Consider the following 59,302-nt stretch of genomic DNA (forward strand, 5'->3'; position numbering starts at 1 on the left):
TCTAATATCATCCAAATATCACAACTTCTTATTAAAAAATCACCGACATAACCTTACAATAAGGTTCTAACATAATAAAATAATAATAATAATAACAAAAACAAGCATAGAACAATGAGCCTTCTGCTCTGTTCATGTATCTCAGCTGGAATTTTAAAGAAAAAATCATGGTCAGCAAGGAAAAGGAATCACCGACTCAATATCCAGAGCTCAAAAAGAATTTATCAAGGAACAAAACTTGGCTATGTTTCTCAGACTAACTATCTATCATGGAATATTTTGAATTAGACCAGAAGAAAACTAATGGATACCACCAAATTAAAGTGAGACACATTCTTCCATTTGACACATCATAATCAGTAAAATAAAAAAGAGGACGCACCAGCCAAAGACGGATTTTTTACTCAGCAAGATGCTTATCTACACAAGTTCAGTTAACAGGGTGACATAAATCAGTATTTCCAGCACTGCGAAACTATTTCTGCAGCGCTAGCAATTAATCCTACCTCCTAGTGAATGTTATCCATTTCTTTTCAGATAGCAGCAGCAGAGCATTTCTCCTTCATTTTTCATCAACTCTACAATGCCCGTTCTTCAAATCACAAGTATTGAAACCCAATTCAGGAACTACGTAGCAAAGGTAACCAAAGAAGATACAATCTATAAATGCACGAATATGAGGCAATTCATACCAATGGAACACAAACCTCATGAACTAAGCACAGAACATTCACATAGTGCAATTAGAGAAATATCTTCGGGCAATAAGAACCTAATAACCGCCATAAACCCATCACAGATTCTCGAGAAACGAAACGAACAATAAATTACCGAATGCAAAAGAATTGTAAATTCAATAATAAGAGCAGGAAGTAGAGGGAGAGTGGAGCATACGCAGAAGGGTCGATGGAACGGCAAGCGGAGGAACATGGGCACAGTTCAGAATGATCTTTTGATGAGCAAAACAGGATCTACGGGAAATTCGAAGTTTCTTTTCTGGGAAAGCTGAGGAAGACGGAATGGAGAGGCGGTAAGTGGTAGACTAGAAATTAGAACATCAGATCCGAGAAAGGCACAAGCCAAATGTGATGTGGAGACTGTATTGTACACATCGTTCTAATTTGGGCCATTCATCATACTTCCACGCTCCCTTGCTTTCCACCGGTTGTTTTCAATTACTTGATCCATCTGAGTTCATATGGCTGGGTTTATATTTCTACTTTGTAATTATTTTTTTAAATTAAATCGTAATTAAAATATAGTGCGGAAAAATCGAACCTCAGATCTCGAGAACATTATTTTAGTCATCAATGAATGTCATCATATTTTTTCAACAATTTCACTTTCAATTCTTTTAAATTTGGAGAATCATCAGCTAAATTGATAAATTTATGGGTATAAATGGATATTTTCTCTTTCTTTTATTTAGTACCACACATAATATATCATTTGAGCTGTCTTGACTTCAAAATTACTCATCAATTCATCTTCTATTTATTCGAGTAATATTTTTTGAAAAAAAAATGTTTTAATTAGTTGAACAGATATATTCCGAATTTTAGATTTTTTTTGTTTTGTTTTTCGAAGTACATGACATAGATGTTAAAATGGATGGAAATTAATTTTAGAAGTTTCTAAGAGGCTCAACTATACAAAATGTCCTAATCCATATGGTTTATTTCCATTGAGCTCTTTTAACATCTACAAAGTTTGACTTTATACACATTCTTTCAATTTGTTCCAAAAATAATATGTTTAACTTTACACACATTCTTTTAATTTGTTTGAGAAAATAATATTTTTGACTTTACACAAATTCTTTTAATTTATTTCAAGAAATAATATTCATAATTAATTAATTTCCATAAGACTGACCAATAAGAAATAGAATTAAAACTTATAAAATGAAAGAAACATAATAGAAACCAGTTACATCGAAAAAAAAAATAAGAAAATACGAATATGGTGATATGTTATTGTCTAAAAAGCTAGACACATATGTAGATAGCTTCTTGCCCAATTCAATAACTAACTCATTAGTCTATCACAAAACTTATTGCACTATCTCCGAGTTTAGGGATGTATTAGACACTTTTAAAAGTTTACCAGTCAAATAAATAGTAGTCATTTTCAGGTTATTACTTTTTAAATGATTCATGTTTGCTACAGTAGTTATATTGTTGTTTGCCAACAAGAGCATAGCTCAATCGACATAGTGCTCATACTATCGACCTCGAGGTCTGAGGTTCGATTTTCTTACCCCACACTTTAATTATAATATCTTTAAAAAAAAGTTTATCAATCAAATATACACAAATTTATTGAAAATTCGAGGAATAAACTATTACTTTAACCCATAGTTCTGACAGATCTTTTCAAACTCTAAAAAGATGCAATTCGGTTAAGCACAACTCACCTTTAAAGCTCCTTGAGCAATCTGAATTCAAGGTTCAATAGTTACACTTTCCACTTTTCAAAACTTATCTTAAATTTTGGTTTGAAGGGAAAAGCATGCAATTCATCAAGAAAAAGAACATGAATAAAAAACGCGCCCATGCTATTTCAACACGTTGATGATGATGATGATGAAGAAGAAGAAGAAGAAAAAATTACCTTTTGCTTTTCGGCCTATATAAGTATAAGTTTGTCAGCTATAAACGGAAGAGTGTTAACATAATTACTTTAAATCTATATTGAATAGATATAACTTTAGGATCATTTATGCTAAATTGTCAAGAATAACGTACCAGATACCATTGCAAAATTGACGTCAATTATAAGGCAGCTATTGTCTTCCTCAACTAAAACTCCGAATGCCCTAAGTGTGATCTTTCTTTAGATGAGATTAAAGATAGACTGAGTGCTTATTGTTTTGGTATATCGGTAATCATAGCCCTAAGGTCTTTATATACTAGTTCAGTTAGGGTTCCTATTAAACGCTAATTAACTAGGAATGAGCTCCTACCCATTAAGTTCATACTCAATTAGGAATCTAAGGCATTAATTAATTAGATCACATAATAGGACCCAATCTTAAAATAACCAATGTGATAAAATATTAATCCGCATACATAGCCTATACCTTAACTACACGTATTATTATTTAAAATACGTCTAAGAATCTCTCACTTGGGCTATGTTTATGTACCTTATGTATTTAAATCACATAAACCTTAAACATGCATAAACAAGTTATTTTATTTATCTCAATATTTAAATCACATAGAATTCCTCTTTAGTCCAATCTGGTCCATCTTCTGTATTAGCACGGAATCAAGGCGGGTTTCATCACTACCCTCATAACTAAACTTTCTTTGATCACTAATTCCAATACAATGATCTAGGTCATATCTGTTTTCGGTCCAAATTCCTTAGTGAGATCATTCTTAAAAACTTTATGCTAAACCACATGCATGATAAAAAGTTCAGACAATAAAAACATAAACCATCAACTTTATTGTATATAGAAAATAAACAAATTAAGGTAAAAAAAAGCATCCTTAATAACAAATTCCCACTAAACCATGGAATCAGAATAGTGACTGACACCCATGTGAGCAACATGCTCATGAAAAACTTTAGGTGGTAAACCTTTAGTCAATGGATCTGCTACCATAAAGTTTGTTCCTATATGTTCTATCAAAATTTAACCACTTTAAACTCTTTCTTTCACATCAGAAACTTCAGGTCTACATGCTTCGATTTTTATTGCTTCTGTTGTTGTTGGAATACATTACTGTCGACTTATTGTCACAAAATAATTTTAGTGGTCTTTCTATGGCAACCACTATCCGCAGCCTAGTGACAAAATTTCACAATCATATTCCATGATTGGATGTCTCATAACATGCTATAAACTCCGCAGCCATGGTAGAAGAAGTCATAAGTGTTTGTTTAACATTTTTCCAGGATACAACTTCTCTAACCAACATGAAGATATAGCCTGAAGTGGACCGCAAAGTGTCTTGGCATCCAACATAATCGGAATCATAATACCCAATGATCTCTAAAACTTCTTATCTCCGATAAGTGAGCATATAATCTTGTGCTCTCTATAAATACCTCATAATCCGTTTGGCTACTTTACAATGATCCATCTCCTGGTTGCTTAAATATCTGCATAACACTCCAACTATGAATGCAATATCTGTACGCATACATACTATAGCGTAAATTAGACTTCCAACAACCAATGCATAGGGGCCTTTTTGCATCTCTTTAGTCTTGAGTACAACCTTAGGACATTGACCTAAATGAAATTTATCACCTTTAGCGACCGGAGTGTCTCCTGGTGGACAATCTTTCATGCCAAATCTACTTAAAACCTTTTCAATGTAGTTCTTTTGTGGCAATCTCAAAATACCTTGAGAAAGATTTTGCAATATTTCAATTCCTAATACAAAAAAAGCATCACCAAGATCCTTCATCTCATAATTCTTTTTGAGAAACCTCTTAATGTCATATAATAAACCTGCATCATTACTTGTTACGAGTATGTCATCGATATATAACACCACAAAGATAGATTTACTCCCAATAAACTTGTGATATGCACAATCTTCCACTATATTCACCTCAGAACCAAAGGAGGTAATTACTTCATGGAATTTGTGATATCACTGACGATAGGTTTGCTTGAGACCATAGATGAATTTCTTCAATTAGCATATCAAAGACTTTGAATTACCAGACACAAAGTTCTTTGGTTGCACCCAATAAACCGTCTCATCAATGATCTTATTGAGAAACACAATTTTTACACCCATCTGATGTAGCTCTGAATCAAAGTGAGCTACCAGTGCAATGATTACTCTAAAAAAGTCTTTCAATGAAACCAGAGAGAGTCTTTTTGTAATTAATGCTTTCCTTTTGAGTAAAACTTTTTGCAACAAGACGAGCGTTTTATCTTTCAATATTGTCGTGTGAATCTCTTTTGGTTTTAAATATCCATTTACAACCTATGGGTTTCATTCTTGATGGCAATTCTAAAAGTTCCCAAACATTATTGTCTTTCATGGATTTTATTTCCTCTTCCATAACATTTATTCATTTTTAAGAGTTAGAACTTTGTAGAGCTTGTTGGAAGTTGATTGGATCATCTTTCTTTATGCCTACATCATCCTGATGTTCTTGAAGAAATACAATATAATCATCTAGAATTGCACTTCTTCTTGATGGAACATAAAGAACACATGCATAACGGGAGCGATGAGATCGATAACATTCTAATTACACTAAAAACAAGAATAAGCATACAAAAGGGATAGAAAATACAACCTTGAAGACTCCACTGCAAACTTCCTCTTCTGTGCACAAACGACACCACCAACGGTAAATCCCGTTATTCTTCAATTTAAGAACACGGTTGTGCGACCGTTTTTTTAGTGAAAATAAGGGAATTTCACTATAGAAAGAAGGAGAGTAAAGAGAGATGAGGTGGAATATTTTAGGTCAAAAGTTGTGGAAGCATTAGTTTTGCAAATTTAAAAACAAAACCTTTTGTAGAGAAAGGACATGCAAAATCTCATTTTGCATGTCTTCCACCTCAAATTCCACTAGCATGTAATCTCTAGGTGTCAAGCTTGGGAAATGTCACTTCAAAATCTACTTAGTTAGTGGGAAAATCCAACAATTGGATTTTTCCACTAACTAATTTTTTTATTACAAAAACGAAATACAATTTTCAAATTTTGGAAAAATATTTAATTAAAGCAATTTCAATTAAATAAAAATAAATAAATTTAATATCACATATTAAATTGTTTTTGACATATAGCTTTGATAATCTCATTAATCCAGTTTAAAAGATATTTTCATGCTAATGATCAAGTATACTCTAAAAAATAATTAATTAATAAATAAATTATTTAATTGTAAATTATATCATATAAAATACAATATTCCCTTAAGACTGAATTTGAACATTTCAAATTCTCACTTCATCTAGTTCTTCAATTTTGTCCGTATTGAGCTAGCAAAGAGACCCGATGACCTACAGATCATGGGCTTCCCAATGATCCGAGACTAATTGGTCAAACTCTTCAACCTAGTTAATCAACATTCGTTAACTAATAGGACTGTCTACTATAGCCTGTAGTTACATTCCCCTCACTATAGATATATTATATATCTATTTGATATAACTGTCATCAATAAGTTGATCCTTCACAGATTGTTCGTAACCTCAACTAGGTCAAATACTGAAATAACCCTTAGTTACATCTTTTCTCCTTAAGTACCATTGTCCTTCTAATGAACAATTGATTTAAGATCATTAAATCCATTCCCTCTCAGGCCAACGAGAGGATGAGGCACCTTGTTCAAGATTCGGGATCAGCCCTTAAGGGAACAACATTTCTACTATCCCTAAAATGGGTAGGAGTGAATTCCATCTTGCAAATTCTATGTTCCTAGCCATCTATCCGGTCTTATCCCTGAAATGGGAGGCATATTGAGCAGCGATGCTGGGCTTACCCTCACCTATGCAGATCAAGGTACAATCGCAAATAAACAGGAATTCATAGACATCTTAGGATTCAGATCAAGTTATCTAGGTCATCAAGAAGTGAAATTAATCAGTGTTTATAGTAAACAGTGTTCATATGTAACAGTGATTATTTCGTGGTTTGTCTTACACAATCTCATCGTGTAGAACACCCCCGCTCATATGTCTCTACATGAACGAACTGATCACATCGTTTGTGACACTTTACAACATTTGTAACGATCATAAAGCGGGTCGTATTCGATAGTATCTCCAGAAATAGGTACCCAACCTAATCCAAGTAGTATAGATTATTTAGGCTATTTTACTCGAACTTGATCAAGTTTATGTCTCCACATAAAGTCCAAATATTCATAACAATAGCCAAGGGTTTGTAGTTTATTGGATTTAGATTTATTAAACTATCAACAACACTTGTCTGAATAAACTTCATATATGTTTACTGTTTACAAAACTACGAGTTTTAGGATATACAACACAACACTTCTTTCTTTAGTGGATCTTCTTCGTGGCACTTCTTGAAGTTGTTGAGTTTGAACTTCAGGTTCAACAACGAGGACTTCAATGTTGTCTTGTTCCATAATTGGTTCAATAGTGAAGTCCGGAATTAGAGCCTAAACATCATTTATAACCACATTAGGAAAAGAAACCAAGGACAAATTTTATTAAGTTATCTTCCCCATAAACTTAACATTTTCAAGGAATCTAGCGTTTCTCGTCTTAAACAATGATCTAGAAGTGGGATCATAAAACTTGAAACCTCGAGAGCACGCAAAATACCCAATAAAATAGCAACTAATAGTTCTTAAGTCCAATTTTCTTTCATTAGGCTTGTAAGGCCTAGCCTTAGCTGGACAATCTTAAATGTGAATATGCCTAATACTAGGTTTCTTCCTTGTCCACAGCTCATAAGGGGTTTTAGCTACTGCTTTACTAGGCACCCTATTAAGGATATATGTTGTAGTCTTTAATGCCTTATCCCAAAGGGATTCTGGTAGAGAAGAATTATCACACCCCCTCCCAGATTACCTTTCTTAATCCAGAAGTGAATGTGGCGACAGTAATTACCAACCCTTTTGTGGCACTTACTGCCTAACTAACATCCTTAATCTGCTTAGATCCCTGGAATACATATATAACATTCACCAAACTAATGAAACTTTAAAAATAACCTCAGAACACCAAAGATCAACAACAACATAATTACATCATATTAACACATACAGAGTTCAACGGTCCCAATATATTTTACTAGTCCCTAATATGAGCAACACATATGTACAGACATTTACAGAGTAAACACCTAAAACTTCTCTCTAAACTTTGGACTTTTATCTGGATTCCTTGAGTGGCAGAGCAGGATGACAGCTAACCTCTGGGGAGATGACGACTACTGGGAAAAGAAAAACATTTGAAAGAATGAGCTACTCGCCCAGTAAGTGACTTAATAAAAACATAAATCTCATGCTTAAACTGAAAGCTAGAAAATATAATACTGGAACTAAAACATGTCAAGCAAACGTGTACATAAAACTTTTAAAACCATTGTATCTGAAAACATAACTAAACTGATTCCCGATTGAGAGAGAACCCTCTTGCTCGATCTCTCAATGTCGGATATCATGTTTAAGAGAAAACTCTTTTGTTCGATCTCTCAAACATAAGCCTGGGCAGAGGTGAGAACCCTTTTGTTCAACACCTGAGAGAGAACCCTTTTATTCAATCTCTCAAACATTAGCCTGGCCTGGGGTGAGAACCCTTTTGTTCAACACCTTCTACCCAATACTAAGAAAGAACCCTCGTGGTTCAATCTTATTATCGGATATCATGTTTAAGAGAGAACCCTTTTGTTCGATCTCTCAAACATAAGCCTGGGCTGGGGTGAGAACCCTTTTGTTTAGCACCTTACAGCCAATGCTAGGAAAGAACTCTTTTGTTCAATCCTACTGAACTGATTAACTGTCATACGTGCACGTAGAGCAAACTGGATTCTAATGTCAAGGATCATAACTGAAGCAGGGTACCATTGCTTATCACTGAACTGAGTGAATTATTCTGATACCTTCTCTAAGTACTTCAGTACTATAATCATAACATAACTAAAACTAGGTAGTACAGCTCGGATACCTTCTCCTTGTACTTCAGTATTGAACTGAAAATACCTGATAGGAAAACATTTTCATAAAACATGCTTACTGAAATCTTGATCTCATAAATCATAGTTTTCACAAGAACATCATTTGTTAATGCATGCTCAACAACATTAAGAGCACATATTCTTTAAAACATAATACAAATACTTGTAACATAAATATGTCATAGAATCCCCTTTTGAAAACTACCATGGTTCAACCATTGTACCAAAGCATATTTCATAAACTTTGTAACTAGCATGCATTTATAAACTTTAGAGAAATGCGTTGCTTAGAACTTCTTGTAAAATAACCAACATAAAAGTAACTGTCAATAAAGTATGGATTATTAAAATATTTATAAACCATTTATAAATCATCTATAGTCACTCACAGGTCCTTCAAGTTTGCTTCCTTAAGGCTTGATAGGCTTTTCCAATGGGAGTTGAACCTATACATATAAGCATACTACTTAGTGTTTATATTAGCCTTCCTTTTAGGCCTACTCATAAATCAAGCTCACATGCCAAACCATCACATTGTGCCTCCTACCATTCACTTTGAGGGTTGGACACTTAGCCAATTTGGAGGGATTGGGTGTCAAAAAAATGCACTCTTTGATCGCCCACACTCCCCACACTTAGAAAAATTTTGGTTCATCAAACTACAGATTCAATTCCAACAATTCATAACTAAATTTCCAGAACTGATCTCAAGGAAATTCCTTCTACAAACTTTCTTAGAATCAAGTTAGAAACATTAACTTAAAATTTCAGCTCGAAATTCTTCGTCATTTTATATAGAGATTCAAAACTTCATCATTGGCCCTAATTTAAGTAGTTGCCTGCTTGTTCAACAACTTCCAATTCAAATTTAAAAAATGTATAAGTCACATTCCAGGCCTCATCTTAAAAAGTTTCATTCTACAAAGTTATTTATAACTGAGCTAACAATATTACCTCAAATGTTTAGCTTGAAAATCTTCGTGATTCGTCCTGGAGCTTCAATTCTTCATTGATGACCTAGATTCACCTGAGAAACAAACCCTTCGTCTTTATTTTGCTCCTCTGGCCTTATTCCGTCGATTTTTCCCTCCAGTAGCACAACCACAGAAAGTAGACATACATATCTTTCGAATGCCACTGAAATTACACAAATATCCCAAGTAATTTGTTCAAACCAATTAAATGAATTCTGCCTTCCTACTTACCACCGCCCAAAATCCTGCATGAAATCTCCTTGGGCCACTTAGCCCACTAATGAAGATTAATGGCTGAGATTTATTAAGCCATTTTCTTCTCACTCCATCACAGCACAATTCAGCATTAAATCTCATAGGATAGCATGGTCTTCTCTTGGTTTCCCATACTTAGCCAAGATTTGACCATTCTTTCCTACATAACCATCAGAGGGTTCTCTTGTTCTTTAGTTTACTTTCTTCCTCCATCACTCCTAACCAAAACATAATCTCATTACAACTCATTGGAAGACATCACGTAACTTACACTTGCTTACTTAAGGTAATTAGGGTTTAGGTTTTACAAAAGTGACTAATCATACTTCTTACCATATCTTTAAGTGTTCTATTTTGCCTTTCTGCCACACCATTCATGCTGGGTTTGCCCGACATAGTGTATTGGGGAATGATTCCACATTCCTCTAGGTATTTAACAAAAGGTCCTGGACGTTGTTCACCTGATACATCATATTTTTCGTAGTATTCACCACCACAATTAGACTTGACAGCCTTAATTTTCTTTCCATGTTGAAGTTTAACTTCAGTTTTGAAAGACTTGAAAACGTCCAAATATTGAGACTTTTAATGAATTAAATATAGGTACCCATATCTTGAATAGTCTTCTATGAACATAATCAAATATTGTTGTCCATTCTAAAACATCGTAGAGAATGGACCACAAATGTTTGTATGTATTAGTTATAAGACGTCTGAGCATCTGTTGGCAGCTAATTTTCTTATGTTTATTTGTTTTCCCTTAATACATTCCATACAAACGTCAAAGTTACTTAAATAAAGGGAATCAAGAATTTCATCTGATACAAGTCTCTGAATTCTCTATTTAGAGATGTGACCTAAACGCTTGTGTCTTAACACAGTGGAATTCTCATTTAATTTACGCTTTGTACCACATGAATTAGATAACATGATCTTGTTAAATGAAGAAAAAGAATCAAGCATACATAGATTATCAATTAAGAAACCGGTACCAATAAGCTTGGAATCTTGAAAAAGACTAACTTTATTATTTCCAAAAGAACAAGAAAAACCAAATTTGTCCAAACCAGAAATAGAAACTAAATTCTGTCTAAATGACGGTACAACAAAAGTCTCATTCAAATCCAAATAACAACCAATTTTTAAACGTAATCTAAAATTTCCAACAGCTTCATCTGGAACTACTTTGCCATCGCCCACATAGACAAATCTTTCAGCATCACTTAGCGGTTAGTTCCACAGGTAACCCTGCATAAATATACTTATGTAAGTAGTAGCACCGAATCTACCCACCAAGTATCTATAGATACAGAAGCTAAATTAACTTTAGAACAGACCAAAGTAAAAAGTTTACCCTTCTTTACACGCCATTTGGTGTATTTCGGACAATCTTTCTTGAAGTGACCTTTTTTTTTTTTTTTTTTTTTAGAAAAAATAAGGATTTTTAGTAACCTGTTTTTTTTCTCTTATTCTGCTGAGATGTCCCTTCTGCAGCACCCGTAGCACCCGTAGCTTTCCTTTTCTTCTTATCACGGGAGTCAGTTGCCAAATGAGCACTTTCTGTCTTTTCTCTCTTAATCCTATCTTTTTATTGCACAATTGTGAGATAAGATCATTAATACTCCATTTATCCTTCTGAGTATTATAGCGTATCTTAAACTGAATAAATTGTGCAGAAAGAGAGATAGATACCAGATGCACGATAAGTTTTCATTTATCTCGATATCATGTGTCTTTAATTTACCTACGAGATTAGACATTTTCATCATGTACTCCCTTATGTTTCCATTGACCTTATACCTCATAGAAGTTAAAGAAGTCAACAGATTACTTGCTTCCCATTTTTCATTTTTAGCAAAATAGATCATCAGATACATGCAATTTGATCGCTTTCACTTCTCTATATTGGTCGTATTTTGTTGTTCCTCAGTAGAAGTAGGTTTATCAGTCCTTAATGTAAGATCCAAATCCATACACCCAAGGAGTATCTCTAGGCTTTCCTTTCAAACCTTGAAGTTTGATCCATTCAACTTAGGGATTGAACTTAGATTTCCAAATATATGAGTAAGACCAATTGAAACAGTAAACAAAAAAAAAAAAAACATACACTAATAATTAAAGTATAACAAAATAATTTTACACATGTAATGGGCGGGCCCTTTTAACAAGATACCTAGCACAACATTGATGTCTAGACTTTAGGCAAAAACACCAATTTTAAATGGTACTCTCAATGTAGTAATCAAAGTACTAACAATAAACTCTATCAGAAAATAGGCTTTCTTTGGACCGACTATTTTTCACATGAGTATCCTTATAATTGTCATATACTCATGCATAGGATTTGTGCTCAACTGGCTGCTTCCTAGTATGTGTTCTTGGGTCATAGAAGCACTGTGTTGTAATTTGAGAATTAGATTATGGGTGAAGATAACATGACTTTTTCTTAAAGAGAATACATGGGTCAAATTATCATTGAACAAAAATAGTTTTGATGAAGAAACCGTGGATGTGGAAAAATAAAAGATAGAAAGAACATCCAGTTCACTAAGTTATGAAATTTCCTTAGAATTAGGATTTTCAATATAGGAAAAGTTAAGGAGACTTCACCTTAATATTAAATGAAACACAAGAAGAATAGAAAGATATAAAACTGGTGATGAGACGATTAACCCAAAATGTAAATAAAGTACAAACTAAACTATAATCGATATTTTATTTATAAAACCCTAGGTAATATCATCATAACAATGCAAAAGGAAGGTATGACGCGTGCCTTCAGATCACTTGATGTGTAATAGGTTTGTAACCAAAACTATAATCTCCATTCGGGTTGCATCATAGAGAAACTTTTGCATTAGAAAAGAAAGGCAGGCGTGTGTTACAAAAGAAAGACTACATGATGACATTATGAATAAAAGGTGTTATTCAAGTACTACAAAACATGTTCATTAACTAAGAAACAAAATGTGGTCTTCAAATCAATGCATGGGCAGGGTTGAGCGATGGGCTACTGGACATGCGCATGCAGGCACGGGCGTCAAGCGATGAGCACTGCGCTGTGCTGTGCATCTGATTGGGCCTCCTGCCTTCCAAAGTCGATTTCTCTTTTCTCACAACTCTAACTCAATCGGCAGCCCAGAACCACTCACTTAAATCCCTTCTGGACACTTTCACACTAAACTCAATCAAAAGACACAAGTGGATTGTGAGAACTATACTCCCCAACCTGCCCTATTTATAAGCATCCAAAACTCCCCTCTGCTTGACACCTCCAGCTTGCATGTCCAAGTGCCTTCCTCTTGTGCTGCCAACACCTACCCTTGCCACCTTTGCCCTGAAGTGGCTTCATCTCCTTTAGCCAACGCAAAGTCCCAATGTTGCATGTCCTCTCATGCCTCCACCTAGCCTTGGCTCAATCCTAACTCTCCCTTGTTCAGCCACATGTCTGGATGAGTGGCCAACTTAGCCTTGCTCGCCAAGACATAACTTGTCAGCGCATACTTCAACCAAATGATCGAATACTCTCTTGATCGCATGGTTTCATCTAATGTTTAACTCTTCTTTGGCCCTCACTAGCCTTAAGTCCATTGCATGACCTCCCTTGGCCGCACTCTCTTTCCCCACGCATGGTTTTCCCTTGGCGCATGACCTCCTTGGCCAACGCATCCCTATACACTCAACACTTATACTTAGGTTGTCGCGTGGTTCTCCAATGCATACAACACCACCAACGTATACACACCTCCTTGCCTAGGCCAACCTTGTCACATGCACCATGAAGTCTTCCCTAACCTTACAATGACCGAGCCATCACATGGCTTCAACTCAATGGCATTGCCTTGCCTCCTCATATGATCAACTTTTAATTACCTTAGCCAACGCCTTGTCCCTTCTCTCAGCCACCCACACCATGGGTCCACCATGGTCTTGCCAAGTACAACACTCTTTGCTTGGTGTCTAGGCCGCAAGCTTCACAACAACGCCTACATTGATGCATAGCCACCTCAATGCCTAGCCTAACAGCCTTGGATTGCCTAGTTTGGCATTGCACGGTCTTTATCAATGCACATCTCACAGCCGCACGCCTCACGTTCGACCCAGCGCCTTGCGTTTAACCCGTGCAACCCTTTGCATGCAACCGTGTGTTCACCCTCGCGCTACGCCTGGCCTGCTCTTGCGCGTCCGCCAGTGCCTCGCCTGGCCTCTTGCCCTAGCTAGTGCCCACCTAGCTCATCGCATGAGTATCCTACTCACACCAACGCCTGGTCAGTGTTCTCATTGTTGGGGTTGATGCCCTAAATCTCGGAGGGTCCTGTAGTTTGTAAACACTTGTATGAACAAACATTTTATGATTTATAATGTATGATATTTTATTCATTTTAGTCTATGAAATATTTGATATTTTAGTTTCATTAACCACAAACTAATAAACTAAGATCCATAGTTATCGTTGTAACTTAAACATCTATGTGGAAACATACAAGTGGATCGTAAATGGTATATAGTATATGGATAAAGAAGGATACCTTATCCTGGTGATGCTACGAGTATGGCCCATTTTATAGGTGTTACAAATGTTGTAAAGTGCAACAACTGATCTGATCCTGATCATTCATGTATTAGACATGCGAGTGGGGATATTCTATACAAAGAAGTTTGTATAAAACCAGACCACGAAATGTTTAGTCTCATTATATAATGTCGTTCATAACTGAGACTTTCATTTCACTAGGATGACTATAGGTAACATGATCTTAATCCTGAGTGAGTTGTGAACTCTTGCCTATAAGGGTGGTCCTTTGATTTGCATGGGTGAGAGTGGCCAGATCGCCGACTCAACAAGACTACCATTTTGGGGATTCGTCTAATTGGGGAGCTGGGAACTTAGCTATACAAGATGAAATTCACTCCTTCCCTGAAACAGGGATAGGTAGATAAATTGCTCCCTTAAGGGTTGATTCTAGGGCTTGAACAATGTGGCACCACACCCTCTCTTCGCCCGAGAGGGGTTTAGTCATAGTGAGACTATGATCTATTGTTCATTAGAGGAATCAGTGGTACTTAAAGAATTAGATGTAACTACAAGGGAAAATGGTAATTTGGCTTAGTTGTACTTACGAGCAATTTTTTAAGGGTCATCGTACTGTTGATTGGTTATATCCAATGGACACATAAATATATCTGTAGTGCGAAAAGTGCAGTTATCGGTCTTTAGTGGAGTGCCCAGCAGTTAACAGATGGTGGATAATGTGACTAAAGAGTTTAGTCAGTTATTCACGTACCGTTGGAGCTTCAAGCTACAGGTCCATAAGGTCCCCTTGGTAGCTAAATTGATTCAAGTTGAGAATCAGTTTCTGGGTTAGTTGTAATGTTCAAATTAACAAGAGGGAATTTGATTATATATGATATAATTAAATTAATTCAATTATATATGATATAATTGATATAATGTATTTGATACATTATTGTTTGATTGGAGGAATTAGTATTTGAATATGATTCAAATATAAATTCTATGAATAAGATTCTTAATTATTAAATTTATATAAATATGATTTAAATTAAATACCATAAAAAGAGAAAAAAAAAACTATGGTTTATTGTAAACATTTTGTACACATTGTTATTAATAAAATAAACGTTATTTTGTTTGCATTTACTCATATCCAATAAACTAAGATCCGTGGTGATTTCATCTAACTTAAGCATGTATGTGAGACATACAAGTGGATCATGCCTTAAGTAATAACTTAAATGATTTGTAGTATAAGGATAAAGGAGGGATACCTTATCTTGGTGACACTACGGATACAGCCCGCTTTATAGATATTTACAAGTGTTGTAAAGTGCTACAAATGGTCTGATCCTAACCATCCATATAGAGACATGCGAGCGGGGGTGTCCTATACAAAGAGTTTGTATAAGACCGTACCACGAGATGATTAATCTCTTTATATAACGTCATTGATAATTGAGACTTACATTTCACTCAAATGACCATTGGTGACATGACCTTAATCCCGAGTGTGTTGGGAACTCCTGCCTATGAAGGCAGTCCTTTGATTAATATGGGTGAGAGTGGCCAAATTGTTAACTCAACAAGCCTACCTTTTTAGGGATTCGTCTGATTGGGAGTTGGGAACTCAGCTACACAAGACGGAATTCATTCCTTCCCTGAAGTAAGGGTAAGTAGATAAATTGCTCCCTTAAGGGCTGATTTTGGGGCTTAAACAATGTGGCGCCACACCTTCTCTTGGCCCAATAAGGGTTTACTCATAATTGGACTATGATGTATTATTCATTAGAGAAATTAGTGGTACTTAAGGAGTTAGATGTAACTACAGGGAAAAAACGGTAAATTGACCCAATTGTACTTACGAGCGATTGGTAAAGGGTTATCGCACTGTTGATTGGTAAATATATCTGTAGTGCAAAGAGTGCAACTGTCGATCTTTAGTGGAGTGTCCGACAGTTAACGGATGGTAGATCTTATGACTAAAGAGTTTAGTCAGTTATTCATGTACCGTTGGAGCTTCAAGTTACAAGTCCATGAGGTCCCCTTGGTAGCTCAATGGATTCAAGTTGAGAATCAGATTTTGGGTTAGTTTGAAGGGTTCAAATTAACAAAAGATTCGATTATATGTGATATAATTGGTGTGATGTAATAGATACATTAAATAGAGGAATTAATATAAATATGATTTATATTAAGTGCCATAAAATAGAAAAAGAACTATGGTTTATATGTTTGATATAATGAAATATTAAAACTATAGGTTATAAATAAAATATGATAAGTTGGTTATCATATTTATTTATAATATGTTAATTATATGATAATTAAATCTTTTTCTCTAATAACCAAATTAAGTGGGAGGTTATTGGAAGTTTTATGGTAACCATAAGATAAAAGAAAAATTGGTTTCCAAATTTAGAAGTTGATTTTGATTCGAGAAATTCTCACGGAAAGGCTATCAAGTAAAAGTAGTTTTTACTAAGCAACAGCCATTGAGAGCATACAAGATCGCTTAGAGTTGACTATACGATAGTTACTCGTTGATCATTATTACACGATCGTGTTGTGAAGTCTATGTGATAGGCTTCCATTTACTAAACGATTGAGTACATCATCTATACGATAGATAGTGTTCATATCTCCCACTTACTCGATCGCATACCTCCAGTCTTCCTCAAGCCAAGATCATACAGAGCCCACAACTCCTAGATTCTTACACCGAGAATACCGAGGTAACACTTATGGTGGTGTTATACATCTGTTCGTGAATCGAGTTGGACTCGGTTGGATTCGAGGTGCTTACAGTCAATCATTGTGTTAATGTTTGTGTTGTTGGTTGTACTGGTCGTTGCGTTCGAGCGCATTGTTGGATGCATTGGACATTAGTTGAGGGATACTTGAAGAAGAGTTCTTCAAAGGTATGCATACTCTATCCTTTGTGTTTTCTTGTAGCATGTTGTAATTTCGGTTTTTGCATAATTTGTATGTTTTCGATTAGACTATGATTGTTGTGATCAATCTGAATGGAATTTGGAACGATCCATTTCTGCTACTCATGAAGATCCTCTGTTTGTGATTTTCTTCAATTGGTATCAGAGCCAGGTTGTTCTGATATTCCAAATTCCTTTGTTGTATTGAACTTCTTTTATAGTCTGGTGGGTTTTAAGTATGTTCTACAATGCGTTTAAGAGTTAAATGTGTTTACTTGATCGTTTAAGGCATGCGCTTCATGATCGTGTGACTTTCATGCTTCATCGCATAGTCAAAGGTACACGATCATTGCTAAACGATCGTTCATGCTCATACAGTGTTTCTAAGCGATCACAAGGAGTTGGTACACGTCAAGGAGACGCGATCTTCATTCGGACGGTTCAAGACCCGGTTCACCTGTTTGAACCGATAGACTCATTGCTCTTTGTCATAGTTAGCTTTGTTTTTTTTTAGGTTTTGAGGCTAATTATCTTGGTTCATCAACTTTTACTTAATGTACATGAGATGTATGTTTGTTTATATGCCATAGTGTATGACATATAGATTTAAAACCCACCTTAGGTTATGCATTTTATTCATGCATTATATATTATAAGTGTTATAATATAGTTAATGGCACGATGAAATTACAAGAAAGCATGCTCATGCATCATATAATATAAGAGTTATATTTATGCATGCATTAAACATATTCATGCTGAAGGAACTCTTATCAAAGAGAACCCATGAGCAGAAGCACGATCGATTTAAATTCATTGTAACAGAATTACAAGCTTTCACAAACATACAAACTAGTTATGCATCTTTAACAAAATTATGACATGCTTTAGAAATTAAATACAAAATGAGTGAGAGACTTACCTTTGAAGAACTCTTCTTTCACAGGTCTCTCGCTCTTGTGAAGAACTTGGACAGCAAAATCTCGATCTCACCCAGATCGTCTACTCAATCGTCCAGTAGTCACAAATAGTCTTCTCCACAAACAAGTAACTTATCAGAAACCACCACTCAGTAATCTCGGTATTCTCAGAGTGAGAATCTAGGAGGTGTGGGCTTTGTTATGAATTTGGTAGAGGGTTGGATGAAACTACGGTCGCACTATACGACCAAACAAGTGGGAGAATGAACTGCCTATCGTATAGACTTTGTGTGCTTGATCGTTTAGTTAATCTCAATAGGTACACGATCGTTTAGAAAAACAAGTTTGACCGTTTACACGATCGTTTAGTGAATCTCGCTTGCCACGCAATCATTTAGTAAAAAGCTACACGATCGTTTAAAGAATGGCGTGTGTGCATGATCGTTTAGACAAACACTTGAAGGCTGTTGATAGCTTGTAGAAATGCAAGCTAATGTAGCCTTTTACTTAGAATTATGAGGGCTAATAAGTAGAATATGCGTTAATAATACCAAGAATTCATGTGGAAAAGTGAGTTTGCGTCGACCAACACCAGAAATCCTCACTAACCTTATATCATGCGTTATTATGCATCAAAGCGTCTATTTTTGCAGCCATTGCAAGAACTGACCGCATACGTCGATCTCAGACTGCCACAAGAGTAATCGGATGCATTTTTATAAAGATTAGTTTGCCGCATGGAATGTTGTGTCCACAGAGTGATAATCGTAATGGAAGATTGATCGCCAAATGGGTGGAATGCGTTGACACTTCAGAAGAAACAAGCTTGAACACATACCTTTGGAGTTTCAACAAGATAAGGTGATGCTGACATTTTCCATACCACGACAAAGGTAGCAATGAGTCAGAACAAATCGTCAATGTTGTCAATGTTTAAGCTCTATAAATAGCCCTTTGTATGTTTAATTCAAATCATCCAAGTTTCTGCCTTAAGGCAGATCCTTGTAATCACATATGAGAGCATGAGCAAGACACTCTTTGAGGATTCTTCACCTCCATAGCCCCTTCCGAGTGACGACCGGAGTTTCTCCAGAGATAGAGCTCGAGAGAGACTTCTCCACCATCCATCCATGGCACCACCAGTAGCCGTGACGCATTTCGGATGAAAAAGCAAGAGATTACTTGCATCTAGCCTCCCACCTCTCCTCTTATCTCTGTATTGTATTACATTTTGGCTTAAGACATTAATACATTTTGTAATCAATGCATATCTTAGTTCCTTCAGCACCATTTTCATCATCTTCTTTGTCTTTATCATCATCTACATTCATTGTTTAGTTAAGTATCAAAGACAGTCGCATACTCAGTCGTGCAGCCTAGAGAAAGGACACATGTAGCAACCCACCAAGAGGTGTGCGTTGCACGAGTATAGTGAGTTAATCCTCTGTGCTTGGTGTAAGGCTGTCGCAATGCTTGTCTATGAGCTGAATAGCTATAACTAACTGGCCGAGAGGGTAAGTAGGGGAACACACTAAAGCAAAGTAAGCTTTATTCCTAGAGATAAGAGCAACCTTACGTTTGACGCAACCATGCATTATAAAGATATAAGCATGTGGCTGCCCACCGAAAGGTGTGCGATGCGTTAATCTGGCGAGCTGGGATTACTCGAGCGACCAAACATAATGAAGTCATCTTATTATGTGCTACAGTTGCTGCATCTCTACCAATTCTCTTAGTTAAACTTCCATTGCTCAATATGTTTAGTTAGGAGTAGAAGTAGTGCATAATCCTTTAACTTTTATCTTTTTACTTTTATTCATCACTTCAAACGCATTACTTCACAAACACTATTTAGTTACAAGTCCCTGTGTTCGACCTCGGATCATCCTGAGAAAATTGTGTTCTCGTTATACTTGGCGAGAAAGCAAGAAAACTTGTGATAGGAACGCATGGTCATTGCATATGAGCTTAACGCATATTTCAATTGCAACACATAACCGTTGATGCATAGAGATTAACGCATAACATAAGACAAGCATATTTTCCTCTCCTCTTTTTCGAACCAAAAAGTTTTTGGCGTCGTTGCTGAGACTTGGTAACTAATAGTTTGTTAAGTTTTGTGTTTTCGCAGGCACCCCTTTTAGTCTTGAGCGTATTGTAGCTTATGCGACCAAGTTGCAAACGATGTTTGAGTGAAGGCGATGCGTTGAAAGTCAATATTGACCCCAAGATAGAAAGGCTATCTGTTGCACGAGCTGGAAGTAGTCTTAGGAACATGTTAACCAACATGCGGCCAACAAATGTTGGAAACTCCGATGGTCAGGACAACGAGTTCCTTGACCTAAGCAGTCGAGTTCAATCTTCTGCATGGAAGACTCCTTGCGGTGGTTTCACTCCAATTTCTCCAAGGACGTCTTCTACTCTATCTTTACTGTGCTTTCCTAGTTAACTTTAGTTTATTTATTTGATTGTTGCCATTTTGGATTTGCGGCTGCTTTCTTGGATGTGATGTGTATTCGCTCTCTGTGGCGCATTAATAATTCCTCTTGGTGCATTGTTCGGAAAAAGAATCCTCTCCATCATTTAACACATGACTATTTCCTCCGCATGAGTTCTAAAGTATTAATGCAATTGATATTCTACTCATAGGTTTCTTTTCTTGTTATCTTTTATGCATTATTCTTCTGAAATTCTCTTTTGTCCGCTTGCTTTCCTTTGCGTTGATAGATTAGCATCCATGATGATACTTATAATTCACTACATCCACTAACTAAACGTCGTAAGGCTCACTTCACTTTAGTAACTTCTTCAAGTTTTGACAGTCTTAAGTTTTATTATGTGTAAACCTTTGCTCAAACATCTTTTATCGCATTCCTAAACGAGTTTGTTTTTGGCTTTTTGGCAAAGCCCCTGCTACTCTCTAAATTTGGGCGTGGTAGTGGTCCAGGAAAATGCGTCCAGTCTAAGCATTGCGATGTTTATTTCAAAAAAAAATTTCATAATAAAAGCTCCACTGCCAACGCAAAGGGGAGACCCAAGCTGATAAGAGTTGAAGTTGTGAAAGGTACTTACCGAAGTTGGATACTTCGTATGACACCCATGCAAGTAAGCCAAAACGAAAGTAGGTGACCAGAATCAACGCATAATAACAACTCCTTTATATGGCTCAACCCAAATAAGCTAAGACAAGATTTGAATTGAATATGGCATGCAACCGAAGTTAGATGCCCGCATGACACCCGTGGGGCTAAGCCAAAACGAAGAGCGTAATCAGGTTCAAAGCCCCAATTCAATAATGTATCGCAAAGTTGTGAATCATATTAAACGAAGCATTGTAAAAAGCTAAAAGCAAAGTTTCCTGAAATGAGTAAAAAGTTTTTGAGCAGAGGCTTACCAGATTTAAACTTAGAAAACATCTCTTAGAAGAAGTAGCCAAATTTGAGGAGAGTGTTGCTACTAAGGTTAGAGGTACGAGTAAATTATAGTTTGAAAAGTTGGTTAACGTAAAGGAAAAGCCATAGGGTAAATTTTGAATTTCCTAAGTATAAGACATGCTTGAGGACAAGCATGATTCTAAATTTGGGGGTGTGATAGTTTATAGAAATACAAGCTATTGTAGCCTTTTACTTAGAATTATGAGGGCCAATAAGTAGAATATGCATTAATAATACCAAGAATTCATGTGAAAAAGTGAGCTTGCATCCATAGCACCAGAACCTTATATGTGTTATTATGCATCAAAGTGTATATTTTTGTAGCCATTGCAGAAATTGACCACATGCGTCGATCTCAGAACACAACAAGAGTAATCGCATGCATTTTCATAAAGATTAGTTCGCCGCATGGAATGTTGCATCCATAGAGTGATAATTGTAATGGAAGATTGATCGCCAAGTGGGTGGAATGCGTTGACACTTCAGGAGAAACATGCTTGAACGCATACCTTGGGAGTATCAACAAGATAAGGTGATGTTGACATTTTCCATATCGCGACAAAGGTAGCAGTGAGTCAGAACGCAATCATCAATGTTGTCAGCATTTGAGCTCTATAAATAGCGCCTTGGATCTTCACTTCAAATCATCCGAGTTTCTGCCTTAAGGCAGATCCTTGTAATCACAAATGAAAGCATGAGCAAGACACTCTTTGAGGATTCTTCACCTCCATAGCCCCTTTCGAGTGACGACCGGAGTTTCGCCAGAGATAGAGCTCGAGAGAGACTTCTCCACCATCCATCCATGGCAGCACCAGTAGCCTTGACGCATTTCGAATGAAAAAGCAAGAGATTACTTGCATCTAGCCTCCCACCTCTCCTTTTATCTCTGTATTGTATTACGTTTTGGCTTAAGACATTAATACATTTTGTAATCAATGCATATCTTAGTTCCTTCAGCACCATATTCATCATCTTCTTTGTCTTTTTCATCGTCCACATTCATCGTTAAGTATCAAAGACAGTTGCATACTCAGTCGTGCAGCCTAAAGAAAGGACGCATGTAGCAACCCACCGAGAGGTGTGCATTGCACGAGTATAGTGAGTTAATCCTCTGTGCTTGGTGTAAGGCTGTCGTAATGCTTGTCTTTGAGCTGATTAGCTACAACTAACTAGCCAAGAGAGTAAGTAGGGGAACACACTAAAGCAAAGTAAGCTATGTTCCTAGATATAGGAGCAACCTTATGTTTGACGCAACCATGCATTATAGAGATATAAGCATGCGGCTGCCCAACGAAAGGTGTGCGATACGTTAGTGTGGCGAGCTGGGATTACTCGAGCGACCAAATATAATGAAGGCATTTTATTATGCGTTAACAGTTGTTGAATCTCTACTAATTCTCTTAGTTAAACTTCCATTGCTCAATCTGTTTAGTTAAGAGTAGGAGTAGTGCATAATCCTTTAATTTCTATCTTTTTACTTTTATTCATCGTCTCAAACGCATTACTTCATAAACACTATTTAGTTATAAGTCCATGTGTTCGACCTCGGATCATCCCGAGAAACTTGCATTCTCGTTATACTTGGCGAGAAAGCAAGTCAACTTGTGATAGGAACGCATGGTCATTACATACGATCTTAACGCATATTTCATATTATCCAGTGCAACGCATAACCGGTGACGCATGGAGATTAATGCATAACATAAGACAAGCATATTTTCCTCTCCTCTTGTCCGAACCAATAGCTGTAGTGTAGTCTCTCGTGAGCTAAATGATTAGCAGTGTACTTAATGAAGCGATTCTTTACAAAAATGAAAACATTTTTTATTTTATCCTTTAGTTATGAAAACTGAATATAACCTCCCACTTTCAAGCACGGTTAAAGGAGAAACCACCCACAATTATCTCATAATTGTTTTAATTTTAAATAAATATAATAACTAACTTATCATATTATATTTATAACCTATATATTTAATATCATATTATATTTATAACCTATATATTTAATATCACATCATATGTAATATTTAAACCATAGTCCTTTTCTTCTTTATTCAATATAAATCATATTTATATCAAATTCCTCCAATTAATGTATCTCATACATCATGTCAACTATATCATATATAATTGAACCATTTTAATCATATCATATATAATCAAACTCCCTCTTGTCAATTTGAACACTTCAAACTGACCCAAAAACTGATTATCAACTTAAATCCATTAAACTACCAAGGGGACCTTATGGACCTGTAGCTTGAAGCTCCAACGGTACGTGAATAGCTGACTAAACTCTTTAGTCACAAGATCCATCGTCCGTTAGCTGTCGGGCACTCTACTAAAGACCGACGGTTGCACTCTTCTCACTACAGATATATTTCTGTGTCCATCGGATATAACTAGTCAATAGTATGATAACCCTTCACAGATCGCTCCTAAGTACAGCTGGGCCAATTTACTGTTTTGTCCCTGTAGTTACATCTAACTCCTTAAGTACCACTGATCCCTCTAACAAACAATACATCATAGTCCTACCATGAATGAACACCTCTCGGGCCATGAGAAGGTGTATAACGCCACATCGTTCAAGCCCCAAAATCAGCCCTTAAGGGAGTAATCTATCTACTTACCCTGCTTCAAGGAAGGATTGAATTTCATCTTGTGTAGCTGAGTTCCCAGCTCCCCAATCAGACGAAAACTAAAAGTGGTATGTCTGAGTCGGCAATCTGGCCACTTGCACCCATGCAAATTAAAGAACTGCCCTCAAAGGCAAGAGTTCCCAACTCACTCAAGATTAAGGTCATGTTACCTATGGTTATCCTAGTTAAATGAAGTCTCTGTCATGAACTACGTTATTTAACGAGACTAAACACTTCGTGGTCTGGTCTTATACAAACTTCTTTGTATAGGACACCTCCGCTCGTATGTCTCCACATGATTATCAGAATCAGACTATTTATAGCACGTCACAACACATGTAACTATCTACAAAGCAAGCTGCATTCGTAGTGTCACCAGGATAAGGTTTCCCTCCTATATTCATATACTACAGACCATTTTGGTTATCATTTAAGGCATGATCCACTTGTATGTCTCCACATACATACTTAAGTTACAACGACAACTAAGGATCTTAGTTTATTGATTTGTGGTAAATGCAAATAAAATATCTCATATTCCATAGACAACAGTGAAGAAAATATCTCATATTATTACATCACAAGCTTTTGTTCATACAGGCGTTTACAAACTACAGGACCTTACGAGAGTTTAGGGCATCAACACCAACATATGCATCATCTTTATATTATAAAAGTTATAGTATAAGGGTGTACGAGAGCATGTATGCTTGGTTCATTGCTTTGTTATATAAGAGTTATATACCAGTAGTAATGGAACAATGCATGAAGCATGACACTTAGGCTTATTTATAAGAGTTATGAATGCTTTGTATGTGTTGCTTAGCATTGTGGGTGGTTTTATCTTTCCATTTATAAGCGTTATAATGGAAATTAGAACTAAAATCAATAATAAAGAGTTGCATGTGAACTTAGGTGAACTCATGTTTTAAAAGGGTTTTAAAATTGGATTGAGATAAATCTAAGTTCCTGGTTCTAATGAGATTAGATACCTAAGTTTAATCTTTTAAATCGGTTTAATAAGATTAAATTGATTTCCATAAAAGATTAAATTTGTATTAAATCTATCTATAAGGGACCTTTTGTCTAAGGTGGTTTTGTCTAGGCTGGGGTATTTAAGCTGACGGAAACGAAACACCCCTATTTGGGAACCTATCTGGAAAGGTGAATTAAATAGATTTGCTACAAGCATGCAATAGTTGATCAAAGACTTCGTTAAAGAGTTTAATGAATGATGATCAAAAGTTGTTCAACTTTCCAAAGTAAGCGTTACTTTTGGGCAAACCTAAAAAGTCACTTAGGGTGTGTTTGGTGCGTGATAAAAGTAGAGAGTTGAGTTGAGTTGAATTGGTAATTATTATCTGGAGAGTTAAATTGTCTGTGTTTGTTTACAGAGTTGAGTTGAGTTGGTAATTATTGTCTGTGTTTATTGTGCAGAGTTGAGTTGAGTTGAGTTGAGGGATCTGATGCAGTTTTTTGTGAATGAGATTAGTTTTATTTTTTTTCTGTTTATTTTTTATTTCATTCTTTTATTTTTTTTTTAGTTTTATGTTTTGCTATTGTTGATTAATTTTCAAATATACACGTATTTTCTCAAATTATTTATGACATAAACTGGACAATCTCAATTTTTTTTCTCAATTTGTAGAACATAAATAATATTATTTTTCATATATTCTTTTCAAGAACTTAATAATTCTAATTCTCTTCAATCTGTAAAACATACCAACAAAATACATTTCATATTGCTGCTCATTTAATTAGTATATTGTATATTGTATGTACATATATTGAATGTATGTATATATATTGAAGGTAATTATCCCAATTACTAATTGGTATATTGTATGTATATATATTGAATCTTGCTAACTTAACATTATTATTTCACATATCATATAGTTTATTTTTATATAATATAAATAGTATATTTGGAATTGAAATTGTACATAGGATAATTACCTTTCATTTGATCATGATGGTGAGAATGTGATGTAGTACAGTAACATTTGTCATTAGATGACAAATATAATATGAAACGACCGAACATGTGGCCGTTTCCAAAAAAATTCACAAAATATATGTTCTTTTCAATACTTATAATATAACACAGTGAAGGCCTCAGATAGAACAGAACATAAGATAAGATCGGTCATTGGAAGAAATCCAACAAAAACAATGAACCAAATCATCATATCAAATTTTTGTAAAGTGACGTTCCAAAGGTTTGACAATAAATTTTTTTTAAAAAAATCATGTCTGGAGGAGAATCCAAATGGCGAAGACGAGGGAAGAGAGAAGAAAATGAAAATATCACTGGTTTTTAGGGTTAGTTTTGAGTGGGTAAAAAATGTGGTTTTAATAACCCACAGTTTTTCTTTATGGACTTAACAAACATGAATAATAAATACCCACCCAACCCAACAACTTATACCCATTTATCAAACACCCTATTAGTTAAAATTGTTAGCCGTGTTTTTTGTAAGTAAATTAAACCCTAGGTTATAAAATACTCAGTGGGAGGAAAAGATATATATGATATGTCAATTCCACTCACGTTTCTCCCTTAATGTTCACACCGTGAGATTCATGCTTGGCTTCGTAGTGCTCTGGAACCATTCCCCTTCGGATGGGGTTTGCATGAGTCAATATCAAGGTGGACGGAGAGAGTGTTTATAGTAAGTGGGTGAAGGATTATGTCAACATGTCCTGTGGTCTCTTTCATCGGTTTGTACCGTGAGATCTTCTTGCACGGCCTCGTGGCGTCTTGGGAGAATCCTTCTTCGGATGGTTTGTGCGGTTGGTTAATATTAATGTGAACTCCAAAAATGGAAAGAGTCATTTTAGTTTTTGCCCCAATCAGATTTTTTCCCTTCAGATTGGCTGCTTGGGGTGGAACTCAAGGATCTAAAATGAAGGGTCACACTTACGGGAAATTGTTAAGCAAGTTAATGATTTCTTGACCAAATCAATGATGGCTAGTCGTTATAGGAACAAGAGTTGAGAGTGTCTCAATTTAGAGGAGGGATAAATTGATTACCCTTCCGTGGCTTTTGTCCTAAACCACTAAAGCATCATTGCAAAACTAAATGTCATACGGGGTTCATTTAGATTTTGCTAAATAAATTGGATTTGTTTTAAATAGTGTTTGCTAAAATCTAATGTAGATCAATGTGTTTATTTCTTTAGCAACATGTATGATTTTCCGTTAGTTGCCTCTTTTAATTTGACTGATTACATACATTGAAAGAGTCTCTTAAAACATATTCCGTGGTAAACGATCTTGAGTTTGTCATGGTTGAAGAGTGTCCTCAAGTCCCGACCCTTGGAGCTTATTTAGGTTCTGATATTGATCCCACTACTCTCCATAAGAGAAAAAAGTCTAAAGACAGTAAATGTGATTTATTTTATACATGAATCATATTCATGTAATTAATATTTAAATCAATATTTAAATATTATAAACTCTCCAATTTCGTTTAGTTTCAACAAAATAAATGTTAATTAGATCGAATATAATTAAACAAACCCTAATTTGATTTTGAACTTATTCAAATTCAAACCCTAATTCAATTTGAACAATTCAAATTGATATCATTCCAAATTCACTCAATTTAATAATTCAATCTGTTCATGTTTTACTAGCTAGTAGAGGGACCTTATGGACCTACTGATCATAAGCTCCAACGATCAAGATTAACTGGCTAAAAATCTTTAGACCGAATTAATCAGTATTCATTAACTATCGAGCCACACCACTATAGGTCGATAGTTGCACTCTCCTCACTGTAGATATATTTGTGTCCACATGATATAACCATAACCAGTAAGTCGACCCTTCACAGGTTATTCGTAATAATGGCTGGGTCAATATGTTGTTTTACCCCCGATATTACGTTTTGTTCCTTAAGTTCCAATTGATCCTCTAATGAACAATTGGTTTATGATCTAATCACCAAACTGAATCCCTCTAGGGCCAGTGAGAGGGTGGGGCCCCTTGTTCAAGACTTGGATACAATACTTAAGAGAACAACCTTTCTCCTATCCCTAAATCGGGTAGGCATGAATTCCATCTTACACCCTATGTCCCCAGCTATCTACCCGGTCTTACCCCTAAAATGGGAGACTTATTGAGTCGGCGTCGTTGAGAAAACCCTCACCCATGCAAATCTAAGGATAATCCCAAATAAATAGGAGTTCATAGTTAGCTCAGGATTAAGATCAAGTTACTTAGGTCATCTAAGTGAAATAGTCAGTCTTAAACAGTAAACAATGTTATAAAGTAAGAGTGGCTTATTTCTTGGTTCGATCTTATACAAACTCATTGCATAGGATGCCCCCACTCCTCATGTAAATACATGAACGAATTTGGATCACTTTGTTTGTAGTATCTTTACAACAACTCATAACAGCTACAGAGTAGGTTGTATCCAATAGTGTTACCAGAATAAAGTACCCAATTTTAACCATATACCATAGACCGTTTTGGCTATTTACTCGAACTTGATCCATTTTTATGTCTCTACATAAAGTTCAAGTATTCATATAATAGTCATGGATCTTAGTTTATTGGATTTAGACTTTATGAATGCAATTTAAAGATTCAATAACAACTTTATTAAAGAAATGTTCAAATAACATATTTATTGACAATAGAATGTGTTTAAGTTTACAAACTGCGAGTTTTAGAACACACAACCCAACAATCCTCGCTTGCATATCTCCACATGAATGATTGAGATCAAATCATTTGTAACACTTTAAAACAATTGTCACAATTATAAAAGGAATTATATCCAAAGTGTTCCCGGAAAAGGTACCTGCCTTATACATCTACCACAAACCATTCAGGTTATAACTTAAACATGATCCACATTTATTTCTCCAAATATATGTTTAAGTTACATCCAATAATTGGATCTTCGTTTATTGATTTTGGGTTAATGCAACTTAATGTAAAATAAAATAACACTTATTTTATTAAATATATAATATGTTTGTACAAATGTAGTTTACAAACTACAAGACCACGAGATTTAGGGGATCAACCTCAACAAGGACAAGGTGCATTTCGAGAAGGGGGTATTATAAGGCCTCCAATTATATTTACTTTTAAGAGGGGTAAAAAGGAGATCACACAAGGAATAGGGAATGAGGACATACGTGAAGTTTTTTGAAGAGGGGACCACTCGTTTTATTTAAAAAGGAAAAAAATGAAGTGAAAGTGTGTGGAATTTCAGAGAAGCTACAATAGCTTTGGAAGGGAGAATACCAGCAGCTCTCGAATTGTGTTGGGTTATCTTTTCCTTTTCTTAGTTCTTTATGTATTGTTCTATCGAGAGTTGATACTTGTTTTCCTTCTCTTAGTAGTTTTCATATCAAACTCTTGATATATTTCCATGAGTAATATCAATTCATGGTACTATGCTCTGTTTTTTCGATATCCTTTCTTATTAGGTGTTTGCTTTTAAGGGAAGGTTACCTAATAAATAGTCACCGAAGTCCTTAGTAATGGAATTCCGAAGCTAGCTACAACCTAACTCTCCTCCCAAGAACTTTAGTCCTACTATTTTTCTCAAATCAAATATTCCATTAATCACAAAAAAAGTAACCTGCAAAAGAAAGACCTCTCTATCACAAAAGGCATGGAATAAGAACTCCTCCAAAAACCTGCACAAACCGTACAAGCGCTCTTTATTAGTTTTTTTTTCTTTTTTTTTCCTTCTATTTCTTTTTTTGGCAAGGACCTCAATTGGACAAAGAAATGCATGTTATTAATTTGAGGAAGGTAATTTTTTCCTTTGTAAGAAGGGGACCATCAGTGATGTGTTCAAACAGGACACCTTGTTCCTAGATGTGGCTTTGAAGATTTCCACCTAAGGGATGCCTCACGAGATAAAGTTGTTTGTTGAATGTCAAGCACACACTTACATCAAGATACACATCGATAAAAGAAGCCCAAGTCAGGTGAAAAGAACAGCAGCACAAGCAAAATAGCAAGCAAAAAAGGAATAAACAAACCTACAAAGTCGTTTGATAATGGTCCTATTTCACATTTCATCTAGTCATGTCTTGTTTCGAGTTTTGAGTAACAGAAGTATTGGTAATGGCTTTGGTTTCTCACTTTTTATTTTTTTATAAATGTTTTTAAAGTTGTGTAGAAATTTTGGAAACAATAAGATCAAATATGTTGTCTTGTTTCCATTTTTCACTTTTTCTCCAAGATATATATAAAAGAATTATTTGATATCCTTGACTTTTAAAATTGATAATAAATATATAAAAGTAAACATAACATAAAAAATAATTTTTAATTTTAAAAATAATTTTCATATAAATTTTTTACATTTTAATTTTAAATTTTAGAGAAGAAACAATAAACAATCATAAAAAAAAAATTCTCTTTTTTTAATATGAAAAAAAGAGAAAAACAATAACCAATTACCAAATGCGGTCTTATTCTTATTTAAAATGAGAATCAAGAAACAAATAACGAGAATGTTACCAAATGTGTATAAAAAAAAACCAAGAGTCTAAGATAAAAAAAACATTATCAGTATCAAATTACAACCTAAGATTCTCAATATCTATGTTACGAAATCGGCAATTAAAGAATACAAAAATGTAAAAGAATCAACACACAGATATACGTGGTTGACTAACGATGTGTTAGCTACGTTCATGGGGCAGAGGGAGAACAACACTATTAAAGAGAATATTTTCAGAATATACCAACGACATCTCTAGGGTTAGAGAGTTTATATAGCGCACTAATCTAAACCCTAGGGTCATAATCGTAAATAACTACAAATAAATAAATAAATATGTTAAATACGAATTCTGAATAGGCCCTATATTTGGTTGTTCAAAGCGCCAATAAATAAATTCAAGGCATTCCAACAAATCTCCACCTTGACTTGAATTCTCTCCTAGATAACAGATGTACCAGATGCAACATAAATCAACATTGCCAGACGTACTCAGACTTCTCCCTCATGTCTCAAAGTGTCCTATAAAGGAGACCACTAACAATTCAAAACATTCAATAAGTCCAAACAATATTGGAACTTGCCTTGTGGAACTAGTTTGGTGAACATATCAGAAGGTTATCAGTAGTACAAATTTTCATCACTTTAACTCTCTGCTCACCTCTTAAGAAGTGATATCTTATATCGATGTTCTTAGTTATCTCATGATAAACTTGATCCTTGGCTAGGCATATTGCACTCAAACTATCACAATATACAATAGATTGGTCATGATGCAAACCAAGATCACCAATTATCCTCTCAGCCATATTCCCTCTTTAGCAGCTTCTGTCAAGGCCATGTACTCTACTTCAGTAGTAGACAAAGTAACTGTAGGCTGTAAGGTTTCCTTCCAACTAACAATAGAACCACCCAGAGTGAACACATAGCCAGTTATAGACCTCTTACTGTTAACATCCCCAACATAGTCAGAATCAAAATAACTGGTCACCAAACACTTTGTGTCATTTCCATAAATGAGACCAACATCAGACGTACCTCTTAGGTAATGAAAAATCCTTTTAACAGCTTGTTAGTGCTCCTTCCTAGGTTGACCCATGCACTTGCTGACAACACTAACAACATGGGCAAGATCAAGCCTAGTACAGACCATAGCATACATCAAACTTCCAATGCACTAACATAAGGAACTCGAGACATGTACTCCTTCTCAGCTTTAGATTGTGGTGAAAGCATAAATGACAAACGAGCATTTGCAACACTGGGAGTGTCAAACCCCCTCCCATATTACCCTTTAAACCTGCAAGGAGGTATGACAGTAGTAGTTACCAACCCTCTTGCTGGTATTTACTGCCTACTATCCTGCTTAACCTGACTTAGAATCTTGAAATGCATATATATAAATATACTTAATCATCAACTGAAGAACAAATGACAGTCATTAACCGAGTTATAATTACTCTTCAATAATACAACTTATACACTTTACATAAGCAGGAAGCCCACCAAACTCAACTAGTCCTTACAAGACATAATACATGTGTACTACTTATTACAGAACCCACACATAGACTTCTAACATTTTGGTCTTGAGTAGCAGAGCAACAACAGAGTCATCTTCTGGGGAGTGACCGCTACCTGTGGAGAAAACATTTAAACATGGTGAGCTAAAAGCCCAGTTGATGGAACACGAGACATGTGCAGCGAAATAAGGATCTAATTACACTCTAATTGATTCTAATAAAAAAGAAATTAGCATGCAAAATGAAGGAAAAGACAGTAAATAAAAGGGATGGGATACAACCTTTATAGCTCCCGAAAAACACTTTTCCTCGTTGAATCTCGACTCGAACTCTTTCGAACCACCACTAGAGTTGACCTACTATCCTCTGGACTCAGAAGCGGGTTGTAGGACCTGATGAATGAAGAACATCGAGAGAGAGAAAGAGATGGAAAATAAGAATGAATTTGGGTTTGGTTTTTTATTTTTCCACCTAATTTTGAAAACTAAAATTGCCAAAAATGTCAAAAGTTAATAATCCAAAATTGAAAGTCTAATTTATAGAAAAAAACCATGCAATAATTGTATGAAGCAAATCCATAAAAATCCAACACCTATAATCCACTATCTTAGTGGGCTTAATATCTCCACTATAAGCCAACACCTAGCCCACTATTTTGTTAGTGGAATTATCCAACAAAAGTTTGGATTTTCCCACTAACTTTAGTCAAAGGCCAAAATAGTCATTTTGTCAAAGTCAAACTTTGACCAAAAAGTCAACATTTTGACTTTTTATGATTTTTTCCGTGTTGACTAATTTTGACCTCCCGAGCATGAATTCGCATTCATTTTCTCAAAATTCAAATCAAATTTGAATATAAGATCGGTCAAAGTTTGACTTTTCAAAGTCAAAAGTCTACTCTTTGACTTTTTACATCTTTGGCCATTTCCATTATTTTCAAGCTTCTGAATATGAACGTATTCATATTCTTGATATTTAAATCAAATTTAAATATTAAAGCTGTATCTCTAAACTGAAAAACCGACCACTATATCACATATACTTGTCGGTTTCTCTCTCTTCACTTAATTCGAACAATTCGAATTATTCTATCATACTGATCTAAGTTTATTCCATATGAGCTAGTAGGGGAACCTAATGGACCTATAGATCATGGGCTCCAATGATCCGAGATTAGCTGGCTAAAACTCTTTTAGACAGAGCTAATCAACATTCGTTAATTAACGGGTCATTCCACTATAGTCCCGTAGTTGCACTCCCCTCACTATAGATATATTTGTGTCCATTTGATATAACCATGATTAGTAAGCTAATCCTACACATGTTGTTCGTAATCTCGGCTGGTCATAAAAACCGTTTTACCCCCAAGACTACATCTTATTCCTTAAGTTCCACTGATCCTCTAATGAACAATATGTTTAAGGTCCAACCTATAAACCGAATCCTTCTCGAGCCAAGGATAGGGTGAGGCCCCTTGTTCAAGACCTGGATTCAGTACTAAAGGGAACAACCTATCTACTATCCCTATAACAGGTAGGAGTGAATTCCGTCTTGCACCCTATGTTCCCAGCTATCCACCATATCTTACCCCTGAAATGGGAGGCTTATTGGGCCAGGATATTGAGTTGCCCTCACCTATGCAGATCTAAGGATAATTCCGAGTGAACAGGAGTTCATAGTTAGCTCAGGATTAAGATTAAGTTACCTAGGTTATCAATTAACGAAATAGTCAGTTTTATACATAAAACGGCGTTTAGAACGTAAAAAGTGACTATTTCATGGTTCAATCTTATGTAAACTCTTTACATAGGATGCCTCTACTTTCATGTCTCCACATGAATGATTTAGGATCACATCGTTTGTACTAACTACAAAATAGGCCACATCCATAGTGTCCCCAGAATAAGGTGCCCAACCTTATTCATATACTATAGACCATTTTGGCTATATATTTGAACTTGATCCACATTTATGTCACTACATAAAGTTCAAACTACATTAAATAGCCTCAGGACCTTAGTTATTGGATTCAAGATTACAATTTCAATAACAATTTTATTGAAAAATAAAATAGAATATGTTTATTAGTTTACAAATTACGAGTTTTAGGACATAAAATCCAACAACGTGAGTGACTAACCTTTGAACATAAAGGACATATACATCAGTCACTTTAAGCAGGAGATCGTGAAATGAAAAGCGTTGCTGAAAATGAGAAATTAGCCCAGCAAGTAATTACATAAAACTCTTCTTACTAGAATTTAACCATAACATAGGCGTCATAAGCCTCAACTCTGGGAAACTCGTAGGCTCCGCTTCCACATTAAATATCTTTACAAGAGAGCGACTCATCTGGTATGCTCTTGTACATAACCTTACTGAACCTTAAACTGGTTGAGGGAGGAACTCACCGACCCAACTACCACTATTACTTTAGTCGAGGTGTGTCACTTATGACCATTACTTAAACCATTAACTGTAACTCCTCAAATAGCTTCATATCACTTGAATCACAAAACATAATAACGTTTTGTGGATACTTCCTGAACCTTAGTTGAGAACGAGCATTCATCGCTCAAGCCCCCAATGTCTGTATAACGCCAAGAGACTCATACTTCGGCCTCGGTTACTAAAATATGGCCTAGAAGACCCACACATCGACCTCTCACTTATGGCCCAAGAGACCCATACTTCAGCCTCTTCTTCCGAACCTTCTATGTGCACGTGGAGTTATTAAGTACCGTCAACACCTTAGGTACTTTTTGGACACCTTCCATGCTTTCAGTGTCCGACTTACTAAAGACATCTCATGTTTAACATCATATCTTTTATAACTTTCCAGAACGTAGCTTTACACTTAGCCTTTGTGGAAACTTAACTACAATCCTACTAATGCATGCTTCAACATAGGATACCTTTTATGCAATAAGGCTATCATGTTGGCATGTGATCAACCAAGCACATACTTGAGGAAGATGCTAAGTAACCTCATGTAGCTTATTTGCTTGAGACCTATGAACTTATCTGTTAGTATTAGTGTCCTAATTCTCCCGGAGTCTCGTTGTTTTGTAAAGATACACATTGTTCAATGAATAAAATAAATGTTATTTAATTCTGGCATTTACTCATATCTAATAAACAAAGCTCATTGGTTATCTTATGTGTACTTAAGCATGTATATGTGATATACAAGTGAATCATGCTTTAAGTGACAACTTAAATAGGTCTGTAGTATAAGGATTAAGGTGGGATAACTGATCTTGGTGACACTACGGATACGGACCGCTTTATAGAGGTTTGCAAGTGTTATAAACTACTACAGATGGTAGATTTTGACCATTCATGTGGAGACGTGGAGTGGGAGTGTCCTATACAAAGAGTTTGTATAAGACCTGGACCACGAGATGACTAGACTCTGTATATAATGTCGTTGATACTAGAGACTTGTATCTCACCTAAACGACCATAAGTGACACGACGTCAATCCTGAGTGTTTTGAGAATTCATGCTTTTGAGGGCGGTCCTTTGATTAGTATGGGTGAGTGTGGCTAGATTGTCAACTCAACATGCCTACCTTTTTAAGGACTTGTCTGATCTGGGAGCTGGGAACTCAGTCTACTTGATGGAATTCACTCATTTCCTGAAGCAGAGATAAGTAGAGAGATTGCTCCCTTAAAGGCTGATTCCGGGGCTTGAACATAGTAGCCACAGTTTCTCTTTGGAAGAGAAGACTCAGTCATAGTAGGACTATGATTTATGTTCATTAGAGGGATCAGTGGTACTGAAGGAGACAGATGTAACTACAGGGACATAACGGTTATTGGCCCAACTATACTTACGAGCAATCTGTGAAGGGTTGTCGCACTACTGATTAGTTAAGATGGATACATAATATATCTATAGTAAGAAGAGTTCAGTTGTCGGTCTTTAGTGGAGTCCCTGGCAGTTAACGGATGGTGGATCCCATGACTAAAGAGTTTAGTCAGTTATTCACGTAACATTGGAGCTTCGGAGCTACAAGTCCATGAGGTCCCCTTGGTAGCTTGGATTTAGTTGAGGATCAGTACTTGGTATTGATTTGAAATGTTCAAATTGACAAGAGGTTTTTTGATTATATATGATATAATTGGTATGATGTATAAGATACATTTAATGGAGCATTGATGTAAATGAGATTTACATTAAGTACCATAGAATAGAAAAAGAACTATGGTTTATATGTTTCATGAGATGAAATATTAAAACTATAGGTTATAAATATAGTATGATAAGTTGGTTATCATTTATATTTATAATAATATTAATTATTGGATAATTAATTCTTTTTCTTTTAAATAACCAAAGTAGTGAGTGGCTATTGGATCATGGTAACCGTGAGTTTAAAAGGAAAATAGTTTTCCTATTTTGAAAATGAGTTTTTACAAAAGATAGAAAAAGTTTTTGAGTTTTCTCTCGTGAAAAAGAAACTCACAAAGTCGTCAAGTAAATTCGAATTTACTAAATGACGGTTGGACGAGCTAAACGATCGTGCAGAGTAGAGCTAAACGATCGTGCAGGATTTACTGAACGATCGCATAGTTTTGCTAGACGATCGCTGGCCTAAGGTAAACAATCGTGTAGAGTCTGTAGGCAATAAACCGAGCTAAATGATAGAGCTAAACAATCGCATAGCTTTTGTTAGACGATCGCATAGCTTTATCTAAATGATTGGGCATGGACCTATACGATAGGTCTCCGCCATCTCCCACTTGCCCAGTCGTGTACACGATCGTTGTTTCCTCCTTCATTTGTCTCACACCAAGTCCGAACAGAGCCTACCCTCTGGAATCTCACAACGAGAATACCAATGTCGTCTTGTTGTGGTGTCAAACTCAACTCGACACCGTTGAGGTTTTCTGGAGGTCATTTGTGGTGTTGTAGAGGCCGTTCGTGTTGTGGAGGAGATCGTTGAGGATGAGCGCGAAGTGTTCGTGCTACGTTGCGATCGTGTAGATCGAGCGCTCGTGATTATTGTTGTTCGATCAGAGTTGCGCATCGAAGCGTGGAGACGCTGCTGCATTTGTTCGTACAGTTTTTTCCTTTGTACATTTGAATGTTTTCATGCTATAATTTCTGCTTTTGAATTGTATAACCGTTTGTTTTGAAGTCGACTGTAAATGCATTGTTCATTCATGATTGTAATTTGGAATAGTCTTGCTTCCGCCGCTCAAGGAAATCCCGAATCTGATTTCCTTCATTATCAACAATTATCAATGAATGACATAGTTCATCCCTCTTCTAGTCCTTGCTAATACGGAGCCAACTCAACGTATAACATTCAACAAGTTTTATTGAAACTTGAATTCATCCCTTGGGATGTGGATCCTTTATCCATCATCTTTCTAGTCATACTGACTCGTGTATGTAGCGAGGATCCCATCATCAACCATTTCTAAACCCAGTTATCACTTCGAGGTATTAAGCTAAACATGCGTTACTAGGAGTTCTTCACCTAGACCTCCCACTTAGCTTGTCTTGTAGACCCAACGTTCCCTAGTAGCATACGCTAACCATTCAGATTCTATCTAGGGCAACATACTTCATAAGCACTAGACATTAATTACTTAAGAACATCATGCTCGAATCATAACTATCCATACTCTATAAGTTATTAATCTACCAAGCATTCGTGACGTCAGCAAGGTAAATAGCTAGGTAAACGTTTGAGGTTGGCTATCAATAAGTGACTTTTCATGAAAGCACGACTTGTTAAATCATTCATAAACATTTGTAAGTATTAGAGTTACTCACAGCCTTTGGGAAATCTCTTTAAGATTGATGAGCTTCTCCTACTAATGTCAACCCTGTGAACACATCAAATTACTTTAGTTACTAGTCATGGTTTCCCTTTTTAAACTCATTTTCAGAATTAAGCTCACATTTATACAATTCGCTCTCAAATCTTCTTAACTTACCTTAGGGCATCGGGTACCTAGTTGAATTTAAAAGGGCTTAAACTTCAGCGGGTCGCCTCCTTTCTGACGCCCACACCCAACATTTAATAAGGTCTTTGGGGTGCCAAGCCCATGTTTAGCAAGTAGTTGCCTGTTCGTCCAACAAATTCCAGATTTAGCTTCTAATGTCAATAGCTCAAAATCCATAACTTATTTTAAGAAAATTCCTTCTTCAAACATGCTCGAAATTGTGTAAATATTACCTCAAAGTTTCAGCATAAAACTTTTCGTGGTTTGATCTGGAGCTTTAAATATTCCCCAGTGGCCCTAGACCGGGAAGCTGCTGCTTGTTCAACACTTTCTAAGTTTAGCTTCTAAAATATGTAACTCAAACTCCAGGCCTTAACTTATAAAAGTTCCTTCTACAAACTTACTCATAAGGGTGATAACAATGTTACTTTAAATTTTCAACTTGAAATTATATGTGGTTCGATCTAGATCTATGTTTCTTTGTCGAGCGTCTGGAATGCCCAAAAAATGAACCTTCAACTTTTTCTTCCTTCTTCGGCCATCTTTCTGGTGAGATCTCCATTCCAGAGGCTCGACTTCAAAAACTAGACTCATAGAACTTTTCAATGGCACTAAGTTCGTCTGATTTGCTTGAGAAAATGATCCCAAAACGAGCCCTAGAATTTCTTCTCCCTTTTTATACTACCGCCCAGTTCTTTGCTTGAAATCTCCTTAAGCCACCTCACCCATTAGTGGAGATTAAGGGTCGAGATTAAACCATCTATCCAGGTAACTAAAAGAGAAGTCTAAAACTGAGCATTTCAAGCAACTCGATTCTCCCTGGGAAAACTCGATGGAAGAAGGTCCTTACTCGATGGAAGTTTCTCGGCTCTCTATCAAATACTCGATGGAAGGATTCGATACTCGACGCTGGGAGCTCGCTCCTCACTCAATGCTCAAACTCGACATGCAATCCTTCCTTGCTTACCCTCGACGCTCGCCTCCTTCCTTGCTCACTTATACTAGACACTCGGCAGCCTCTACTTGATGCTCAATAGCCTTTACTCGATGTTTGACCCTTCTCGATTACTTATACTCGACATTCGACAACATTTACTCGATGCTCGCCTGGCACTCACTCGATGCTCAAACACCTTTCAGCATGACCAACACTTAGCTAGAATTTCTCTTTGTAAGGCTAGATCAGTAAGTAACCGAGAGTTAAGTTCCCATACTTAAACATTTTCCCCCTTTTAACTTATCCTTTACCTTAAATGCACAAATCCAATCTAACTTAAACATTTAACCCCACATTTTGCTTACTTAAACCATAGACATCATGAAAAGGGGAAAAGTGAGGTGCGGGTCTTACAGGAGCATCTTTAGGCTTACCTGATGACATACCAAACCTAGACAATATTTTTTGAATATAGCCTTTCTGTGACAAAAAAAGCTTATTTTTATCTGTCCCTATAAATCTCCATACCCAAAAATTTTTTAGCAACACTCAAATCCTTCATATCAAACTCAGCATTGAGAAGGTTCTTCAATTTCAAAATGTCAGACTTGGACTTCACAGCTATGAGCATATCATCTACATATAAAGGTACATAAATCATCGAACCATCATTAGTTTTGTTGTAATATATACAACAATCACATGGGCTTCTGTTATAGCCAAGTTCAACCATATAGCTGTCAAATTGTTTGTACCACTACCTTGGAGACTGCTTTAGCCCATACAAAGATTTCTTCAACTTGCAAACATAATCTTCTTTACTTGGACACTGGAACCCATCTGGCTGGGTCATGTAAATCTCTTCCTCCAACTCTCTATGTAAGAAAGTTTTTTTCACATCTAGTTGCTCAAGTTCTAAATTTTGATGTGCTACTATAGCTAGTAACACCCTAATAGAAGTATGTTTGACTATTGGTGAGAAGATCTCATTATAATCAACTCCTTCCCTCTGTGTGAACCCTCTAGTAACAACTCGATCATTATATTTAATGCCCTCTGAAGGTGATATTCCCTCCTTTTTCTTGAAGACTCATTTACAAGTGACAATTTTTCTCTCCTTAGGCTGTTTAACTAATTTCCAAGTCTGATATTTGTCAAAAGATTCTATCTCATCCCCTATAATAGCAAACCATTGAGTATACCCACTACAAGACATAACTTCTCTATAGGTAGATGACTCATGAGGATCCACCTCTTCAACAACTTGCAGCGCAAAAAAAACCATATCTTCAAAACCATACCTCACAGAAGGTCCAACACCAACTCTTCTAGCTTTGTCACGAGCTATACTCGGTTGATCTACTCATGAGTTAGAATTCTCAGGCAAAACAACTTCTCGTGTTTCAGGCACATTAGTTTATGGTTGCACATCAGTTTTTGTAGTAACGTGTTGATTTTCTCCACCTTGATGTTGTAATGCATTCATAGTTGAAGTGAATTGCATCTTCATCTATTTATCTACACTATTACTTTTTCCCACATTAGTAGACGTCACAAAAGGCTTCACAGTTGAGTTAAACATGGAATTTTCATCAAATATCACATTCCTACTAAGTATAACTCTATTCTCAGAAGGTGACAAGACTTATATCCCTTAACTCTGTCCCCAAAACCCACAAATATACCCTTTTTAGCTCTTGGTTCTAATTTACCCTAATTAACATGATAGTAGACAGTACAACCAAAAACTCTTAATAAAGAATGATCTATAGGCTTACCAGACCACACCTCATAAGGTGTTTTACAATCAATAGTTGTGTGAGGTCCACGATTGATCAGATAACATGTTGTATTTACTGTTTTTACCCAAAACCTTCTAACTAACCCTGCATTAGAGAGCATGCATCTTGCTCTCTCTAACAACGTCTGATTCATACGTTCTACAACCCCATTTTGTTGTGGAGTATCTCTGACGGTGTGATAGCGAACAATCCCCTCAACTTCACAGAACTAATTAAATTCAAATCCACAGAATTCCAAACCATTATCAGTTCGCAACCTTTTGATATTCTTCCCAGTTTGATTTTCAATCAACATCTCCCACTTCTTGAAATTCTTGAAGGCTTCACTTTTATGTTTCATCATAAAAACCCAAGTTATTCTCGAGTAATCATCAATTATAGACATAAAATACTTGTTGCCTCCAATAGATTCAACTCTTGAAGGTCCCCAACAGTCTGAATGAATATAATCAAGTGTCCCTTTTGTACAATGAACACCTCTTGGAAACTTGCTGCGATAAAGCTTCCCAAATATACAATGTTCACATAATTCAAAATCCCGCACTTTGTGTCCACGTAAAAGATCCTTTTTGACAGAATTTGCATCCCTTTTTCACTCATATGATCAAGTTTTATATGTTATAACTTAGTCATATCATCTTTATGAACACAGACGATGCAACAACAACATAAGCAGTTATTGTGGAACCTGATAGGAAATACAGTGTTCCACGTTTTATGCCTTTCAGAACTACCTGAGTACCCTTGTAGACATACATTGCTCCACATTTACCATTAAAATCGTAACCCTTGCTATCGAGTATACTAAAGGATATCAAACTTTTCATCATTAATGGAACATGCCTAACCTCGTTCAAAGTGTAGAAGACACATCATGTGTTTGTATCTTTACTAAGTCGATTCCAACTATTTTGCACACAGCACCATTAGCATGCTAATATTCCCTCCATCTATTTCTTGATACGTTGAGAACTATTCTCTATTTGGGCACATACGATAAGATGCCCCAGAATTAAGAACCCGCATATCATCAGATTGTGAATGTTCATTCACAACTAAAGTTAGATCTCCTTCATAATCAATCTCGACTTCTTCAGGATCAATCTCAACTTGTGCAAGAGAGGCAGATGCTTCCTTTTTGTCCTTTTTCCTTCTTTTCCTGATACCTTTTTATCTTAGGACATTCAGTTTTCCAATGCCCATTTTCTTTACAGTAGGGACAAACATCATCTAATCTAGAACCCTTTGACTTCAAAGACTTATTATTCTGGTTCGACTTCTGCTTACCTAAATTCCTATGTCCCTTACTTCTTATACCAATTAATCCAGATGCTTGACTTTCTGTACCTGAACTTCCTGCATTTTGACGGTCCTCTCTCATAAGCAACGTGGACTTTGTATTTTCTAACGTCAAAGTTTCTTTCCCTCCAATATACGAGTCAACAAAAGTCTCATATGACGGGGGGAAAAGACGTCAACAATATTAGGGCAGCATCCTTATCATCAACTTTAACCTCTAAGTTACGCAAATCTAATAAAGTTTTATTTAATCGATTAAGATAGTCTCGTAGAGAAGTAATTTCTTGCATACGTAGATGATATAGACGTTTCTTCATAAACAACTTCTTGGTTAAAGATTTCGTCATGTAAATACTTTCCAACTTTAGTCAAATACCAGTGACAGTTTCTTCATCAGTGATCTCGATGATGACATCATCAACCAAACATAGCATGATCGTCGAATGAGCCTTCTCCTCAAGAATCTGTCATTCTTTGTCATCCACGACAACCTTCTTTGACTTATCAGTCAGCAGCGCCCACAACCCCTGCTGCTTTAGCAGGGATCTTATCTTGATCTTTCATAAACCGAAACTGTTCCTCCCAGTAAATTTTTCGATTTTTACGTTCACGCTAGACAGCTTCAATTTTCTAACAAATGCGGAATTTCAAAAAATTCTAACGAGGCTTTGATACCAGTTTGTTACAAAATCGGCAATTAAAGAATACAAAAAACATAAAAGAATCAACACACAGATATACATGGTTCACTAATAATGTGTTAGCTACATCCACGGGGCAGAGGGAGAACAATATTATTAAAGAGAATGTTTTTAGAATACACCAATGACGCCTCTAGGGTTAGAGAGTGTTGGGACGTATGTCCTAAAACTTGCAGTTTACAAAATTAAACATGTTTTATTTGCAATAAAGAAGTTATTGAGGTTTATTCAATAAAACTGTTATTAAATGTGTAAATCGCACTTATAAAAACTAAGGGGTTATTGAAATTGGTAGCATTTTTAGGAATAATAACCAAGTATATCACATCATTTTAAAAAAAAATTGCAAATACAAGTCTATTCGTTGATAGACTCTTACCAGTGATATAGTCTATCACTGATAAACTCCTATCAAATATGGTCTATCACTAATAGACTATTTAAATTTGGCCATATTTGCAATTTTTTTACATTATATTATATCTACTAATACTTTGGGTCTAATGTTTATATTTGCAACTGTCCCTTTAAAAAGTCTTGGTCTATGGGATATGAGGCATATTGTCTAGGGCAAGTGAGAGATGTTACTGGGGTATAGTGTATGCCCTAGTTTATTGTATTTTGTACTTTATTTTTATTGTACATTCGGCTCCTTAAGCTTTAGGACAAGTGGGAGATTGTTGGGATTGGTGTACTAAATCTCTTTTGTATTCTCGTAGTTTGTAAACATTGTATAAACGAATTGTTATTAATAAAATAATTGTTATTTATTAGCATACACTCAATCTGATAAACTAAGATCCTAGGTTATTTTATGTAATTTAAACAAGTATGTAAAGACATACAGGTGGATCTTGTTTAAATAATAACCTAAACGGTTTGTGGTAGATGGATTACCTTATCTTGGCACTACAGATACGACACACTTTGTAAATGTTACGAGTGTTATATTGTACTACAAATGATCTGATTCTAATCATTCATGTAGAGACACGTAAGCGGGAGTATCCTATACAAAGAGTTTGTATAAGACTGGCCCACGAAATGATTAGTCTTATTATATAACACTATTAATAGTAGATACTTACGTTTCACCGAGATGAACATATGTGACATGGTATGAATTCTGAGTGAGTTGTGAACTCCTACCTATGAAGGCAGACCTTTGATTTGTATGGGTGAGAATGGCCAGATTGTCAACTCAATATGTCTACCATTTTTAGGATTCATCTAATTGAGGAGCTGGGAACATAGCTATAGAAGACGGAATTCACTTCATCCCTAATACCGGGGTAAGTTTACTCCCTTAAGGGCTTATTCTAGGGCTTGAACAATGTGGTCACACCCTCTCTTGGCCTGAGAGGGACTTGGTCATAGTTGGACTATGACTTATTGGTCCAATTGTAATTACGAGTAATTTGTGAAAGGTCATCACACTGTTGACTGGTTATATCCAATAGACATAGAAATATATCTGTAGTGCGAAGAGTGCAGCTGTCGGTCTTTAGTGGAACGATCAACAGTTAATGGATGTTGGGTAATTTAATTAAAGAGTTTAACAAATTATCCAAGTACTTATGGAGCTTCAATCTACATGTCCATAAGGTCCCCTCTGTAACTCAACAGGGATTTAATTGAGAATTAATTTTTGGTTAATTTGAATTGTTTGAATTAATTGAGAGAAATTAATTATATATGATATAATTATTTAAATTAATTATATGTGATATAATTAATATAATATATTTGATACATTATAATATAAAGTATTTTGAGAGGAATTAAATATTTAAATATGATTCAAATATGGATGAGATTCATATAATTGAATTTAATATAAATATGATTTATATTAAAGATCATATATTATTGAGAGAAAATAAAGCTATAGGTTATGTGTTATATTTGATATAACATATAATATATAGATAATAAGGTAGTTATTATATATATATATATATATATATATATAATTAACTAAATTAAATTTGAATTTAGTTTTAGTTTAACTAATGGGACGACTCCCCTGATCTTTCTCAACCTAAACTCATGAGAAGTTTCAAAGGTAAGCGTCAAGGTAGATGAGAAGGTTATGGAGCTTAAGAGTTTGCTAAGGAGTTGTACCCTGTCGAGTGGAGCATCAGAATTTCCATAAAAATGCAATCAAATAAGGGAAATAGAAGATGGCGATTGAGGAGAAGGAGAAAAGGTAAGATGTTTGGTGGAGGAATCGAACTTTTGAGCTTGATTGTACGAGTACTATACCAATTGAACTACGTTACGTTTAGGTAAAAAAGTATTTTTCCCATAATAAAAAAAATAAAAGACAAAAGCTCGATAATTAATTGATAAATTTCTTTATTTACGAAAATACCCGTCAATATTGAGATTTCGTCGATATGTTACGTAAAAATGAAATATCGGTATCGATAGACGATATCATTGGTTATGGGGCTAAATTTGTCAATTTTCCTTGTTTTCCATTAGAGAGAGGCAGAGTTCAAGAAGTTCAAAATCACTGTTCGAAAAGAAAGCAACGTGGAAGTGAAACCAATCGTTTTGAGATATGGCGACGCTCATCCAGTTTCCATACAACATACACTTCTTTCATGTATGCTCCATTTTCAATCTCTCTGCTTCACATTTTGCAATAATGTTCGTGATTCTTCATCTTTTCAAGCCTTTATTAGGTGACTCTTCTCATGTTTTGTGGTTTTCGAGCATAATGTAAACTCTTACAGTTCAGTTCAATGATAATCGCATTCTGTTGTGGAAACTGAATTTTTCTAGATTTTGGTGCTTAATTCATGTAGTGTTCTTCGAATTGTTCTAATTTCGTGCCCTCGTGTAACTGATGTATTCTCGTCTGCATTTGAGTATAATTCATGAATGGGATTTCACTGTTCATGATTTCCGAATCGAACATGGAATCACTCGTGGAAAACAAGAAATCTAAAGAACGAATCCCGTGCAATCTGTCAATTTCTCTGTTAAGAGATTTTAAGTTCTGTGAATATATGTCTAATTGAACTATGTGAATTTTCTGTACTTAATTCAAGAAGTTTCCTGATCCGAAGATGGGTTACATTGGTATGAATTGCATCATATTCGTGTATTTATAGTACCGTATCTTCTTTTCTTACCTTTGCAACGTAGTTCCTGAATTGGGTTTCAATGCTTTTGGTTTGGAGAACGGGGCACTGTAGAATTGAAGAAAATGTAGGAGAAATGCTCTAGCCTATCTGAAAAGAAATGGATAACATTCACTAGGAGGCAGGATTAATTGCTAGCGCTGCAGATATAGGTTCTTAGTGCTGGAAATACTAAATTCAGTTAACATGTTAACTGAACTTTTGTGTTAGATAAGTACAAAATCCTTGTTTTTGGCTTGTACTTACTTTTGTTTTTATACTAATTATAATGTGTCAAATGGAAGAATGTGTCTCACTTTAATTTGGTGGTATCCATTAATCTTTTTCTTGTCTAATTCAAATATTCCGTGATAGATAGAGAGTGAGAGAATCATAGCCCAGTGTTGTTCCTGGGTAAATTCTTTTTGCGCTTTGGATAGTGAGTCGGTGATTCATTTTCCTTGCTGGCCATGAATTTTTCTTATGTAGGGTATTCTCGGGTTTTAGCCTAATCTTTGAGTTACTCCCCTGTTCTGTAATTATTTTCTTCTTGTTCTGCTTATATTTTAGTTCGGGAAGTAATTCTTTAAGTTAGGCTTTTAGTCTTTGTCTGCTGGTTGTTTTAATCCAGCAGGTAGCCATTTGCTTCAACCTCTATAAATAGGCTTGTTAATCTTCTCTTAGATTTCTCCAAGAACAGTTTTCATCATTTTCTTTAAAATTTCAGCATGAACAGAGCAGAACGCTTACTGTGCTATGGTCAAGAAAAGTTGGCCCATACTGATGCTTGGATTTTGTAATTTTTTGCCATGGAATGTTGGTCCATACTTATGTTATTATTAATTTTTTGCTAGAATGTTATTGTAAATTATGCCGGTGATTTTTTGAATAAGAAGTTGTAATATGATGCTTAGATGTTATTAGAGTCTACTCTTTTTGCAGGCTTATTTTTTTTATGCCAAATCTATTCTTTCATTTTTTTTCTCATGGAAAGTTTGAGTTTTCATCCCAAAAAAGGAAATCATAATATAAAAATGTCACTCGAGTGTTGTAGTTCTTATGTCTTCTGCTCGTCTTACGTACTTACATTTTCATTTCCACCTCAATCATCTTCTCCAAAGTTCCACTGGAAATTTTTTACATTTGGTTTCGTTTTTGTCGTTTGTACTTTTTAATTTTAAAAGGTAATTTCTGTGATGGTTTTTCATTTGTTTTTTAACTGTAGTCTTCCACAACCACAAGGAAGTTACTTGGAAACATCATGGGAGGCAAGTGAGCTTCTAGTCCATAAAAAATTCTAGTGTCGTGGATTTGACTATTTAACAGTATCAAATAAATGACTTGATAATTTTGTTTTGTTCTAAACGATAACAGATATTGTTCAATCTAGAGGGCAAAGTTGGAGACTGCTCAGAAAGGAAAGATGGTTGATATCTCTTTCTTGCTCCTCAAGGAATATTCAAACCTCACATAAAATTTCAGTTAGTTTCTCATCAATCAAGGGAGAAAAACCTCAACAAAACTTTATGAGGGACGAGAAGCTCGTCCCTCATAAAGTTTTGTTGAGGTTTTTCAGCTCGTTCCTGATTCAGATCCCCCTAGCATGAAGGATGTTGATCTTTTATTTAATTTTTTTGATCGAAGGTCTATTTACATACCTTTATAGGTATCCTAATATTTTTTAATCAACAACTATTCTTTGGAGACGATAAATCCTTAACATCACACATTCTGCAGTTCCAAGCTTGTGGTATTGACCGGAGCTGGAATGAGTATGGAATGTGGAATTCCTGATTATAGAAGGTTCAATCTTCCCTTCCTTTCTTATACCAATGTTACACCTTTTATTTGTTCTTCATCTGTGTTTGTTTTAATTGTGTGATGATTAAACATCGACGTTGGGAGTTGGACGTGTGTACAAATGTTGCTAAGTTCACTTAAAGTCATCTCTCACTTTTGTTCCTATGCAGCTTTGACATATAAAAGGAAAACTTCCATGCACGACATATTACAGTTCAGAGACTTTTATTGCATGCTGTCTTGCGCTATATACTTTGAAGTTTGCCAACTGATCCAAGCAAATCTTTTCTGTTTTTGTAGCATGTAATGGCTGCTTGATTGACAAGTGTGGTGTTGATTGTTACTTCTGTTTCTACCGTAAGGCCTAATTCATTTGTAAACTGCACAGCTGTTCAGGATTTCAGGATTTACCCTCGAAAAGGCATCTACCTGCTCATTTTCCCTTGCAAACTAAGTTTACTAAAAGTTCAGCCTATCCATTTTCCCTTCCCATTCAGAACGTCAATACCCTACTTCCTATTAATCTGATGAGAAAAGGCTTTCTAGTTTGAACATGTTTTATGCATATACATACTGATTCTAGCAAGTAAACTCTCGTGTTCACATGCTTTTGTGTTCTATTGTTAGGATCTAGTCAAACTAAACTTTTGTATATATAGATTGTCAATTTCCAATGTTATATCTGCTGCCTTCAAGACTTCTGTTAATTTATTTCTACCTTTTCAAAATGGCATTGCGTTGATTTAGCCCACATCTGTTTTCTTAGACATTACGTAATCTGAAGGGGCACGTGCACACCTTCTTTCTGTATTGCTATGATGATATTGCCTAGACATTTAGAAACAAAATATCAACAATAGCGTAGTGTGTACTTCATCTACATTTTCGGTTAATGGTCTCATCAACAGTTTTGTGTCTTTCTATTCTATTTATATTTTTGTTTAATATTGAATGAATCTCCTTGTCTTTTCCAATATTGAAAATCCTAGTTCTAACGAAATTTCATAACTATGTGAACTGGTCGTTCTTTCCATCTTCATTTTCATTTTTCCACGGCCAAATTTTCTCCACTTGAACTTTGTTTGTTCAATGAAACTTTAACCCACGTTTTCTCGTTAAGAAAGTCCCATGGTCTTCACCCAGAATCTAATTCCAATTTTTGCAGCACAGTATTTCTGTGACCCAAAAACACATACCGGGAAGCAACCACTTGATCACAAATCCACTTCTTTTCCTGAGCAGGAGAGCTCTGAATGTTTCGGTTATTTCACTGTTCTTTTATGGATTTTCACCGAACATTTGTGCGGCCGTTTTTGCTGAAGATTTGGAGCTTGAGAGATACTCAGATTCAAAGGAGGGTTTTACTCTTCTTCGACCATCTTCTTGGGTCAAGGTTTTCAGCTTTCTCTCTCTTTCAACTAACAGCGATACATTGTTTTTTCTTTTAACCAAACATTGTCTGAAATTGTGTGCTGGATAAGGTTGATAAGGCAGGGGCAACAGTTTTATTTGAAGAGGAGAATATGGGAAGCAATAATGTTGGTGTTGTAGTGAACCCTGTTCGTCTCACAAGTCTTGGGGAGTTTGGAACTCCTCAATTTGTAGCCGACAAACTTATACAGGCTGAAAAGCGAAAGGTAATTTAGTTTTGAGATGCTGGCATTTCCTACTAATTGATGCACAGAGTTGGGTTCTCGTTTATTCTTGTGAAGCTTGGCTGTGAAGTATGATGGTTATTGGATTCTTTGAAATGCTGGCAAAAATTAATATTTGAATTTGTTTGTTTTTGTAAAAAGAAGCAACATATATTATTGAGTTTAAACAGCATGAGCGCCTTTATGATTCATGATCTTTGTTGTGATGAATTGCATGTCTTTCCTCTTAAAAGTAGTGTCTTGCTGAAGTTTCAAACTAAAGCTTAAGATGAAGTTTTGAAAATTTTTATCCAGAAGTAGACGAAAATTTGAAAATTGCAGAGAATGTAAATATTGAAACTTGGATTCAGATTGCTCAAGAAGCTTTAAGTGTGAGGTATGCTTAGCCAAATTGCATGTCTCTAGACTTTGAAAAGATTGGTCAGAGCTATGAGCTAAAGTTATAGCTTATTTCTGGAATTTTCAACAAATTTGTATCTATTTTGTCTATAATGTATCTAATCGGTAGTGAAAGGGTAATAAGTTAGTTATTGAATAGGGCAAGAACTTATCCATATTTGTGTTCAGTTTTTTAGACAATTAATATATGAAAAGCCATAGTTTTTTCTTTTCTTATTACAAATTGAAACTTCTTTTGTATACTCTATGATTGGATCCCCTTTTGTACGAATATTTCATTCAATCAATAAAATTGTGTCTTATCCAAAAAAAAAAAAGAAAAAAAAAAGCACCATATTTGTATCTGCTTCATAGACTCTATCTCTCACCTGATTTTTCTATGAATACAGGAAAGTACAAAGGTTGCTGCACTGGTTGGTGTTGCAGAGAGATCTGGTGAGGGAGGTTTACAGGTGTACGAGTTCGAGTACACAGTCGATAGCACTAGAGGAGGGATGAAGCGGATTTTTTCTGCTGCTTTTGTGGCTTCTAAGAAGCTCTACATCCTTAACATATCTCACTCTGACAAACCAGAGAACCCTCTTGATTCACAAAGAAGGATGATGTTGGAGCAAGTTCTTCATTCCTTTGATGTTGCCCCTTCCTCATAATATCAGATCATGGCCTCCCGTAGAAATTAACTCATTTTCTTATTTTCTCTATTTTTCTTTCGATGTAATTGGCTTCTATTTTGTTCCTATCATTTTATATGTTTCAATTTTGTCTTTATTCCTAACATTTTGGAAGTTTCAATTCTGTCTCTTATTCTCTCTCTCTCTCTCCAAAAAAAAAAAAAAAAAAAAAAAAAGATTCATGGAAGTGTTGTACTTTTGTTTTCTTACATTTTCATTTCCATCTCAACCCATCTTCTCCCAAGTTACCACTGACATTTTATGTTTTGGTTTCACTTTTTTCATTTTTTTTCATTTAAAAAAAATACTTTTTTTTCCATTTCTTTGTGTACTTTAATCTGCTTCCACCACAAGTTACCTGGAAACATCATGGGAGGCAAGTGAGCTTCTATTTCATAAGAAAATGAATTTCGTGGATTTCACTAGTTAACAGTATCAACTAAATGACTTCTAATTTATTTTCTTCTTAACAATAACAGATATTATTCAATCTAGAGTGCACAGTTGGCGATGGATCAGAAAGGGAAGATACTTGATCTCTCTTTTTTGCACCTCAAGAAATGTCCAAACATCACATAAAATTTCAATTAGGATGTGTTTGGAATGCATTTTCAAATGTTTAATTTAAAAAATAAATTATTTTAGAAAAAATTTGAGTGTTCGACAACCACTCAAAATAGTTTTTGAAGAGTATTTTCAACCATTTTTGTTAAAAATGTTTAAATATAAATGAGTTTTTTGAAAATCACTTTTTTCTCAAATCAATCCAAACGGGTCCTTAATTCCTCTTCCTCATCAATCAATCAAGGGAGAAATACCTCACTAAGACGTTCTGAGGCACAAGAAGCTAGTTCCTGAAGCAGATCCCCCTAGCATGAAGGATGTTGATCTTTTATATAAATTTCTTGATCAAAGGTCTATTAACATACCTTTATGGTATCTTAATCAACAACCATTCTTTGGGGACGATAAATCCTTAAAATCACTTGTCATTTGTATCATGCTATTATGCATTCTGCAGTTCCAAGCTTGTGGTACTGACAGGAGCTGGAATAAGTAGGAAATGTGGAATTACTGATTATAGAAGGTTTCCTTTCCCTTCCTTATACTAATATTTCACCTGTTATTTATTCTTCATCTGTGTTTGTTTTAATTGTGAGATGATTAAACATCAACATTCAGAGTTAGATCTGTGTACAAATGTTGTCAAGTCCAATTAAAGCCCAACTCTCACGTTTGTTCATACACAGCTTTGATACATAGAAGGAAACCTTTCATGCATGTTATATTACAGTTGAGAAATTTTGTTATCGTATGATGTCTTACTTGCGGTTTGAAGTATTCCAACTGATCAAAGGGAACCTTTCCTGTTGATTGTTACTCCTGTTTCTACTCTAATTCATTTGTAAACTGGGTTGATCAAGGGTGTTCATAGGTTGGGTTGAAAGACTTTTTAGATCCAATTAATTGTTTGAATTGTAAATTTCTTCAATCCAAATAACTCTTATTAAAAAATGAATCCAATCCAAACCAACCATGAAATATTTGGGTTTGGTTGGTTCGGGTTAATCGGGTCATTTATTTAAAATTTTGTTCTAAAAATGAGCAAAACGTAAATATGTAAAAATCTAATTTAATTATTTTCATATATTGAATTAAGATTAACAACTCAATTTTAATTTATATAGTGAAAATTTTCTTTCTAAAGTGCAAATAAACCACTTTTTAAGATTGGTTGAAGAATAAATTATTCAAAAAATATTTGAATTAAATAAAATTAAAATCAATATATGTATAAATAATTATGTTATATGTAATAAAAATATATTTTTTAAAGTTAATAATAAACTTGGGTTGGTTCGAGTTAGTTTGAGTTATATTAGGTGAACTCATGAACCAACCCAACCCATAAAATTTTCATTTACTTGAACCCAACCCAACCCAAACCGTACGGTTGGATTGGATTGATCAGTTTTTTCGGGTATTCGGGTTTTTTGAATACCTCTAGAGCTGATGTTTAGCAATTCAGGATTTACCCTTGAAAAGGCATCATATGCTCATGTTCCCTTTGCAAACCAACTTTACTAAAATTTCTCCCTATCCGTTTTTCCCTCCCCATTCAGGAAATTCATACCTTACTTCCTGTTAATCCAATTAGAAAAGGCTTTCTAGTTTGAACACATTTTATGAATACATAACTGGCAAGTAAATTCTTGTGTACACATGCTGTTGTGTTCTGCTGTTGGCATCTAGTCAAACTAAACTTTTGTATGTGTAGAATGTCAATTTCCAATGTTATATCTGTTGGTTTCAAGCCTTCTGTTAATTTATTTCTGGCTTCTTAAGCTGATGACATTCTTTTTCTTAGTTGATGATCATGCTTTATATTATTTGGGTTAACACCTTTTAATGTTATGATAAAGGGAACTAACTCAATCACGTATGAGATCCTCGTATTCTAGGTGAACCTCCACAACGATAATAAGAATAACCCCAATAAACGAATTGATAACAACCCCAAGAAAGCTAAATAGATTTACTTGGAAAGATTTGATCAAAGAAGAAAAAAAAAAAAAAAAAAAAAAAAAAAAAAAAGGAGAACTTGTTTCTAATTTTAAGATTTCAAGCTTTTCACAATCTAATTTATCTAGCTGGATTGAAAGTTCTAAACTTGTATTCTAAACACAATAATACAAAAAAAAATAATAATAATAAAAATAAAATACATAAAGCTTGAGAGATTAGACTCTAAAAAAATTTCTTTCAAATTCAAAGTCTTGTTTCTTGAATGTAGAGATTACAACCCTATTTAACTTATTTTCTTATCATTCTCCCCTTCTTTGAGAAGATTCATTCTCAAATATTAAGTATTGGCTTGTAAAGCAACTTTGTAATCATCATCTCGAGTTTTGAAAGAAGTTTGAAAGATTCGTCTCCTCCAACAACAAATGTGTAATTTCTTTGTAGAGCACTCCTCCCCATTCGTTGTTGATCAAATCTTAAAAATTTGATGCTCCATTTTGTTTTTAATGAATCATAAAACGCACAGGAAAAATAATAGAAAAGAACATTAGTTGGAACAATAATTTCACTCTCATGATTTTTCTCACTCAATTTTTTTTTCACTTCCCATCTTAATCACACTATCTTCTTTTGCTTTTGTCAACTATATCTCACTTTTTTCTGTCTCGAAAGTGTCCTCACTTTGCTCTACGTAGTTTGTCATGACCACACATACTTCAAATATCGCATCACTCTCCATAACTACTTTACCTTTTGATTCCTCTCTTAAACCTTGATGATTAGAATCATTCATCTCAACAACCCCATCATTGGAACCTTCTTCTTTTACTAGTGAACCCCTACAACGATATTAAGAATAACCCCCAATAAATAAATTGATAACAACCCCAAGAAAGCTAAACAGATTTACTTGAAAAGATTTTATCAATGATAAAAAAGAAGGGAGAACTTGTTCCTAACTTCAAGATTTCGAATTCTCCAAAATCTAATTGATCAAGCTAGATTGAAAGTTTTAAAATATGTATTCTAAACATAAGAATACATAGAAAAACATAAAGATTGAGAGATTAAACTCTAAGAAAATTTTATTCAAATTCAAAGTCTTGTTTCTCAAATGTGGAGATTTCAACCCTATTTAAATTAATTGAAAAGATATAAAGGATTCAACCTTTCAGCTAATTGACTAGGTTCACAACAACTCTTCAATCTCATACGTGAACCTTTAATAAAGGTAAAAACAGTGAAATAAATTGATACATCTAGTATTAAATATGTAGATGGGTCTGAATTTTTAGATTTATAGCGACGCTTGGATGAAATGTGACTTTTGATGCACGAAAAATTGCAATTCTTCACCATGGATTGAAACCTTAGCTTGGAAGTAAACATCAAATGCTCCGGCTCCTATCATTATCATTTATTTCCTTATCACGTTATCATGTAATCTTTTCTTTTCTTTTCTAATTTAATACACACATGCCTTTCTTTTCTAATTATGAGGTTTCTCTATGCTGCAGCCGGAATGGAGCTTGTAGTTATGATTTCAAACCAATTACAAATAAGATGATCTGAAGGCATGTGTCACACCTTCCTTTTGCATTGTTATGATAATATTGCCTGGATGATTAGAAACAAAATGTCTATAATAGCACCTTATTTGCATTTGTAATAAAACAATTCAATATTGCAATGAAAGTGATTAAAAATTTTGGAAGCGATGATGGATATTGAGAATCTTAGGTTCTGATGATGCTTTATTTTAGAAATTTGGTTTTATTTGATAGTGATTGAAAATTTTGAAAGTGATTAAAAATTTTGGAAGCGATGGTGGGCATCTGTATTATTGGAATGTTTTGAATTTGTTTGTTGGCACTTCGAATAATCAAGTACGGGGTCTATTCAGAATTCATATTAGCCTATTTATTTATTTGTAGTTATTTACAATTATAATCCTAGGGTTTAGAATAGTGTGCTATATAAACTCTCTGATAGTGTTGACATTCAACATGCTGGAGAAATTGGGATCTTAAACACTCTAATTCCATGAATTTTAGCAAAGAAACATGCAAGATCAAATAAAAAAATAAGTAGGGTTTCTGAAATCTATACCTTTGTTGAACTCTTCAATCCTTGAATTCTAGCTCGAATTTCTTCACCAAATTGTAAACCATCACTTGATATTCTCTACTATCCTTTAGGACTTAGATTAGATTGTAAGATCCAAAATGAGCGGTAATTTTTAAGGGAATAAAGGAGTATTTCAGATTTTGTGTAACATGTGAAGAAGAACCTTTCTTCTCTAGAATTTCATCATGCAAAATCCATTCAATTCTCAGCAAACTCAACCTTTTGATCAACATCTACATGCAAATAAAAAAAAAAAAAAAAAAAAAAAAAAAAAAAAACCCTAGGAGATGACACCAAAACAAATATATTTTAATTGGAAATATATGGTGTCATAATTGGGATAAACTCACTTTTAGGATTTTATCATTTTCATTTTTATTTAAATTAATTTTTAAACAAAACCAATTTCTAATTGAAATAAATTTTCAATTTTATAATGAAAAAATATATTAATTGAATAGCTAATTTTAAATAAAATCCATTAATTTTAAAATTAATTCTTAATAATTAAATAAATAAATTTAATATCAGATATTAAATTAATTAAACACCAATTCCTCAAACATGAATCCTTATTCATGTAATTAATATTTAAATTATATTTAAACTTTTCCAAATCTCCAATTTCGTTTAATTCATTAATTAAACGTATAACTATATCGTATATAATTACTGATTCCCTTAATTTGAATTTGAACGTTTCAAAATCTCTCATCACACTATTCTAAGGTTTAATCCATCTATGAGCTAGTAGGGACCTAATGGACCTACAGATTGTGAGCTCCAACAATCCGAGATTAACCGACTAAACTCTTTAACCTAATTAACCAACATTCATTAACTATCGGGTCACTCCACTAAAGCCCAGTAGTTGCACTCTCCTCACTGTAGATATAATTCTGTCCACTTGATATAACCATAATCAGTATGTCGACTCTTCACAAGTTGTTCGTAATAATGGTTGGGTCAAAAACTGTTTTACCCCTGAGATTACATCTTGCTCCTTAAGTCCCACTGATCTTCTAATAAACAATTGGTTTATGATCCAATCACCAAACCGAGTCTTTCTTGGGCCAATGAGAGGGTGGGTCTCTTGTTCAAGATTCGGAGTCAATACTTAAGAGAACAACCTCTCTACTATCCCTAAAAGTAGGTAGGAGCAAATTCCATCTTGCACCTTATGTCCCCAGCTATCTACCCAATTTTACCCCTAAAATGGGAGGCTTATTGAGTCGGCACTATTGAATCAATCCTCACTCGTGCAAATCTAAGGATAATCCCAAATAAACAGGAGTTCATAGTTAGCTCAAGATTAAGGTCAGTTACTAGGTCATCGCTTTGAAATAGTCAATCTTAAATAGTTCGTTATAAAGTAAGAGTGACTTATTTCTCATTCTGGTCTTATACAAACTCTTTACATAGGATACCTTCACTCGCATTTCTCCACGTGAATGATTTAGGATCACATCATTTGTACTAAATACCAAATAGGTCGCATCCAATAACGTTCCAGAATAAGGTACCCATCCTTATTCATAAACTATAGACCGTTTTGGCTATCTACTCAAACTGGATCCACTCATATGTCTCCACATAAAGTTCAAGTACTCATGTAATAGCCATGAATCTTAGTTTATTGAATTTAGTTTTTATAAGTGAAATTTACATATTCAATAATAGTTTTATTGAATAAACCTCAATAATTTCTTTATTGCAAATAGAATATGTTTAATTTTGCAAACTGCGAGTTTTAGGACAAACAACCCAACACTCTCTAACCCTAGAGGCGCCATTGGTATATTCTGAAAACATTCTCTTTAATAATTTTGTTCTCCCTCTGCCCCATGGACGTAGCTAACACACCATTAATGAATCACGTATATCTGTGTGTTGATTCTTTTACGTTTTTTATATTATTTAATTGCCAATTTTGTAACAAACTGGTATCAGAGCCTCGTTAGATTTTTTCGAAATTCTACATTTGTTCGAAAATTGAAGATGTCTGGCATGAACCTAAAAATCGACAAATTTATGGGGAGGAATAGTTTCGGTTTATGAAAGATCAAGATGTGATCCCTGCTAAAGCATCAAGGATTGTGGGCACTACTGATTGATAAGTCAAAGAAGGCTGTCATGGATGACGAAGAATGGCACTCTTGAGGAGAAGGATTTGACGATCATGCTATATTTGGTTGATGATGTCATCATTGAGATCACTGATGAAGAAACTGTCGCTGGTATTTGACTAAAGTTAGAAAGTATTTACATGACGAAATCTTTAACCAAGAAGTTGTTTATGAAGAAACGTCTATATAATCTACATATGCAGGAAATTACTTCTCTGCGAGACCATCTTGATCAATTAAATAAAATCTTATTAGATTTGCTTAACATAGAGGTTAAGGTTGATGATAAGGATACTACCCTAATATTGTTGACGTCTTTGCCCCGTCTCGTATGAGACTTTTGTTGACTCATATATTGGTGGGAAAGAAACTTTAACCTTAGAAAATACAAAGTTCACGTTGCTTATGAGAGAGGACCGTCAAAATACAGGAAGTTCAGGTACAGAAAGTCGAGCATTTGGGTTAATTGGTATAAGAAGTAAGGGACATAAGAATTTTGGTAAGCAGAAGTTGAACTAGAATAATAAGTCTTTGAAGTCAAAGGATGCTAGGTCAGATGATATTTGTCACTATTGTAGAGAAAGGGGGCATTGGAAAATCGAATGTCCCAAGATAAAAAGGTATCAGAAAAATAAGGAAAAAATGACAAAAAGAAAGCATCTACCTCTCTTGTACAAGTTGAGATTGATCCTGAAGAAGTCGAGATTGATTATGAAGGAGATATGGCTTTAGTTGTGAATGAACATTCACATTCTGATGATGTGTGGGTTCTTGATTCTGGGACATCTTATCATATGTGCCCAAATAGAGAATGGTTCTCAACGTATCAAGAAATAGATGGAGGGAATATTAGCATGGCTAATGGTATTGTGTGCAAAATAGTTGGAATCGACTTAGTCAAGATACGAACACATAATGGTGTCTTCTACACTTTGAACGATGTTAGGCATGTTTCATTAATGATGAAGAGTTTGATATCCTTTAGTGTACTCGATAGCAAGGGTTACAGTTTTAATGGTAAATGTGGAGCAATGTATGTCTACAAGGGTACTAAGGTAGTTCTGAAAGGCATAAAACGTGGAACACTGTATTTCCTATCATGTTCCACAACAATGGGTTATGTTGTTGTTGCATCGTCTGTTGTTCACAAGAATGATATGACTAAGTAATGACATATGAGACTTGTTCATATGAGTGAAAAAAGGGATGCAAATTCTGTCAAAAAGGGATCTTCTATGTGGGCACAAAGTGTAAGATTTTGAATTATGTGAACATTGTGTATTTGGGAAGCTTCATCGCAGCAAGTTTTCAAGAGGTGCTCATTGTACAAAAGGGACACTAGATTATATTCATTCAAACTGTTGGAGACCTTCAAGAGTTGAATCTATTGGAGGCAGCAAGTATTTTATGTCTATAATTGATGATTACTCAAGAATGACTTGGGTTTTTATGATAAAACATAAAAATGAAGCCTTCAAGAATTTCAAGAAGTGGAAGATGTTGATTGAAAATTAAACTGGGAAGAATATCAAAAGGATGTGAACTGATAATGGTTTGGAATTCTGTGGATTTGAATTTAATTAGTTCTATGAAGCTGAGGGGGTTGTTTGTCATCACACGGTCAGGGATACTCCACAATAAAATGGGGTTACAGAACATATGAATCAGACGTTGTTGGAAAGAGCAAGATGCATGCTCTCTAATGCAAGGTTGGCTAAAAGGTTTTGGGCAGAAGCAGTAAATACAACATGTTATCTGATCAATTGTGAACCTCACACAGCTATTGGTTGTAAAAAACCTTATGAGGTATGGTCTGGTAAGTCTGCAGATCATTTTTC

At 35.1% G+C, this 59,302-nt stretch overlaps 2 protein-coding genes across 14 annotated transcripts in view; one reads left to right on the forward strand and one right to left on the reverse strand.

The window, feature by feature from the left end:
* SRT2 (sirtuin 2) overlaps nt 1-1,186 on the reverse strand; it is an 8,392-nt gene extending 7,206 nt beyond the window's left edge. Inside the window, exons 1-3 of one of the 9 annotated variants that reach the window (XM_090306118.1) lie at nt 895-1,036; nt 507-592; nt 383-420 (exon numbers count right to left, since the gene is read on the reverse strand). Coding sequence is in view for 1 of the 9 variants with exons in the window: in XM_039046632.2 (XP_038902560.1) it covers nt 895-930 (36 nt within the window). In the remaining 8 variants the exon portion in view is untranslated. Of the gene's footprint in view, nt 1-382; nt 421-506; nt 593-707; nt 759-894 lie in introns of those variants that run through there. The other 8 variants (XM_039046633.2, XM_090306120.1, XM_090306121.1 and 5 more) reach the window with 8 other exon arrangements.
* A 44,309-nt stretch (nt 1,187-45,495) lies between these two features.
* On the forward strand, nt 45,496-50,875 carry LOC120087616 (Photosystem II reaction center PsbP family protein). Of its 5 annotated transcripts, XM_090305553.1 has the most exons (8): nt 45,496-45,643; nt 47,389-47,431; nt 47,538-47,707; nt 47,740-47,807; nt 47,901-47,966; nt 49,134-49,356; nt 49,445-49,600; nt 50,407-50,809. In XM_090305553.1, the coding sequence occupies exons 1-8, from the start codon at nt 45,599-45,601 to the stop codon at nt 50,665-50,667; spliced, it is 1,032 nt and encodes a 343-aa protein (XP_090161679.1). In that variant the 5' UTR covers nt 45,496-45,598; the 3' UTR covers nt 50,668-50,809. The 5 variants fall into 5 exon arrangements, with proteins under 5 accessions (XP_090161679.1, XP_038900372.1, XP_038900375.1 ...); XM_039044444.2 differs by lacking the exon at nt 47,740-47,807 and having other exon boundaries at nt 45,498-45,643; nt 47,538-47,589; nt 50,407-50,875; XM_039044445.2 differs by lacking the exon at nt 47,740-47,807 and having other exon boundaries at nt 45,568-45,722; nt 47,538-47,589; nt 50,407-50,875.
* The last annotated feature ends 8,427 nt before the right edge of the window (nt 50,876-59,302 follow it).

Source organism: Benincasa hispida, chromosome 10 (assembly GCF_027475165.1).
Source record: "Benincasa hispida cultivar pf3 chromosome 10, pf3_genome.v1.1, whole genome shotgun sequence".
Taxonomy (NCBI): Eukaryota; Viridiplantae; Streptophyta; class Magnoliopsida; order Cucurbitales; family Cucurbitaceae; genus Benincasa; species Benincasa hispida.

What these genes read in the sequence shown, in the direction of transcription:
- LOC120087616 (XM_090305553.1), top strand. Translation starts at nt 45,599, where the DNA reads ATGGCGACGCTCATCCAGTTTCCATACAACATACACTTCTTTCAT. An exon ending in TTTAATTTTTTTGATCGAAG is followed by an intron (nt 47,808 to 47,900) that starts GTCTATTTACAT and finishes CACATTCTGCAG; the next exon opens with TTCCAAGCTTGTGGTATTGA. An exon ending in TACAGGCTGAAAAGCGAAAG is followed by an intron (nt 49,601 to 50,406) that starts GTAATTTAGTTT and finishes CTATGAATACAG; the next exon opens with GAAAGTACAAAGGTTGCTGC.